This window comes from Montipora capricornis, chromosome 9, assembly GCF_036669925.1.
Source record: "Montipora capricornis isolate CH-2021 chromosome 9, ASM3666992v2, whole genome shotgun sequence".
NCBI lineage: Eukaryota > Metazoa > Cnidaria > Anthozoa > Scleractinia > Acroporidae > Montipora > Montipora capricornis.
Genome location: NC_090891.1, coordinates 42,284,116 through 42,339,115, shown reverse-complemented (window position 1 = coordinate 42,339,115; position 55,000 = coordinate 42,284,116). Strand labels below are relative to the sequence as shown.

The following is a 55,000-nucleotide window of genomic DNA, read 5'->3' as shown; positions in this document are numbered from 1 at the left end:
GATCTGCCCTGTAGATTTTTCTTTTTCCAATTCGTTGGTCACCGCCCTAAAATATTAAATTAAAAAATAATTAACGGCAGCAAAAAGGGAACCCCCTTTTTGTGTCAGAGGGTGGTTAAAAAATATCGGGGAAAAATTGTTCGCAGGAAGGTGTTGTTCGAAAAAAATGTTTGCAGAGGGTGCTAATGGGGGTACCTAGTTATCAGTTAACTACTAATTTTTCGGCCAATCGTCAGTTAACCACTAATTTTAGTTAACTATTAACTCGCATTTTCTTACAGCGAAAAATATTGCATCATAACCCGAATTTTCTTTACGCCAATCAATTTTGGGGGTCGGATTTTACTAAAACCAAGGTATAAATTATATGAATTTACATAACCCTCATCCTTGCGACGTCGACGCCATCGCGGAGATCAAGGTCAACACTCCCTTGTGCTTGCTACGATGTCTCAGGGTCACGCAGCGGGACAGGTAATTCAATAGGGAGCTTAAGCACGCACGTTTTTGAGACGCGGACGGCAACCGGAAGAGAACATTTTCACGTGCCAGGACAGTGGTGTCTCCCACATTTTTATACTAATCATCTCTAATGAACAAAAGATACTTAGCAATGTAAATGTGATTGTGTGAAGACAAGGTAAAAGAGAAAACAGCTCACTTCCGGTTGCCGTCCCCGTCTCAAAAACGTGCTTGCTTAAGCTACAGGTAAATGTCACGAAATAGCTTCGCTGCTAGTCTGGAGTGTCAGCCGTCTCCTCGCCTCCACTGCGGAGACGGCTGACACTTCAGACTACTTCGCTGCTAGGAAAAAACTTTGTTGCTTTTATTAACAACAACAATCGTATTCAGTATAATAACAGAATATCACTTAACTGTTAACTTTTCACTTATCAGTTAACTACTAATTTTTGGGCCAAATATCAGTCAACTGCTATTTTTTGGGTCAATTGTCAGTTAACTGTTAACCACATTAGCACCCTCTTTTCAGAGGTGCATTAAAAAAAATAATAACGCCAAGACTTCTCAACTCAAATCAAATGATCTTATTACTCATGCTGCGCTCAAATAAGAGTTTCCATTTTCTTTAGTAGCACGTCACTTCAACTATGGAAATCAGGAAGACAAATATTTTTAGAAGTTGAACCTCTCCCAGGATGTATTCGGCTAGAAATTGAACTTCCGTGCCGGCGTTTTCGTCGAGAACGAAACTAAAATTGCGCAACGGGAAAATCTCTGGTAGACTTGACTAGTTCCTTGATTAAAAAATGGCCGGACTTACAGAAACAACTTCCGTTTTATTTAAGGATGCATGACTCATTATTAATCAATTTATTATTAAGTGAAAAGCAGGAGACTGTTGATATCAGAGGAGCTAATTGCTTTTACTGTTTTCCTTTGTTATCTTCGTAATTTACACACTTCCCTGCACATAGTTTATTAATGACGAAATTGAAGTGAATCTGGTGTATTCACCCACTATGTAGCTTCCACGAGTTTGACCGATGATAAAATATGTCAGTATCAACTGCCAAGGACTTGTTGACCCAGAAATTCTTTAATCGAGTGGAAATGGTCCAGGGACGAGCTGCGAGATTGGTAAAGAATAGCCTGGATGGCAGGGGAGTTCGAAGGGAAATGGAAAAGAGAACAGACGGCAAAACGAGATCAAGAAGCTGCTCTATTGTATCGACAAGGATGGAAGACCGGAAATGGTTCTTTCCCTGCCCTGGGTCAGGGAAGAGGAACAGACACACTTCCTTACAAGCCTTTCAATATACTAAGCACAATAAATGGAAACGATTTTGTGAAATTTTCAGTAATAAAGATTAGGAAAAAACACCCTCGAATAGTTTCGCGTACAACTGAAAATGTTGATCATTACTGAAAATATTTCTCTTTCCAGGAACCGTCGAGAAATGGAATGATGGAATGCTCTTCCAAGTGACGTTACCATAGCAAATATAAAAAGTTTCAAGTAAAAGCTGTCACATTAGTGTTCTACATATTCATGTACATTTTTCTTCTTCCTTTTCTCTTTAACCGCTGTGGCATAAGCTGTTGACCCACAACTGAACCGGAATCGGAAAAAGTACACTACGACTCTTTCTTGAGGCGCCCACTCGGCTTTTTTCGTTCATTGTCATTGAAAAATTCATCGCGTTCTTTCAGAATCCTAAACTCCTAGTTTTGCTGATTTGGGGTTTTGGTATGAAATTATTTTGTGCATTTATAGTTTTGGTACGGTTAAATACAAAAGGGATAGTTATTGATCTTAGGAACACAGGAATGGGCAGTTTTGTAAATACGATTTCCATTCCAAGTGACGCCGAGTTTTTTCAATATTGACTCAATATTAAAACATTCGTCTATGATCGGAAATGTTCAAGCGGTGACTTTAATAAAACGTTACATCCACCGCTTGATTCGCTTGATAAACCACTCCCACATCACCGGAAATGCTAACGAGTTCGTAGAAAAAATGAAACAAAAAATGTCGACCAAGTCACTATGATTTCCGTGTTTTGATTTTGTTGGAGAGCTGCACCATACGTTCTTTCGGGTTACCCTTTTTTAAAGGTTCGATAGGGTTTCCATCCAAATTTTAGTAGACCGCTTGCTTGTTTAGCGCTATTTGGTAAAGCAGTCACCTCCCAATATTTCCTGGTCAAGTACAGAGACTTTTGCTTCGAAACTTTAAAGAAAGTCAATTAACAATCATTTCATGAGTGTGCGTTCCAACAAGCGTGAATGCAATAATCCTTTTTAAAAAAGGACCGGAAGTTGTTTCAATTTCAAGAAACGACCAAAGCGATCAGTTTCCACATATGGTCATACGGTATATGAGCAGTTATTATAACCGAGAGAGAATCAGAATACCAGAAGCACGATATCCGAGATCAAATTTATTTAGGGCCTGTTTACATGGACGGAGGGTGGAGGGGAACTCAGGTAGATGAGGTAACCTCATAGATGCCAAGTCTCCAGCTTTGACACTCAATCTCCAGCTCTCCAGCCAAGCAAGCAAAATCTCCAGCTGGGCTTGGGTTAACAAATATAAAATTATTGTTCCACAAACGTAAAACTGTTCATGATCTGCGAAATCGTGAAATCGACGAGAAATCAGCGGCAAATTGACGAGAAATCAAGAAATTCTAGACCCCAGAGCCCTTTTCTTCTCACTGCTCGTGTTTGTTTGCCCGAAGTGACTTGGTAAAATGTGTCATTAAATCAACTCAGAATGCAGGAAAAGTGAGGGGTGGGGGGGGGGGGGCGGGCAAGGGCATGCCCCCGGACTCCCCTCGAAAAGTTTGCGCCTTTGTTGCTCGCTTGGATTAGGCGCTCCATTAAATCTCCAGCGAGCCTCTCCCTACAACTTGGCATCTATGTAACCTGCTTAGCCTCGGTCGAAAAACAGCCGATGTTCTTAAGGTTCTTGAGTGGTCGCTACGCATGTAAACAAACAAAATGGTGGGCGAACAAGTGTTTTGGGGGTCAATGCTCTCTTTCTTTCACTAGCTGCTCTTGCTGCGATTTTTCAGTGCTGTGGCTTTTTGTTGTCACTTTTAATGATGCAAAGCTCCGCCAAGGGCAATTAACTATTCAAGCAACGCTGCCGTACAATGCTGCTGTCCGCGACTTCGACGCATTCGTATAAGAATTGACCGTCGTATTTCTCCCATGAACACTTGCACGTGCCTCAAAACGCATGCTGAGATACCTCCATGTAAACAAGCCCTTAAGTAATTCTAGCATACAATCTTGCTTATGCCAGTTTGTATCAAATATTGCATCTACTTACTTTTCAGACTTATCAGTCCTTAAGACAGAAAGGCGCCATAAATTTGATATTTTCATAACAGATGGAAGTGAGCCAAAACCAAAAAAACTTTTTTGATTTTTATTGGTGTTGATGAAAGCTTAAATAAAGAGCAAGAGATACAGGGATTTGTCAGTCTTAATCCGCGTAAAACGTAAAATATATCCACACGAATGGTTCATTTGTCATTTTTATTCTAGTTTAAGAGAAGGGACGCAATTATCATCGGCGTGGGATGAACTTGAACAAATGATTTTAGTGCGTCCGTTTAGTTCGTGTTAAATAACGGAGTGTTCAATATGCATTTCGCATCTAGGCGAACTATCTGGTTGGGATGTCTTTGAAGGCTCAGAGATAGACCTAAAATGCGTCTTTTAGAGCGAGCTTCAATTGAGTGTCGTAAAACCAAAACCAAAGTAATTACTTTGGCCAATCAAAAAGGACGGAGACAATCCAGTAAAACAATCAAAACTCGAAGTAATTACACGTAGCCGACACAAAGTGCGGGAAAATGTGCACGCACGAGCCACGATTGGTTTTGGTTTCACTTCTGATTGGTTGAAAATGTGGCACGGGAAATTTGAACCAATCACTGAGTAAAGTAATGCAAAACCAAAGCAATTACTTTCGAAACTCAATTGAAAACCGCTCTACCAGGCTTTACATTACGCAGAGTAAATAGGATGGGATGGAGTAGGGATGGCGCGGTGCTGAGAGTTATCGCCTCGGCTCCCAATGTGGCCTAAGTTCGATCACATGTGGGTTAAGTTTGCAATAGTCTGCGTTTCTGTAGGAAAGTATGATGTCGAGTGCCACTTTGTTATACCGGGAGAGACACCCGACATTACTTTCCTACAGAAATGCAGACTATTCCACATTTATCCAAAGTTTCTGGGTTAAGTTTATTGGTTTTCTACTCTGCTCGGAGAGGCTTTTCTCCGGGTAACCTACGATTTGATATGCGTTCATTGATTTCTGTACCGAGTGTACCGATTTCTGTACCGAGTGTACCGATTTTTGTACCGAGTGTACCGATTTCTGTACCGAGTGTACCGATTTTTGTACCGAGTGTACCGATTTCTGTACCGAGTGTACCGATTTCTGTACCGAGTGTACCGATTTTTGTACCGAGTGTACCGATTTTTGTACCGAGTGTACCGATTTCTGTACCGAGTGTACCGATTTTTGTACCGAGTGTACCGATTTCTGTACCGAGTGTACCGATTTCTGTACCGAGTGTACCGATTTTTGTACCGAGTGTACCGATTTCTGTACCGAGTGTACCGATTTCTGTACCGAGTGTACCGATTTTTGTACCGAGTGTACCGATTTTTGTACCGAGTGTACCGATTTTTGTACCGAGTGTACCGATTTCTGTACCGAGTGTACCGATTTTTGTACCGAGTGTACCGATTTTTGTACCGAGTGTACCGATTTCTGTACCGAGTGTACCGATTTTTGTACCGAGTGTACCGATTTCTGTACCGAGTGTACCGATTTTTGTACCGAGTGTACCGATTTCTGTACCGAGTGTACCGATTTCTGTACCGAGTGTACCGATTTTTGTACCGAGTGTACCGATTTCTGTACCGAGTGTACCGATTTCTGTACCGAGTGTACCGATTTTTGTACCGAGTGTACCGATTTTTGTACCGAGTGTACCGATTTTTGTACCGAGTGTACCGATTTCTGTACCGAGTGTACCGATTTTTGTACCGAGTGTACCGATTTTTGTACCGAGTGTACCGATTTCTGTACCGAGTGTACCGATTTTTGTACCGAGTGTACCGATTTCTGTACCGAGTGTACCGATTTCTGTACCGAGTGTACCGATTTCTGTACCGAGTGTACCGATTTCTGTACCGAGTGTACCGATTTCTGTACCGAGTGTACCGATTTCTGTACCGAATGTCCCCGAATTAGTGCCCCTTTGCCCTAAAATAAAGTTAATTAGTTCATTCATTAAAAAGACGCCCAACTTTATCCCAGACGGATTATGCATCTCGAGAATTATAAGACGACCAAATGGCTCGAGTGGATCGTGGCTGTCGAAGTTTGAAAAAAGGAGACTTTTTTTTTTCAAACATAAGTGGCTACATGGCAACTTGCATGATGAAGCTCTAATGAACGAATTACTCTGTAATACGTAACTATATCGGCCTTTGCCGTAATTAAATCTTGTTTTTTACTCAAAAACCTTGCTGAATATCAAACAGTGACTTTAAAAATGTTTTGTTTCTCACAGGGTGCATTTGTTTTGCTTCTTGCAAACTGCGGCGCCGAGCAAAACCGTATGATAATTGACGTCATCGATACTCAACTCCAAGTTAATGATCATTAATTACGTCTTTGTTGCCACTACATCGTAAAATTGGTAACACTCAGAAAACAGTAGGTTAAGTGATAGCTAAGACCGTTTTGTGAGGGTACATTTTCTCGCTGTCTCAGTCTTTCTTGTAACGAAGTTTGTGGTTCGAGAGAGGACGAAAGTAGCACATTGCGAGCATCTGGGGCGATTTGAGTGGGCTGTACTCGCAGGCTAGGACGAAAGAAGCCGATGGTAAACTTTGAATTCTCTCTCTAAACTTAAACGCTTTCCGAAACATTTTGCTGAATAGTTGCTATACAACACCTCGAATAACTTGAAATCATTTGAATATCGCAAGGTTATATTTTTAAAGGACTTTCTTGAAGCAGTCGTCGATGTTTTTGTTCGGCATTGAAATACATACCTTGGACTTAGAGGTTACGTAATCCGCTACTAAAGCAAATTTATTTGAAAGTAGTTATGACTTTGTCGTTTTGTTCCTTACTTCTTCCATTTTTCAATGCTTTCACTTCACTGCTCTCTTCTTTCGCTGTTTCGAAAAAGGAACCTTTCAGTCACATGCAAATCTATACGCTCAGAATGTTTACACCGGCGACTGAAATTCGTGCAAGTGTGTGCTACAAGCCGGAACAGGTCATATCCGTTTTGCGATGCTTGGAGTCTAGCGATTGAGCATCCTGAGGGCAGGAGATATTAACTGCGTTAATTAAACCTTCCCGTTGTTGTCCCAGTGTGCAAGCGCTGTTCGCCACTAGACGTGCGCCTTCGCATGTGCTGCCAGTATCAGCCCACTTATGCTGCTTTTATTATTTTTTTATTTTTCTTTTTTTTGTGCACATATTCTGAGAATCCTAGATTTTTTGGTTTAACGTTTACGAACTCTAGCGCTTAGGCAGCTCAATCATCATTGAAGCTGATCACTGAGTTAAGTACTCATCTTTAAAGCCATTCTAGACAACAACAGATCCTCACGTGATTCGAGTCCGTGAAAGAAGTCTTCACCATGCAGTGACCTTTAAAACTTATGACAAATATGGTGAACTGGTAAGCAGTACTTTTCTGTGGTGCTATTTTGAGCAATATAGGGTTTGTGGATGGAACCCGCAAGTGTATCCATTCAAGTGTATCCAAGTAGGGAGCAGAACTTTCCAGCGATTCTGTTCAAATTGATTCTTACGTTTTGACTCTGTGGATGGAATCCTAAAATCCAAACGTATAAATTATGCTACCCTTTCGGCGCTTTCTGCGGCGGACTTTGTATTGTGAGTTGTTTTTTTTAGATGGTCATTGCGTGACCATGACATTAATTTGAGTGAAAAGATACCTCTTGATCCAATCAATATCAGCTAAAGCCTTAGTAGACTTTAGCCTGTGTACATCCGCCTCCTCAGGAGGATGTGCACAGGCTAGGAAAACTCAGGAAAGTAGCATTCTATGAGGTGTAACAGCCGAGCCCGGTCTGTTTTGAACTCTTGGGCAAAATCAGTTGTTTAGAATAACACTATAAAGATGCGGTTTGTGTAAATCATACATCTCGCTATCTTTCCTGTTTTGTGTAAAATACTTGGGGGTACAATGTATAAGTGCCTTCTTCCTTATTTATATTGTAAACTGCCGTCAAAACTAATTAAACTTGGAGGGCTTGTGTGTTCATATTAAAACATATAACGGGATTCAGAAAAAAGTCTCTTTTCCTTCGTGTTAGTGATTTTGGATGTGCAGCCGAGAATAATGTGTGCTGCAGCAGGTAGGAGTACAGATAAGATCATATAACCTTGACAACCAATTCGTTTCAGATTTCTTGCGGTCAGGTATTGTGCAAAACGGAGGCACGTCGTCATCTATTGTTTAGAAAGTCTACGTGCCATTGGAAATAAGTCATTCTACCCGTTTGGAAGAGCTCAAAAATGAAGAGGAACAACACAGAATGAATCACAAATATCTGGTTCAGGAGACACGGTGAGTGAAATTACACATGTTTTCAAGTAACTGTAAGCTTAAGTTAAGTAGCAACGAAGAGATAATTTTCATCATTCTCCAAAATACCGAGCCACGCTGATGTCAGAGGAGCCATACTCGAGTCTCCACCAGCGGTTTTTTTTTTTGAAGTCGCAAAAAGTTAGTGTAAAATAGAGTAGAATTTAAATTATACACAGATCGTTATTTTGCCCGGGAGGTAATGTTTTCCCTTAGCGTCATACCTTGAACAAATCTGTAATTTTGAATTAAAATAAGTCGATATAATGACAAAGCTCTAGGAAAATGCATTTAAACAATTCTGTTTACATCAATAACAACCCGAAATAGCAGAACAAATCAAATGAAATATTTGCTCAAAAATTTCGCAACACTGGTGACCATATATGCATAAATAGAGAAGAATTTCCGTCCTTCTGCAATCCTTTTTTAACACAATGAGTTTAAGTACCTCATTGTTTTGTAATTTTCCGCAAAGTGCAAGGCTGGGTTAAAACGTGATTACATCCTCATGTCAGCACTCTATATTATTAAAAATAAATATACCATTAATATTATTATTATTATTATTATTATTATTATTATTATTATTTTGCTTTATGTTTGATCATAGCAATCTGGGTTCTAGAGGAATTTCTTTACACAACGGAGTCAAAAACATTCACACGAATGCCCTTCTGCGTTGCAGACGTATTTCCGGTTATCGTTTGTATAACCGGAAATACGTCTGCAACGCAGGCCAGTGCTTCATGTGTAGCTGTATCGGTAAATAACAACGAATTTATTCAATTCTTACGGTTAACCTTTGCGAGAATATAAATTTGTAGCCTCCGATCGCTTCGGTTTTTGCTAGCAGGAATTTAGCATTGAGTTTATTGAGAGAAGAACACATAGAAATTAACTACGTGTAGGTTAATAGTATGTTATTTAGAGAAATCTTGAAGTGTCCTGCGCAAATTTTGTTTTGCTTCCCGGATTACTGTTTGCCTTTCTCACCACTTCAGTGCCAAAAGGCTTCACAACTCTCGCAGCACCCTGAAATAAAGTCGCAAGTTGATTAAACTTTGTGGACTGTCTGTCTTGTCTTGTGCGGTTCGACACCATTTACCAATCCAAAAAAAAAAAACGCATAATGATAGCGTTCACGTGGGATGCTACTGACAGTTAGATGGACTGTTGCTGTTGTCTCATGTATGGTAAGATTCAGTGTTGATATTGTTAACGTGATCCCTTTTCCTGGCAACCCAAGTTTTTCCTGAGTGTTAAATGTTCTCGTGAGCAAGTTAGACGGAAACCGCATCAGCGGTTGTCATCTTAAGAGCGGTAGATTAAGAGTCGACGTTTTCGGTTGCCCGTGTGCAGCCACAACCCATGTTTTCATTACTCGATGACTGTGCTTTGTGGCTAGACATGCTCAAGATTTATGGCCAGAGTTCTCCAGTTCCCGATCTTTCTTTCTCGCCCCGCGAAAAGAGAGCCTACCTTCAAGCTAGATTTAAATTTGTGACTTTAATAGTTGTCTTCTTTTAATTGGCCTTGTATCACTTGAAATGGTTGAAGTCGTTGGTTTCTCTGGAATTCTTTTAAGTACTTCCCTGTAGGTACGTGCATTTAAAACTGTTGAAACAGACAGATCAGAGGGGAGTAAACTAAACTAGAGAACTGCTGCTGCGGGCATTTATCGGCGAATCCACACTGATGTGTTTTTTGCTTTTTAAATGTATATTTTTAATTCTTTTTCGCCTCTGTTATGCGGTCTGTTATCCCCACTACTCATTAAAACACACCATAGACGCGACCGGAGACGAAGACTTTTCAAACGATTTAAATAGTGGAGTCATACGACAACGATTCTCCAGGTTTAGTCTGGACAGTCGAAAACGAAAAGTTTTGAAAATGAAAACGTAAAAAGAGCTGGAGAATTTCGTTATTGTTGTTTTCATGAAAACGATGCGAAAGAATAGTTTGGATGAAAGATATGTTGCTTCCTTGAGATGAATACGGGAAATACGGAGAATTGTCAGAAAAGCGTTAGCTGTGCTAGGGATTGAGTGTTTCAGTTTTAATTAAAACGCAAGTTGTTCCTGTAGAGCGGTTAATTATTTTTCTGTCTTGAATCAACCAGAGCTTTCTTGGCGACGTGTGGGTGGTCTTACGTAATCGAACTGTCCCGAAAATTGTGCGTTATTTCTCGAACGCGATAATTGATTTTCTGAGTGGTCAAAAATTAATTAGATTTCAGATTCAATTCCATGTAAGTTAAATCGTTTTTACTAACATAAGCATTTACGCATCATATTGGGAGCATTTACAAATTCCATTTCGCTCCCTAGATTTTCCAACTTTCATTTTGCAAAACCATTTTATTCGATTTTATCTTCACTTTCCTTTCTTTTGTCAACAATTTCAACGTAGTTCATATCCTCAGAATTTTGGGAAGTACTTTGAAAAAGGAATTATTTTCCGGAATTAAAATTGAGCTCTTTTTCAACAGACCCTCAACATGAGGAGAACCACATAGCTGGGTAGATAAAGTTGAATTCGCTTCATTCAAAAACAAATTACCTTCAATAAGGCAAAGAGTGAAAGTCATTATAGAACCTGGCATATGCTTAAAATTTAATTTGTTGGAAGTAACTTTTTTTTCATTGGAGAACTTTGATGATTTTTCTGGTCAGTTAATGACATCTTGTGCGGTAATCAATCCTAGGCCATATTAGTGTAAGCCGAGCGAGTGCTATCAATATTGTGCAGCAGTTCTTACCATGAAAGCAAAGACTGTGATTAGCGACCGCACGACAATCTCGACCCCAAAGCTCTTCTCTTGACTGAGGGAGAGAAGAGCTCTGGGGAACCCTGAAACGAACTGTCTTCTCGTTGGTTTTCGTGAAGAACAATCAAAAGCGTCTCTAATTGGTGCATTCATGTTAGCACGAGGAGTGAGCAGGCGCCGTAAGTAAAGTTTCAAATAGCCAATTTTTGGCTACAAGAACCCTACGGTGCATGTTCTCCTTGATAGAGTTTCCCAGAGCCTTGGGTCGATCCAAGGCGCTGGGAACGAGAATGGACCGCACGAGTAAGAGTTTGCGTTCTGGGCACGCGCACTTAAAAAAAAAACAAAAAACAAATTTCAACATACCACCCATGCGCACAACCATTTCACCCTGTCAATTTAAAATTGACACTTTTCTGATCCTGATGGGGACAAACCTAACATTGGGTAATGGACTCTTGATACGCTTTCATCCAGTCAACCGAAAGGTCGTGGGTGCTTAACATTTAGCCAAAAATTCCGGATAAAATTTTTTTCCGAATTTATATATTGACCAACCGGATGAGAATGGCTTACCATTTAGTACTCCACTCCACATTCCGTCCCGAAAATCACGAGAAAAGACCTGGAAACGGAACAATCCTCGCTAATGGTAAGCGAATGTCCCGAATTTCGTTCAGAACGGAAAAAAGTGGACTACCACTGGAGGTTACCCATAATTTCCGAAAAGATTTTCGAAAGAATTGCCTTTCCGTATGACCTCGAACCAAAATTTCCGGATTTTTTTGGCCAGTACATGGTAAGCACCCGGTGTACTAAAACTGACATAATTTAGTGTACTTGACTGCTAGGATTTTTGAACATTTACATATCTATGATGGCCAGGAATCGACTCCCATGATCTCCTGATTATTTCATTTGCTATTTAGGTATCGCACCTACAGTATGTACAGTTTCTCAAAAGCGAATGTTTGAGGCAAGGTACCCCAAGAAGAATTTGCGTTCGAGAATAATTCAAGTAAACTGAAATGCTATTTACGGTATTCTCCCCCTTAGCAGGCATCCTAAAAATATGTTAATGCTCACAGCGGTTATAAGTAACACTCGACGACATTTTTTCATATTCCGAAATAAAATTTAGGTGGCCGCCAATCAAATGATTCAACTGGCACCAAGAAAACAGGAGTATCGTTGTGGAAACTTTTGATATTTTACTTTCGAAATATGAAGAAAAAGTCCTTGATGGGCCCGTGTACGCGTGTAACTGTTAACCGCCGTAAAACTACACGATATGACACAACTTACGAAAATATCGCGTTTGGGCACCTTACACCCGACTGCCAAACATTTTCAGTACTGTACCGTTCGGAATTTTCATCAGTTTTTAGCAGGATCGTGGGTAAGTGGGGATCATGTTTGAAAAAGGTCTGCACATTTCGCCACTGCTATCAGATTTTAATACTTGATTCACAAATGGCTGGGTTTTTTTAAAAAAAGAGTGCCATTTCCGTCATTATCAACCTATCGGTACACGAATGTGTGAATTTTATGAATATGAAATTAATTTTACGTGTAAACGATATCTACGTTGACCATCATCTGTTATTACGATGCTTTGACGCGAAAGAGTTATTTTTAACTATTTAAGTAAAGAACGTTCGCTCTACTCGCCCAAAATATCAAAAATGTACGTAAAAACCAGCAAATTTGCATTTGTCCTTATGTGGGCGTTAATTTCAATATTTGTGGGTAATGTTATGTTTTAATATGAACTGAAAAGCATGGGAAAGGAAATGTGATTCAAGTGGACAAAGCGATAACAGATTTTAATTTTAATACTCCTCCTTTTAACTTTATTCAGAAGAGACAAGCTAAAAAAAGCGCCGATATCAATTTCCAAAATCGGAATAAATTAGATTGGCGAAACGGATCACGAATTTCATTTTACGCAAAGACGAAGAAGCATTGTTGCCGTATGTGAAGGTCGATCACGCGATTGGAATTCTCTTTTATTGTTAAATCCTTGTTGTGGACTAAAAAATAAATAATGGGAAGCTAATGGGAACTTCTGAATCAGAAACTGAAAATAGTTTCTTTCTATGTACTTTTTTGTGCCAAATCCTCAGAAAAGTGAGTTTTCGCGGACATCCGGATTTTCTGTACAGGGAAGCCCCCATTTCCGGTGCTATCTATTTAGCGGGTTGATTGGCAGGTACTGTGACCAATGGAAGCACCGGAGATGTGTTGTTGAGATCACGTGGGGTCTGATCCTGCGTCACACAGCTGCCCGAAATCTCGAGATTTTTTAGCGGATGAGGGACTCCTCAATTCTCAACTGGTTTTGTTTGTCGGGCTATCGAACATGTAGGCATCAAAGAGCGAGGCTTTAAGACGCTGACTTCCTCTCGAATTACCCGAGGAATCACCTCCTTTCTTGTTCAGCCTTTTACTGTATCACGCGTGGCGTTGGTCTCTTGTCTTGTCGACCATACAATAGTGTTGATGTTCTTTCGTAGACTGGTGAAATTTCTTAATATTGAGCCCCGTTGCTCGCTTTCCTCGGATTTCCAGTTTTGTTGTCCGTGCTGTCAGCCGCAGTGACAGGGCAACTACTCTGGGAAGTACAAGAATGGCTTCGGGGTGAGTAGCAGAAGAATACATTTGCTATAAAGTTCGTTCTCTGTCTGAACACATTCAATCTTTATAATCTTAATATGGCGCGCCAAGGTACACCACCATTTACGGGAGTTTCAGTACCATGTTACGCGAAAGCATTCCACTGATTTTTTCTATAAAAAAGGTCAATTGCCATTGCTATAGTCGTGTCTTCAATGGCGTCGAGAATTAAGGATTCGTCTGAAAACACTTTAGAAATTAACGTCTCCATTCCGCGTTCGCTTCTCTACCGCCCCCTCAGTCTCTATGGGTCTCTGCAGCTAAGGGGAAAAAAAAGAATTTTCCAACCTGAAAATTTCGGATATCTTAAACGTTAAGCTCGGAGACACGGTGACAGTATCGCAGACAAAACTTGGCAGAGCGATCAATTTTTGGTGTCTTGTTTTCGCTTAGATGTCTTGTTTCGAATTTTATTGTGTCATTGCTGTCCATTCCAAACGTCACGTAGGCGCCCAAAATAATTTCTTAAAGTCGACAATTTCGATCGGTACAACACGTAACTAAAATGGTTGATTTTCTTGTTATTGATTGGGGTTTAAACGATCAGCGAGTTTTGTTTGTGGCTTGCGATCATCTACTGAAAGAAGTTATTCTTGAGACTAATATCAACTACGGCACACAGGAGAACGATTTTATATTATACTATTCTGTAATTTCATATCCCATCGAGAAAGGAAGACAACATTCTCTAAGGTGTTTATGAAATCGGAAGTGTTGGTCACCTTCGGTTCAAAGGCAGAAAGCCAAAATGCCCAGTTAACATTTTCGAAGCGATTCAGAATCTTTCATGATCAAGGCCTTCAGCTTTAATCCGAACCGTGAGAATGGTTACGTCTAAAACGAAAATTGTTTATGATCATGCTTTGACAAGCAATCGATTAAATCCTTTCCACTTTACTCCATCGTAGTGGACTTTAGCCAGTTTCTCAACTGTCGATAGAATTCTGGATATGGTTAATAGAGAAAAGAACAAGAGTACCTAAATCTCCTTTTTGAATTAAAATTAACATAATCATGATCATGCCCTTTTCACTTCGCACGTTTGGTCGCGTTTGGTTTTAAATCTCGCATTGAGAAGTTTGGACAGATGTTGCCATCGGCTCGGGCGGGCAAACTTCCGACAAAGATGTCGTGTTTTAAAATATTTTTACCAAATCCATTATTTATCGAACCTGAATTGGGTATCTTGAATGTCTCCCCCAACTTTTCTTTGGTTTATTTTTTATTAGAACAGATATTGCTAGTGCTGGCAGGAAACGTTTAACGCTATTACCAAGAATTATTGATTCACAATCAATTATTCCAACTTCCTGGGTTTCGGAATGGAAATATTTTTATTTTAGAAACATACCCAAACTGCAATCGATTGGATTCGGCGTTACTTCTAGTCAACATCTTCAATAAAATGACCTACTAGCTTATAATCTTTTAAGTGCTCCTTTTCAAGATGTAGCTCACATTGAAATCTTTTCAGAGAACATCATGCTTGTTGTTCTAATTATTCTTTATTCCAATTTGTAATTAGTTATAGTTTAGTTTTACCATTGTAAGATTTCTCTTCGTTTAATCACAAGTGCATTCCAATTCAATTTCTGCAGTTACAAAAGTTTGTAAATTTTCTTTTCAGTACAGCTGATTGCTGTATAAATTCATTTTGAACCAATGTACTGACAGCATTGACAGGTGCGGCAATTTTTATCTTCTTTAAGAAAAACCAAAATGGTAAAATTGCAAAACATGTCTGTTGTTCATGAATCTATGAGGTTTTTCTTTTTGTCCTAAAGCAAGATTAATGACAGATTTGAATTGGTTTTAAAATGGCAATCACAGAATCACAATAGGGACCTTTTAGATCGGAGGACGAGGACGACTTTCTGTTCTGAGCATGCACGCTTAGAAAAATGTCGGCCTCCAAACCTTATTTGCATGTTCACTAGGAAAAACTTGTACTCTTAGTTGTCCTCATCCTCCGATCTAAAGGTCTCTAACAATCTGTATAAAGTAAATTTATTTTTTTCTCTAAAAACGTTAGGCTTGGATGACATGTTATGTTTTCTGTGTTGCTTACCAGTTGTAGTTTTGTGATCAGAGGAAGACATTTTGACAAATATTTTATAAATTTTTCATCAATTTCCACATATAATCCTTGAGTTGAAGAGGCTGATTTCTGCTGGAACAAAGTCTATTTTTGGTTAGGTATTTTCATATGTCCACGGAGGGTAACTAAGCAATAGTGACTTCAATGCTCTTACATGTATTTGCTGTTTATGGAATCAAATGTTGCTGGTTGCTATCTTCTGCTGTTGTTGAAAGGGGATTTTAATAATATTATTTTTGTATGGTTTCTTTTATGTGCTTTCCAATGTACATGTATATTCATTTAATTTAATTTTCTTGGTTGTTGTTTGGCTGTCTAGAAGATACCAATATTTCATTATGTTAAACTTAAACAGGCCTTGCTTTGCATATGTAACATTATTGTCTGTTATCTCCCTCGGACCACCATGTTTGTTGAGGTCATAGGTTTAGATTAATTAAATTCAAATGAAGAAATTTCTATCTTATTCTAGAGCACCTGTAACGTAATTCATTTGTTTGTAACCAGTCAAAACAAATTATTATTACGTATGTTCCACATACATTATTAATGTGTGGTATTAAAGTTATCAGGTGATGCTATTAATATCCTCAGCTGATTTCAAAAGTATTTTCAGAAAACATGATGAAAATCTAAAGATACGTAATATACAGTGTCTTCAATTTCTGAAGGAGACGGTTTTTAAGATGGGTAGTGTTTGATGGCAGGAGTTGTGTGTTATGTTTCATGTCTCCAACCTTTTTGCCTTCAGTGGTCAGAAGTTTATAAATAGAATTTAACATGTCCTGAAAAATAAATAAATAAGTAATTAGAAAAAGGGCCCTTTCTTCACACCTTCATACCTTTTAATTAAACCATTTTATTTTGTGACCCAGAGATTTCACTTGTGTTAAACTCAAATTTGCTTGCTGAAGACTTCCAACTTCAAACTGTGTACATATCATTGGTGATTATCGATTTCAAGGAAGTTAACATTTGTGGACTTGGCACACAAAGTGGTAATGATTGGCAACTTCATCTATGACCTTGGTTGTGTTGCCTGTGGCATCATACTTGAATGAGATTCAATCAGTCGCAATCTTTCAATAACTAAGGTTTTTATCTCTGGTTATACTGGTCTGCCCTTTTCAGCTAATTAATTTTTGCTGGTTTGCCTTCTCTGAGGTCATACAAGGATGTAATAATGACTGCTAGGGATGGCAAATGGTACCTCCAAAATCTTGGCGCTCGCAAATTTTTCATCCGATTTCAAAATCTTGACAACCTTTGCAGAGTCTTGAAATCTCATTTATATTGCATTTATGTCAGTGTGAAGTCTTGCATGTTTTGGTCTTGGTCTGGGATTCGCAAACAAGGATCTCAGCGAGTCTTGGATTTTACCATTTGTCACCCCTACTGTGGCGAGGATGTTGTCTGAAAGTCAAAGTTTAGTACGTAAAATGTGTGGCAATCATCAAGGATTGTACATGATCTTGAACAATGCCCAGTTGTCTATGTTGGCCATACTGCATTTTGCCACACACTTCAGAATTGTTGTTTATATTGCAAGAAGAGATGATCATTGACTAGAGTAATTGGCTCCCTAAAAATTATTGTAATGGTGTTCTTTATTTGGTGTTTGAATAAAATTTTAGACTGGCGATTCATGAACGAGAGAGAGAAGAAGAAAGACGCCGCCGAGCTAAACTGGCACCACAGGCATCAGTAAGTTGATTAAAAAATAAAAAAATAAAAATAGAAGTTGATAAAACAAGTTGTGGTTGGCAAGCAGTCCTTAATTTAAAGGGGCTAGGTCATGCAATTTTAGGCAATTTCAGCACTGATCGAATGGTCATAGAATTAACTAAAATATCAAAATAACTGTTCAAAACTATAGAAGAACTCTAACAAAACACAGGGAAGCCAAGAAGGGACATGGATGGACAAAACTGGAGAGGATTGAAATGGATTGAATTTGGGTAAATTTGAAAAACGTCGGCCCACCTTTTTTCAAATTTATATCTGCCTGTATTGAAATGTCATTTACACAGCTGGAAAATCATTCTCAGTTGTTATATATGTGGCTGTGATTTTGCAAATGAAAGACTCTTGCTATGTCAGTTTGACGTTTAGAGCTTATAATTAACAAAATTAAACAAAAGTACCTAAAATAGCGTGACCTAGCCCCTTTAATGATGTAACCTAAGAAGAGCACATCCTTTCATGTGCCTGGAACAGACTTAACAGTTTTTACTCCGTCTAATGCCAGATGATTTTACTCGTCAACTGGGGGTGAACTGCGGGTGTCCTGGGGTCACTGTGGAGTCAAGGGGTTAACCAGTCAAAAACTACTTGTCCCCACCATTAAGCACTTTATCGTAATGACATTTATTTAGAGGTTATCAATGCAAGATGACACAGTGTCAAAGTTATTATTTTACTCCAGTGGATAGCAAAGTTTTGGTAAAGAAAAGAACTTGTGGACTGTTCTGATCATTACCTTCCAAAATTTAGTTGATGGTGTTTGGTTGGAATTATGCCATTGGAACCGCGGAAAGAAATGCATCTGTGGTATTCTTCTTATGGAACTCTTGTCCTTGGGTCTTGTTGTGTGGAGCACACAAAAAAATCATTACACATGGCTTTCTGAATTGCTGGGTTCTCTAACCCCTCTAATTTTTACATTCGATTATTAAATATCGCATGCAAAAGGTTTGAAATTTGATTGGGAAAAATTGATTAATGCTAGACATATGCAAGCCTTACTGTTACAGTATTTATGATTGTAAAATAGTTTTATTGGATACAAAAATGTATTACCCAGAGGTGAAGATGGCTTATTGTACCAAACAAACTTTGAGAAGCTTTTGCTAATGTTAAGAAATGTTACTGTCCTTTTTCGTCTTGAGTTTCCTTGGTATATACAATAATAAAAGTGGAGTTTGTTTGACACTTATAACCCCACCCCACATGTGACAGAGCTTTCTAAATCACGAATAGTCAAGGAGCTATTTTGGTCAGTAAGATTTACAAAGTTGTGTTTTTTAAAGGCATTAAATCTTGGCATCCATTAAAGGTGTCTTCGGTTTTCAATCAATTCTTCGTACATGCAGTTTTGTACATTAATCGTTTATCATACACTACACCCTTAATTTAGCCTTTGTTTCCCCCCATATTAATCTAGAGCAATGCTGACATTCCCAAGTTTGAAGAACCAAGAAGGGTATGTTTTGTAGTTTTACTTCACTAATAATTTTACTGAACTAATCACATGCATGGCTGTGATACCTATATCCTAATAACCCTGAATGTCTTCCTTTATTTAAGGGTCTTGTTACCCCATATTATCGGGGCTTTTTTTGGAGGCAGCCCCCTTTGGTGGGAAACTCAACGAAGTAACGGCAGACTCTGGCGGTGTTATGTGTGTTTATGGGGGGTAGGCATTGTCTGATTATGACCATTGGTACTGTCTTTTTCATGTGATCTTTGCCCTTGCATCTTGCCTGCTTAGCCCTCTTAGGTGTAATTATTTTATTTAAGCTTTTAAAACCCTAGCAAAGCAGTTTGCTACCATTGTTGGTTTAGTATGGTAGCCTTTGTGGTGTTGTCTTCTCGTCAACGGTAGACATGCTAATTCTTGATTTACCAGTACAGGTATGTAGATTGAGACCAAGCAAACTTAGGCCTTTGTGTAGAGCTTGTTTTTTTTCATGAATAGAATTGTTAGTTAAATAAAAAATAGAGCCTCACTAACCATAACTGTGGAAATTGTCGGTGTTGTGATTGTTCCTTTTCATTGGTTGCCAGGTTCAACCATCTGCAGAAGATCTTTTGCAGCAGAGAATTCAGGTGAGGGTGAATGCTGGAGATGAACTCAAAGGTGTTGACTTGAAATATGCAATTAGCAACATCATGGGAACCCATATTTGCTGTTTGGGGGTCATCCATGATGACTCAAGACTTGTGTGGATGTGTGCTATAAAATTACAGTACTGTAATTATTATTATTATTATTATTATTATTATTATTATTATTATTATTCAAATTGGAGTAATTTTACATGTCCATAATTATTATGAGATATAGTCTTAGGACAAGTAGAGACTGTACAATATAACATTGAAAAATTGAAAATCACGAAGGTCTAACAATGTTATAATTTCCTTATTTGCAATTTCTCAACGTTGTATTGTACAATGCCTACTTGTATTCAGATCATTTCTAATAGAATTTTCAAAAAGTGGAGAATAACATGCAACTTTGAGAATCGTTATTTGGGTGCCCATTTGGATCACTCTGAACTTTTCATGGAACAGTTAATTCTTTTACGTTTAAAAAAAAAAAAATATATATATATATATAGATATATATACATCCTGTGCCCAAGTTCAGGAGTTGCCATAAAGCCATTATGGTGACAACCGGGAGGGCACATTGAATACATATTGTATATATAGATATATATATATATATATATTGGGGGTCTGTGATTGGAAAATGAAACAATAGATGATACAAAGTGCATCTAGCCCCAATAACAAAAGAAACTTCAGGTCTTAAGGACCAGTGGAAATAGCAGTGTCATAGGTACAGGATACTTGAATACTTGGGAGCAAGGTTCCCTGAAATGTAATGGGTGGGGTTTCTGTACAAAGACAAGTCAAAACTTTTGTACTTTTTAAATTTCTGTTTTATATAACTTCGGTTTTTACTTTTTCTAGTCAACCTGGGTAAAATCAGCAAATTGCTTGATATAAAAAAGATCAAATTATGTATCTAATGCTAAATAAAATAGTAGAGGTTGCTTTGTGGGTTTCATCATATTAATTTTAATATTTTGGGTGTACAATATTATGTAAACAGATGTGTCCAGATATGCCCCTAATTAAGATGCAGGCAGAATTCAATAAATGTCATGAAGTGTCCCCTTGCTCTTGTGCCCAACTTCAACATCGCTTGTGTCTTGGAATACAGATAATTAACGGCACAAATTGTTTGCCATGCGCTACATTTTTGCTGTTTGTAGCACTCCGTGTGTTCACAATTTGTCACATGCTGTGTCTTGATTTCTTGACAGGCCACATTGGGTACTTACGAATCTGTGGTGACAGTATTGCAAAACCAAAACCAACTTTATGGCATTCCCAGACTTCCACAGACACCAGTGGATGGTGATCAGAAGTTCCAGTTTAACTCAAAAAACAAAGATTCGCTAAGTCCTAGTGACGTAAAGAAAGCTAAGACTGCATCCTTATTATCCAATTATCAGGCAAGACTTCAGAAACGTAGTGAGCAGAATGGGGTAAAAACTCAGAAATTTAATGGAGTGCTGTCAAACAGCTCTGGACATGATAAAGTGAAGTCTCCTTTCGTTGCAAAAACTCAAGAGAGTCATATTGCACCTAAGAGTTCCACACTGTCGCAGTTAAAATCCCCACCTCTTGCTGAGGTGTCTAAAGTAGATAAAAAGAAGACTGAATCAAAAGCAGTTGTTAATGGTTCCGTGAAATCATTGCAAGGAGAAGAGAAAGTGAGGGAAATGACTAAGCTCAAGATAAAAGAGGAAAAAGATGAAAAGAGCAAGCCTAAAAATGAAGTGGAGAGTGGTGAAGTTCTGAAGGGAACAGTTGTCAAATCCATTACAAGTAGCAAAAGCAAACCACCTAAAATCCGCCTGCCTGAGAGGTAAATATTTTTGTATCTCGTCTTTGTTGATATGTCCAGCTGCGTTCATGCATGCACATGCTGCCAGAGTGCGTCATTGCGTCCTTGGACACACTAGTTTTTCTTTGGATTCACAGAATATAGGGTGTTTTCACTCACCTGATCAGTAATCTTGTTTTTTCACCGAAACAAAAGAAAACGTTTACATGATAATAGAGCTGAATTCCTGAAGGATTATTTGGGTACACCAACATGGCTGCCATTCCATTGTTTAGGTACACCAACATGGCCGCTGTGACATCGTGTGAAAACACTCTATAGAACAAAGGGTCCAGTTGGACGCAGAAAAAAATTGAATGTTTATGCAAATTACAAATGCCAGGAAAAATATGTGTTCAAACTGCTTATTTCACAATGAAATTGAACATGCCCATTTCTCACTATGGAGGCAAATGATTTCATCATGTCAACGATTATGTCCAGCTTGAGGAGTTAAATTCTTGTGTTTGAATTCCCATGTGTCATGTGACGTTATCTGAGCAGTTTTTCAGGCGACACTCTCGATCTGCCAATGACATTTCAGTAGAAGTTTAGGTTGTTGCATGCTTTTCAAGTGAATTTCAAGCATTAGTTTGTTTATTGTGAGCGAAATGACAGAGAACCCAACTGTGAAGTATATTAAATTTTTGTTTTGTGTGACCCAGTGTTTATATTAAATCCGGATGCACACCTGTTATAATCTCGGTTCTTGTTTTGCAGGTAATTCGTCTGTTTGCAAATTATTATGCGACTTTTTTGGAGTTCGTGTTAAAAGTAATATGTTTAACATGAAACTTGAAGTTATTCAAGTTCAATATTAACATTGGCCATGGTGAAGTCACGGGCCAACAATTTGAATCGCTTATCTTGTGTACTCTTTTGTTCCCAAATTAAACTGCAAGTGCTGTTAAAATAAATGACGCTCTTTTACGGAAAATTGATTCAGTTCTCTTTTTTGGTTGGTTGTGGTTGTCAACTGGAACCAACAGTTCCTACATCAAACGGTTTCCTTGAGATGTTTTCAGATGTGATTGATGGAGCTTTGATAGCACATAATCTCAATTTTGATCAATGAATCAACGGGCATAGCAGTTTCAAAGAAATTGATCATTTTTATTTTTAGGACATATTTGAGGGGAGGGATATTAAAGACTTCGTTTTGGTGCAATTTATAAATCTGAAAGGTTACTGCAGCAGCAATTAAGAGGCAATTAACTCTTTTTGAATATTAATGGACCACCAAATTTTTCAAGAAGGGGTCCAGAGGACCCCCAAATTTGAAACCTGGATCTATACATGTCTGGTAATAATTACCCTGGAAGCTCCACTCACCCGAAATTGGTTTTCAGGGAGGTCCTGTGTCCAATCGAATTGGAATTTTGAGATGTTGGTTTATGAGGAGAGGGGAAAACTGGAGAACCACCAGAAAAACCTCTCGGAGCAGAGTAAAGAACCAACAACAAACTTAACTCACATATGCCAAAGAGCCCAGAATCGAACCCTGGGCCTCATTGGTACTATGCCAGTGCTATTTAACAATAATTATTATCCTACGAGGGCACGCTGGATATGAAGTGATAATGACGAGTTGGTTATAATCATTTTATATCCAGCAAGCCCAAGTAGAATAATTATAATTGTTTGATTAAAAACTCCATGGTGTTCCCATGGATAGTATTGTCAACTAAAGCATTGATTTTTTGCCTCAGTTTATTCCAGTCCAAAACGGCTTTTGTCTGCCATTTTTTCTCAGAGCTGCAAAAACGTTTTCAGCTTGCTTTATTGCTGATGTGTTCCTTGACCATATTAGGTACAGCAGGTATATGAACTGATATCCTGTGTTCGGCTAGCCAATGAGAATGCTGGAAATCTGATACCCGTAGTTCAGTTTTTAATAAAACCACTTAGCCATCCCTTCTCTCCCCCTACTGGAAGACAGTTTCAGTTGGTAGTTGTCAAAGCCAATAATTTCTATAGAAAGACTATCCTTGGAAATTAATTTTCTCTTACCTGCAATGTTAATTAATGCACTCTAGTTCAATTTTCCCAATTTTGAAAATACCTCTGACTTAGTGAGATGGTCATGGCAAATAACAACTGCTCTCCTATTCGGTTGATATTGCACGAGAGGGAAAACACATTTACTTCAGAAAAACTAGGAGCTATAGACTTGTTTGTACATGTAGTATGGTGCAGTGGCCAAACATGAAGCTACTTGGATAGCCCAAGGCATGACCATAACCCTTCCTCTTAAAATCCTTGGTTTTGAAGCATTTAAGTGGAATTTCCTGTGTACTGTATTGAGATCTATCACTTCCTAATTAGTCCATTAGCCAGCTGACTCTTATTTCACAGGTTTTGGGGGGTTTTCCTCTTTAAAGTTTACATAAATTTTGTCAGTGTTATCCAAATTAGAGGACTGTTTTGAAGACTTGTGCCTCTGTACAAGTAACTCACAAAAAGAACAAAATAGGTTGCTATTCTTGTTTTCAGTCTTCCACTTTTTACAATTCTGTTAATGCTTGAAAGAATGTAAGATTAGCTAGCTTTTTTTTGTTTTTAATTCAAGAATCTTTCAAGTTGCGTCATAAGGTAGAATTTCGAGATTGAGGCAAATTTGATCAAGGGATTCCATGTACTGCAGATCCTGTGGATATTTCTTGTTATCCCAATTAGCTACTCTTTACTTACTTAAAACAGATAACTCTTTTAACTGATTGCCCAGAAGTAATGAGGACTTTGGAATTTGTTGCTCCACCTGTATCTTCTGCAAAAAAAATTTGGCATTTTAATAATATTGTTTTTCACTGAGTTGAACCCAACATTTAAGAGGATAATCAATTCCCAGACAGGAATAATGGACGCACTGTCTATCGACACTTGACAACACTTGAAAACTCCTGCTCAGTAGTTTCCTTTTTATCAGTTGATCTTCAGGAGGGGGTATAAATTTCATTTCCCTTTTCAGCTTTGGCCAAAGTACATGTATTCATTTTCGTGAACAAGGGCAACTGAAAGTTAGTGCCGGTAATTGGATTTACCGGTATTGCTAATTTCATTTGTGGGGAATTATTAGATTGAATTGATTACTTTCTAGCTTGGGTTACCAGTTGATCTTGTGAAAGGATTGTCATTTTGGTACTGGCCCTGTAAAGTTTCCCTTAATGACTGTGTGTTTGTTTTCACAGGAATATAACTACAGCATCAGCAGAGGTGAGAAATTCCTATATCGTGGTGCATGCAACCCTGTTAAAAGTTAATGCGATTTGTTCCTGACATACGGTCATGAGTACTGTTGAGGACAAAAGTGTAGTTTAGCGGAAAACATTTTCAGTTGTGGATACACAAAGCGTATCCACGACTGTGGTTAGGGGTCAGAATATGCAAATATGTCACTCACTCAGATGTAAACTAATTGACAAGTAAACAACTGTTATCATTTTTTTTCAAGATATGCCAATTTGTCACCTACTCAGCTGTTTAATTCAAATGGATAATGCCTCAACGTAATACGTCAGAAGAAAGAAAAGAACCAAACACAATTTCATTCTAAATGGCCATCCTCTGGTACTTCATAGGCTTTTCACAACCTAGTAAAAAGTTTAAAAGAGCCGAAAACACCGGCTGGCGATTGTTTTTACCTGGCTCTTTTGCATCTATAAAATGCAACTAAATACAGCATGTTTCATGATCCATTCCAGATTTTGTGAAGGGTTGAAAAGTTTTGGACACAATCCTTGTTTTTACTTATCGCAAAATGATGCATTCGTAGCTGTTTACATAGTTGAGGACTCTTCGGCTATATGAAAATGACCTGGAGTAGCCTGCCAATGATAACACATTTTTTTGTGGATAAAAATCAAACTTGAATTCAGGAATTATTTCCTAGCAAGATCAGAAAGCAACTGATCGCAACAGAACAAGCAATGTATTCATAACTTCTTCACAGTTCTCCTTTGATTATCTTCTATGCTGTGTTTTTGTGTGTTCTCACAAAAACTCCCACTTGAAAATAATGGTTTCGTCTGCCTTCCTATTCTCTTTCAAACAAGATACATTGTAGTTCCTTGTCAATTTAATCGTTATTAGTCAACTTATATTGTTATTGCTCTCTGTTGCAATTTTATTTTTGTCTATAATTTAATCATCTTGAAGGACTCTGTAATAAATACTCTATGGAGTAATGTCTTAATTAACCAGTAAAATTTGCAAATTGTAACAGTACTGATTGATAACCACAGCTGAAACAGAATTATATGATAAATTATTGGGACCCTCCACATGCTTTTTGTGGAGTGAGGACTAAAACAGCAAGACTTGCTTTTGTGAAGAATGACGTTAAAGGCAATTTGTTGTGTAGGACAGAGTCCAAGTGATGTATGTATTGATGCATTTTGTCACAACAGCTTACAGCATATGAGCAAACTCTCATGTGTTGAATGTCATTCTTACACCAGCTGCTAATCACTAAAGAATAGGTCTTCATTCAGTACCTTCGACTTTACAAAAGCTACTTCCAATTACTGTGGCGACCAAAGTAATAACTCCAGATTACTGTGCCAACCACCTTTACATCGTTTTGTAATTTTATGTTAATTAGACCTACTGCCATCATTTTGAAATAAATATTCCTTGTTAAATGTGCTCGTCATAGCGAGGCCAGAAAGGCTTACATGTATTAGCATTAAAACAAAAGAATATTTTATTTGGCCACCATTATGAAAGAGGTCTATGTTTTGGACCATAACACTGTCACTGTGAATACCAGGCCCCTTACTTTTCGAATATAACTTACTGTGTTGTGTGTTCTTTGGTGTCCCTGTGCCTCCAGCCAGGTGATCCAATGCTCAACCAACTGAGCCAATAGGTTATCAGTTCCTGTAGTAATTGGAAGGCTATTTTCTCACTCTTGCTTTCGAATACGCTACAACTAGTCTTCAGTGATGCCTGTAAAATATGAAGTAGTTGTACATTGACTCACAGGAGAATAATTTTTACAGGTACACAATAATTTAGTTAAAATTTGGTCTGTTATTAATAGGCCTAGAACATCCCCAGCCATTCAATAACTGTCCTCTGTCATAGTAAAATGGGACAATTGTTGTTTTTGTTAGCTCTTGCTTACCATCTCAAAATAGCCGGCACAAATGTTTGCTATGGTTTGCACTTTCAACAATATTAATAATGTCTCCCTTTTTAGATTTTGCCTGTGGATTTTTTTAACATGATAAGGGATGGTTCTTATAATAATTATAGTTAAACCAGAAAACAGCAAAACTCTTGATCTGTAGCCTTTTTCTGGTAACAAGAGTCAACAACAGTCGAATTGTTTAACCATGCCGATTTAAACATTAGACAATTTTGTTGAAGTTCAGTGTGGGAGGTTACTATTTAAAATGACCAGTAACTTATTCTAAAATAGAACACACCCACACAATAGCTGAACTAAAGTGGGAGTATTGCTATTCTTTGGATAATTTTCATAAGGAACAACAAACTTGTGTACTGAAAATTTAATTCCAATTTAAAACAAAAAAAAGGGATGGTAAATTTTTGTAGGATTTATATTTTTGTTAGTTACTGTGAAGGAGACGTTTTGAAGTAAAGCAGGTGTTTTTTTGTGAAACTTTGTGTTTTGTTGGTGAAGAGGGTAGTGTAACTAATCTCACTTGAATGAGTTCGCTTACAGAGTTAGTATTTTGTTTAGTGGCCTAAATCTCGCCGTTTTTAAAAATAATTATCATGTTCTAACACTGTTTTATACAAGAATATTGTCGCTTTGTTGAGTTTACAAGTTTGGGGATCGTGATTAGCATAACAAACAAGGTTTCATATTCCTGCCTGATTTGAAAATGTGCTCTTCTAACACAGCTGACAAGAGTGGGCTCCGGGTTAAATTTGCTTTTGTGAAAATTGAACTGTATACGATTAAAAACTGAAAGGTATCGATTAGTCAACTGAATTTGTGTTAGTCATTGCTGTTAGGGGTTTGGTTTTTGTTTCTTGCCATAATTACATTGCCTATGCACTTTGCAGTGAAATAACGTGTTGGGAAAACTAAGCAGACTTAGATCTCATAAAAAATTCAGATCTAATAGCCTTTTCAATCAATGTTGTTTGATTTTCCCTGTCATTTTCTTTGTTTTATTAACCATGGTGTCAAAATATCATGGCTTGCAATCTGTATTAAATATGATATTCCTTTTATTAAAAACGTATTGCAGTATTTTAGGTAGAATATTGATAAGGTCTTAGAAAGCTGAGGCAATGTTTTTTGCCTTTAGCCAAAAAAAAAAAACCTTGTTTTATAATTTGACAGGTAATTTTTCATCTGAGGCAAATAGTTTATTCGCAGTGTGGTGAGTGTTGAGAAGTACATTTGATGTCTGTGCATTAAAGATAAGGTTAGAGCACCAAACAGACATCAAGGAGAAGCGCAGAATAAATAGCCACTTCAAAACATTTTTCTCGTTTCCTTTCTTTCTAAGTAGTGTTTTGACAATATCCAGAAAGTGAAGTTTTATGCTGTTGAAATATTGGTAGCTTTTAAGATCAACTGGAAAATGATGCTTTAATTGTAATTTTGTGTCCTCAGGATGTAGTGTGTCCAACAACTTTTTTTTTCAGTGGCACCAAGATTATTTTAATGCTGCACAAATCTAGACCATTAGTGATTAGAATCAGTTATCATTAAGAGACAGGTGAAACAGCAGCTCATCATGTTCATAGATACAAAGTCCTGTCTTTGTTGCGTGCTGTTGATAAAACTTCTCTTTGTCATGCTGCATTTAAGATGGTTTCTCATTTTCCTTCAAATGTCATTGGATCACTTTTGCCAAGGATGTACGTACGTGTACAGTAACGCTGAATTGGAGTCCTGTAGTTTTCAAACAGCCGTAAAGTTTTGCTTTTTAGGGATAGCTGATTGTTTCAGTTACACACATTGTACGGCAGCTGTTTCTAGAGAACCAGACAATTAACAGAAATCGAACTTTTTAAATTTCTGTTTACCTGAGACACTGTCTGAATATATATCTGATCTACATCCCTTTCTCTGGTTGATTTTATTGCGTTAATGTCTCTTTGACTACTTTCACTGCTTTTTGCTGGTTTGTACTTTATATTTCTTTTTGTTCAGAGTTTTTAATATTTGCAGTGTACTGAGGTTTGGATCATGGTAATGATTTATTCCCTTGGTTTCCCAATCATTTTTAACGAGTTATTGTTTTTCTTTTTTCTGGTCACGTAGGATAAATGCTCAGTGAATGAACCAACAAAAGTAGAGAGGATTATAGCGGTAAATAATTATTATTGTTTTTCTATCTTTGTTAAGACTTCTTTTACAATCATCATGAATGCCAAGTTGCTTCTTTAATGAAAAAAAAAATCGTAAAAGTCATTGTCTTCCCAAGCCCCCAAATTGACTCACTCTTGCACTCTAATCATTAGTTTTCATTTCCTTTCATTGTTGTCCCCCTCTCTTTTCTTTCATCCGTGTTGGTGAAAACGCTTTTTTTTTTTATGGACATTTTTTTCTTTATGTTTTAGGGTTACGTAAAGTTTTGTGTTTTGCGCTTTACGTGCAGTTTAATAAATGAGCAGGAGTGTTTTATCAGGTCTTAAGACCATGAGACGAAGCCAGGTGGTTTTAGACCTGATGACACATAATCTGTGAGTTTATTGAACGACTAAAGAAGAAAAACAAGCCATGCCTTATTAGTATGCTTTATATAAAGCCTGATTTCGATATGATCGTTTGGATCATCCTGATTGTCCTGATCACCCCAGTCATTTTAAATACTATTAAGAGGCGATCAGGACGATTATATAGAAACACTACCCAGACTTATCACTAACAACCTGGGTGACTGAGATGACCTCGATCACTTGAATAGAACTGAGTTTTATCCAGGCAATCAAGGTTGTCTCAGTCGCCCGGGTTGTTAGCAATCGTATGGGTAGTGTTTCCATATGTAAATTTAATCTTAAAACTCCTGATTGCCTCTGAACATTATTTGAAAACCAGGCTTTTAGATTATAACAAGGAGTGTTAAATCAGTTTTTAAAGCCCATGCACAGCCATATGGTGCTTCATCAATAACCTGATAGGCTGCATAACTCATGAATTATTAATGAGTGTTCGAAATGCTGTCTTGGATTTCAACGTTAAAATTGCCTAGGAGGAACAAATTTCCAAATAGTGTAGTGCAAATAAGTGCCTGATGAACTTAGTGCAGGGGTCCATATATTTGAATGCCAAAGAAGTATCATTTCAGCCACCAGTGGTTTCAGTAAGTGCCAACAGCCGACAAAACGTATTGGCTAGTTCACTCAGAAAAGTTGACTACTTTTCCCTAAATAGGAAAAAAATAAAACGTTTCAAACATAAGATTAATACTCATTTGGACAACGGCAACGTGAAGTTCTTTAAACATTGTCATCAGTTTTGCTTTTTTGTGGCGTTCGGGGGCGTTCATGCTCCCAGACACTTCGAGAAAGAGGCCGGTAGGCTGGTGCTGTACTCAGGCTATCCACCCTCAGCCTCAAAATAAACAGATTGAGTCACTTTGTGTTAAGTGTTTAGCATAAACTACAGACGATGTAGTAATGTCAGCACTGGCCAGTTTGCATTTAAATGGATGCATTTGAGACCAATTTGCAGCACCAGTCACAGAAAATGTAGTCACATTAAGGAAAAGGTATTTGAGTTTCCTTTGTTAGAATCTGAAAACTCCTAATGAAAAGCCCTCACTAAGCCAAGTTGCTATTTTTTTATTACTTTCCTTTTAGAATAATTTTTGTGTCCATGTGAAACAGGAGACTACAAACAGCAGGCTGCTGTTTTGCATAAGAAAAAAAATTAATATTCTCTCTATCTAAGTTGTGCCTTGTTTGAGAAGTTGCTTCATATCTATAGCTACCAGGCCAGAAATGAGGGGAAAAAACAACAGGTTTCTTTGATGTTTGATAAAATGTAGATTTCAGACCGATGTTTGCTGTTATATCTCCAATCTCTCTGTTGACTAGCTAGTTTCTTCTAACAGTCAAGATTTATCACATCTGTTTTGACATCTGGTCGCCCTTAAGACACATATTGCTAGCTAAATTACTCTCTACTGGATGAGTGCTGTTAAGACTTAACAATTATTGACTTATCCAATATCCTCCTTTCAAACCATTTGTTCCTAAAAAAAAAATTGCTGGTTTGTTTCGCTCTCTATTACATGTTCTTCAGACCTTTCTGTGAATATCTTCCCATAATGGAATTCTTAACTATTAGTCGTATGTTATACCCAAGTAACTCTAAAGTAGGGAGGAACTGATTCTAAAATTTAGATGTTTGGAGGAAGCAACAATGTAAGTGCCAGAAGTGGGATTCATCAGTCATCACATTTCTGTGCATTACCCTTTTGAGGTGATTCTAGGAATTCCTAAGAATTCCTAGGATTTTCGTAGAATTCCAAAGAAATCCTAGGAATTTCTAGGAATGAAGGTGTGCGTTTTCACGGTAATTGGAATATGGAATTCCAAGGTTTGGTTGATGTTTGGTTGAGGACATACAATGCCTGGGAATTACCAAAAAAATTGGAATTCATTTTGCAAGGGTACGTAGTTTGTGTGGTAGAGATCCACGGAACAAGTAGCATGAATTTTCATTCATGTCTTGCTTGTCTGTTTTTTCAAACAGGAAATGCAACAAGTTGCCCCACCTCTTACTGGAATTCACACACCAATCAAGGGAGGAAGCTCTATTTTTGCCTTTGGACACAGAAATGCTACTCCAGAAAAGACTGTGTTTCCAACCTTTCCTTCGAAGAGAAAAAGTAGTGGTAAGATAATGATGTGGAATGGTCCAGCTTTCAATACAGAGAGAAGTTTTGTCCTTTAAGATGATTTATACCATGGAAGACAAGTTGATGTTTTGGACATTAGGAGTCTTTTGGTTGTTGGGGAGGGAGAATAAACTGTATGCATTGAAAAAAAACGGGATTGAAAACATTAAAGTACAGTATTTTGTTTTTCACTTTTTTTTGGGCAGAAAGTGCAGAGGTTAAAAAGGAGAATGGAGATGGAGTGGGCCTGTTGAACGATGATTTGATGTTAACTGATGAAAGCGATGATGAAAAAGTAAGTTACACTGTTTTATACTACGTACAGTCTGTAAACACCAGGGACTACTTAGTTACACTTAGTCTAGGCCCCTAGTCTAGAGGCTAACTAGCACAGTAACTATGGAAGTTTGTTTTCATGAGCCAAGCATGATGTTTTACTAATCCTTGGCCAGTGGACTAGCATTGGTGTCAAGCACTAGCTATGCTAGTTGCTTTTGCACCCTTTTATTGCTCCTGTAACAGTTGATGAATGAAGCTCACCTACAGTTGCAATTTGACCAAAGTAATTAGTACAAGTAACACAAAGTACTAATGTCATCCTTTTTCATATTATATCTAGGATCACCAGGTTGTTTCACCAACCAAGACTGCAAAGTAAGTGCTATACTCTACATTGCCAGCTGCTACGATTTAGAAATTAATGACTTTGCACAGGGTAATGGGTGCCTGGGGAGCCTGCATGTTCCCAGACAGTAACACTCCACCTGTGAGGTGCAATTCTGCAACTCCTATGCTGTTATCCATTCATCACCGATAGAAAACAGTGTATGTGACAATGAACCAAAAAAACAAAAACTTAACAAAGTCCTTTGGCACAGATGCCTTTAACCCTCAGTATGTAAATTCTCCACACAATTGCATTGAAATGTCAGTCAGACATATATTGAGAAGGAAGATTATTATCAGCTTAAGAGATTTGATCTTGATATAACGTCAAATTCCCATGATTACCCAACAAAAAACTCTATGGTACTAGTTGGGAGAATGAACTTTTAATCGTGGGAATGAAAGGATGAACTCTACCAATGTTTTAAATCAATATGAGTGTAGTTCTTGATCTTGAGAAAATAATTGTTTATTTCTTATAGAAGTGCCCCTCGTCACTCACATTCACCATCATCCAGTGGAAGCAGTAGTGATGACAGTGACTCAGATAGCAGCGATAGCGACAGTGACTCAAGTGTATCAGATTCAAACAACAACAAATCAACCAAGTCTCCACGCCCAAGCCCTTCTTCATCTCCAAAGGTAAGCTTTATGTTGAAAACTGTGGGTTACGTTTTTTGAGTCTTAGTTCTGTGCAATATTATATGTATATTTTTGATGCACTATTACTGGCATGAAAACTTTCAGGCTTTGCTGGGAAGAGGAGCTTGAAGTGATTGTTCAACAGTAGTGGCAGCAGCAGTGGTGAAAAAAATTTGGGGTTGTTGAACACTTACCATAAACACCCACCCATAAGCTGCACCTGCAGATAAGCCGCACCCTGATTGTAGCAACTCAAATAAATCAAAAGAAATCCAAAGTCGAGATTTTAGAAGTCTTCTTACTCCACTGTTCATCAAACTTTGAAACGGAAAATAAGTCAAAGTCTTATACCCACAATTTTAGCAAGTGCTTTTAAATTAATATAATGAACATCGTTTATACCAACTTGGACATACGATTGATCTTTATCTGGTATTTGTTGACAGGAATGTCTTCGTTCAACACAGTTTTTCCATAGATTTTTGCATAACAACAAGAGCTTTAGCGGAACATTAGTAGCTCAATACCATAGAGGCATTAGATCGGATGCAAAGATAGAAAACTGGATGCCGGAAACAGCCTTTTTCAAATCTTCCCGCACATAATATGGCTTATCTGCGGGTGTTTGCAGTAATAGGTTTATGTGTTGAATGATAACGAGAGACACATTTCTTTCAGCCTACAAGTGAAAGAAGTTGGAGTTTGACACATTTTGTGAATGCGCTAAATCAGTCATCTACTTCACCAACTACCAAAGCAAAACCAAGCCCATCAGCAGCAAACTCTGTGGGAGAAGATGGTATCCGTGGGAACCAAGTGGCCCCTGCTGCAAATGCAAGCAAGAGCTCCCTTAACTCTCATGTCAGTAACCAGATCGTTGCGGCTGATAATAAAAAAGGGAAAAGCCCTGTGGATCCACCCTCTGTTGATGACTTAGATCCATTTGCAAATGATCTTCCTAGTGATAGCCCTGTAATGAATCAAGGGCTTGATATTGAATCGTTAACTGCAAAGCTGGAGCAACCAGAAGAAGCAAATGCAAAAACTGTCAGTGATCATTGTGGGCAAAATGGACTGATTCTTAAAATTCCACGTTCCAAGGGGGATAAAAAAGCTAGTAGTAAAGCAACTTCTGCAGAACTGAAGACTAGACCAGGTAATGAAAAATGCCAAAGTGAAAAGTCACCTTCACCCAAGAAAGCCACAAAGAATAGCAAGAAAGAACCTAAAACGCCAAAAAATTCTGCGACCATAAAAATGGGTAACGTCTCTGGTGATGTCCATTCTAGCAAGACCAGTAAGTTATCAAAGACAGAAAATGGAGTGGCTGGGTTAAAATCATCAAAAAAGAAAGGAGAAAATGTAGCTGTTGCTCTTACGAAGAATGAGCCCCTGAAGCCTGTAAGAGAAATGGATGATGAAGATGTTATTGTTGACATTGTTGGTGAGAATAGTCCAGCTAAGTTGGAAAGTAAGCCACCATCAGCCTCAAAAGTAAAGGAAAAAGAAAAGGTCAGAAGTTCAAAAAATAAACCTGCCATTACAAATGGCCTAAATGCCAGCAAGGCAGTTAATGGGGAAAAGCTGGTCACGAGCTTGATTTCGCCGAACATGACTAAGGATATACTTGGGAAAAATGTCGAGATTACCTATGATGAAATTAACAAACCAGAATCTCTTATTGTTAAAATTGATTTATCATTGCTAAAAAGGATACCTAAACTGCCTGGAAACAATTTAATGAAGCAAGAACAGGTTTCTGCAACACCTGTGGCCGAAGTTAATGGTGTAAAAGATGCTATCAATTCACCAGAAAAGAAGATTCCCAAACGGAAATCTTGTGATGTGAAATCAGTGGATCACGATGCGCCAAAGAAAGTAAAGAATGAAAATGATGTTGATTCCTCCGAGTAAGTGGATTTCATTTGTCAATATAATGGACTTAATTATTGAGCAGTTAAAAAATGAAATTAGTAGGTCCAATGTCTCGAGTGTGGCATTTTATTATTTAATAGTGTTTTTTGGTGTTGTCAAAGGGCTCAAATTTTATCCCTGTTTTATGTTTTAGAGTGTCTACTGTCAGTGATATAATAATGATATGCTTTTCTCACAGTGGCCATTTATTTATGGCCCTAAACATACCGTATTTACCCGTGTATTTGTGTCCACCGCCATTTTTGATGGCAAGAAAAGCAATTTCTTAATTTCTTTGTTAAATTTTCATGGGATACTAATGTTGTATTCTTCGATTTCTGAAACTATGGATACACAAAAAAATCAGGGTCTCAAGCGCTTAATAGTTTTGTGGTTCAGCAGTTGTTGTATGTGTGGGCATTTTGTCCTTGAGTTTCAAAAAAGTTCTCAGAAAATCAAACATGTATTTGCCTCAAACTAACCTGTTCCGTTGTTCAAGGATAAAGGGCTTTAGAGGATATTAAGCAGAACATCACAGAAGTAGGAGTCAATCTTTGAAAATGACTTCAAAAACTGTGCGAAATGTGCAATTGATTTATAATATCTCACATGACAAACAAAACAAAAAACTTGTAAACCAAACAGTACAAAGTTTGCAAAAGCATTTAAATCAACCAGGTTTGTATAAAGAATAAAAAAACAATCATTATCAACCAGCATTTTCAGGCAATGCGAGTGACAATGCTTACATGCAAACATGAGGTATTGCGCCAGGTTACTAAGCAGTCGAATGATCGTGTTTAATTTGAAGAAACAGAAATGCCTTTTTGAGCTTTCTGCCTTTGGTAAATGAAAATTTCCAGTTTCTATTTCATATTTTTGCTAGTGAGTATCTTCAACATTTAGAGTTGAACAAATCCTTTTCCATTTCAACTGGAATTGCTTACATTCATTTTGAAGTCTTTTGTCCACTGCGTTCGTTATTCCTAGCATTCTCAAATGCTCTTTTTTTCGGGTATTAAAAGCTCTGCCAGTTTAACACCACGAACAAATTTGTACAGGGAATTTTATACACGACGTTGGTCTGGGATTCCATCGAAGGTCGGAATTTTGGAGCTGGGAACTGTTGTTGTAGAGTGGTAAATGGTTTGTTTACAACCGTGATTTTATCTGCTTTTATTGGTGGGAGGCGCGGTGGCCTCGTGGTCCGGGTTTGGGGCCTGGCCAGGGACATTGTGTTGTGTTCTTGGGCAAGACACTTTACTCTCACGGTGCCTCTCTCCACCCAGGTGTATCAATGGGTACCAGCATAATGCTGGGGGTAACCCTGCGATGGACTAGCATCCCATCCAGGGGGGAGTATAATTATTACTCCTAGTCGCTTCATGCTACGGAAACCGGAGATAAGGGCCGGCCTGATGGGCCTTCCTAGGCTCGTAACAGAGACTTTTTTACAACCGTGGCATCGTGTTTTTGGAGGACGTGTCAAGGGTTCAGTTACTCCTTTGATGTAAGGAAGAGAAGCGAAAGACTTGCGTGGCTCAGTTGGTTCAACCATCTTGAAAACCAAGTTCCTCTGGGGATATATTCATTGTTGAGGATCGAGTTTTTTTAGCGTGTATGTTTTTGATGAACTTAGATGGATAACCGTTGGACTCCAGAGCTGCATGAACATAATGAAGTTCCCGCTTTTTTCCTTCTGAGGAATTGGGTAGATTTAGAGCTCTGTGCAGGAGGGTTGATGCTGTGCTGACCTTGTGTTGACTGTTGTGATAGGAATTAAAATCTAAGTATCTGTCCGTATGGGTCCTATAAACATCAACAATGATGACTCCATTTCTACGGGAAACCAGAGTGTTGAGAAAGGAGATCTTTCCGTTGCATTCGGTCTCTATGGTAAAAAAAAGAGCATCTGAGAGACACCAACTGAAAACTGCGGCCAAAGGTTCTAGAATTGCTAATCACGCCTGGTCCAACAACCACGCCATTGATTTTGAAAACGCGTCAATTATTAACAAAGGCACTTTTAGAACCAGAAAAACATTAGAAGCATGGCATACCACAGTGATACCTAACGCAGATAACAATTCTTGCCCGTTACCTGGGCAATACAACATTCTTTTTAACAAACATTCACAACCATTTACATTATTTTTTATTTGCAATTCACGCTTTTTATTCAAATTTTCTCATCGCTTTCTTATCATTCATTTTACCCGTGGAAGACTGCAGTTCGGGCAGTCTAAAGCTCGTAGTTTTTAATCATTTTAGCCAGAGATCGTCTTTTAAATTTCAACTATGTTTCACCCTGGTTGCGGCCCTTCAATATTTTTATAAATATTCTTTATAATAAGGAAATTCATATCCATACAAAAGCATTTTAAATGGTTTGTTTATTACATGTATGTACATCCTGAGAAAGATGTGCAGGTGCTCACTGGTGGATGTTACTGTGATGTATGTGTGAGAATGACTTTTTTTTAGTAGAGGTGTTGATCAGTGATCTTTTACTGTAGAGCTAAGCCCCAGGAGAGGTTGTCCAGTAGCAGCAGCACAGGCAATCGACATGACAAAGATAGCCACCGTAAACGCAGTCCAAGCCAGGAAGAAGTTTTAAATCGCTCCAAGCGTAAAAGATGTAACAGTGAAAACAGCAAAAGTCAAGAGAGTGCTGTGGAGGGTGGTCTGAGTGGCAACCAAGTTGCTGAAAATGGGGATCATGTGGATGGTATGGTGAATGGTTTTGGACTGCATCAGTGTTCATGCGGCACAAAGAATGAGGATTATAAGAAAGAAGCAGAGAAAAGGGAAGCGGACATTGCAAGACTTTATGATCCAGAACCAAAAGTGTAAGTTGTAAACTGTTTTTTTTTTAGCTATTTATGATTCTAGTATCATGATAAATGCAAAGAAAATTACAATAATGCAGGTTAATGAAAGATTTTTATCTTTCTATGATTTAAACCCATATAATTTTCACAAAATCAACCAAAAATATATTAATTAAAAAGCCATTTAAGTTTTTTAAAAAAATAACAGAAAAAGGTAAGATTTAATTATATTAAATCTTAAAATTAATGTGTACTGAATATAAAGAGAATGACCAAATTTACATCACTTCAATTTAACTAAATTGATTTTCACCTATGCAGAAACATTGACTTGTTTCACTGAAACCCTAACACACTGTTGACTTTTAACTTAATCCATGCTCTGCCCCACATAATTTCTGCTGTTGCTGATTAAGTAGTATACCCTCTGTTAGTACTGTTCAGTTATTAAAAATTTATTGTAGGTTGGGTGGTGTCCAAATAATTTCAGTACTTTTTATCACAATGTAAAACTGTGGTGTGGGCTTTTTTGTGAATTTCTGATACTGTAAAAGGGGATTTACATACATCAAAAGAGGCAGTCATAAACACGATGGTAAACTTTTATGGTAGTCATTTTTTTCCCATAGACCACACCATGAAGTGCAACTTTGGGCATTCGAATATTATTTATTATTGATACAATATCTTACATATGAATGGATCACTTTTGCCTTTCTTTTCAGACCTTTTTGGCCGGATCACTATCTTGCTGAGGCAAAGAAGCTGAAACATAAGGCAGATTCATCTGTAAGCATTTTGGGATTTTTCTACAGTGTCTTTCTTATAGAGTGTAAATAACCTTGCAAAATAATGCATATTATCCAATCTTGTTTGGAAGAATAAAAAATTTCTGATTGTGGAGAATGAAGAACGGCTGAATAAAAAGAAAGATGTAATTATGTCCCACAATGTGAAAAGAATCCATCTTCAAAAATGTCAATGAGAAACAGGGATCACACTAGTTTGACTCATTGACTCTTGAACCACCCTCCCCATTCAAAACTGTGGTGTGGGCTTTGATGAGTAAAATATATTATTGTCTGGCATTAGAGTTAAATCTTTTAAGTCTCACTTCTACATGTAGGAGTCAGTGGGTTAATCAAATTGTTCAGATTTTCTGATTCTGGAACTGCACTTTTCTAGTTGCTTGGTTATTTGAGAAGTTTCTGGTCACCTGACAGTAAGTTTGACTCTTACTTAGAGCTTTGTAATTTAACTTCACAGGCTGATAAGGAGGAGAAAGCATTCTTTTACATTGAAGCAGTCTTGTACTTTGCAAGATGTGGAAAAGCAATCGAGGTAACTTGGTCTCAGTGTTTGCTTTGATCCCAAATCTGTTGAGAAAGTGTTGAGTAGTAATGCGTTTACACCATCTGCCATTTCTTGTTTCATTCAGCAAAATGATGAAGAAAGTCGCTCAGCATTTCAGATGTATTCAGAGACTTTAGATCTTCTTAGGTGAGTTAAGTTCTTTATCCTTAAAGTAACAATAATTTATTCACCTTACATGTCACGGTGGTAAAATTTGGTCAACAACTTTGTTGGACAACACACCTTTTTTGAAGACTTGGACAAAGTGAAGACCTTTGGAAGTCTCTTTTGAATGATGGTTTGTTCTTTGCATTTTCACTTAGCAAGCCCTTGTAAGATAGTAAGATATGGGTGCTTTAGAAGATACCAAACTTTCATCAACTATCATTCACTATTTTACAAGGGCAAATCACATAGTCTGAGTGATGTTTATTATTGTAAAGGCACAGGTCAAACTTCCATGCAAATTACCACTCACCGTGCCTTCCCACTTTGCTGATCAATCCAATCATTCAACTACTTGGTGCACATGGGATCAACCACAAAGTCCCTTCTTGACCTTCAAATGAATCTTATGTACATGTAGATTAGTAAACCTGGTTGGTTCACTATTAAATCTTAGCCATCATTCGATCCCAGTGGGTATGTTTTCAGCTTCAAACCTCACCACTGTTTTTATTTGTTTTTCTAGGTACACAATGCGCAACTTTGTAAACAAATACACTCATAGGTCACTTAATGTTCCAGACAAAAGACTCTCTGCCCTATGGTAAATTAACATAAATGTCTTTGTTCTTTAAGCTGAGGTTACATGAATCTATAAAGCCCCCCAGGAACGGCAGCCACTAATATCCTGGAACGTAGTGAATGAGTCCAAAGGCTAATAAACTTGTGGCTCTCAATCAGACTATACCACAACATGGGCTACTCCATGCCCGTCTCTTTTTGAGTAGTGTGTAGGATATTTTACGTCCCTCAGAATTTATGAACATGGGTTATGAGACATGCCTAAGGTTTATAGTCCTTATATGAGACGACTTGAAAGTCTAACCATTTGCAGATGTAATTACAAAGGCAGCACTTTCTACTCAGTTATTTGAAGACTGTGAGTGTTGGCCTGATTGGAGTTGAACTCACATCCTCTCACATGGCAGTCCGATGCTCATCTAATATAGCCAACTGGTCGGTGGAAGCCTCTACAGGTTTTGCAGTATCTTAACAAATTAATTCTTTTGTTTTATTTTAGCATGAGAATTCAGTCCATATTGTATATGAGGCTTTACAAACTAAGGAAAGATCATGTTATGCGCAATGTTAAGGTAAGATGGAGAACATAGACTGAGTTGACCATCTGCGTCGTTAAAATGGGAGATTGTGCCTGGATTATCCAATCCAGGGGCTTCCACTGTGGCCAGCCAGCCCCTAGATAGAATAGCGCCCCCATGGCTGGCAAATCCCTGCAACCCAGCCATGAGTCCCCATTCCAGGCACCCGTCACATTGATGGACGTAGTGGAAGGGAAATGGAGGGTGGGGTGGGAGAAAGCTCAAAAACTAACAAAAACCGCTCAAACTCGTGAAGATTTGGCCGACAAAAACTACAATGATCCATGTATGCCTGTGCTTATGAGTCTGACCGCCGACAGCCTAACCAAAGACCGCCTTTAGAAGAGAAATGATGACTGCTGTAAGCGATGACTGCTAAAACACTGAACGCTAAAGATATGATTGATTAAACATGTTTACCAACACAAAACAAGGCAGCCAAATATAAGACTCTTCTGCCACCCAGCAATGTTTTGAGGTGTTTCATCAGAGAACTTTGACCATTTGGAGAGGCCTTTAAAAAAGTAAAACTTTCAATCCCAAGATTTGTCATGTTTACCTTGATGTCAAGGCTCTAAATTCTATCCAAATGTCTATTTGTTTCTTTAACCATCAAAATTTCCTCAATGTTATTTTCTGCCATTTTCCTTTTGTTTTGTTTTTTTGGTTTTTTTTTTTTTTGTTCCACCTAAATAATATCCCATCTGTGACAAGTGCTTATAGACACCCTTTGGGTACCTGAAAAAGCCCAGAGTGCAAATGACAAAAGTGAATTCATGTAGGCCCCATGCAAGTGTAACATTGTGTTACGTGACATTTTCAGTGGAAAAGAACTATGTTAGAGTGGCTTCTAGTGTGCAAGAAGCTCATTTTTGTTAGGGACTTTTTCCTTGATGAGGTCATTTAGACCTATTTCACCTCATAGGAATGGACTAGAGTTTAACATTCAAACAAAACAAAAGTGTTGTCCTTTAGCTTCCATTTAATTGTGTGTCACCTTCAGTCACCTAAAATAATCTCTCATTTTCTCTACAGATGGTAACAGAGCATTTTAAGGTAGGTTGTGCAGAATTTTATTGTTTTGATTATCATTGCAGTAAAGAAAGAAACCAAAGAAATTAAGTCTTAAATATGCAGGGTTAGCCTGGACGTAAACCCGTGATATACTAAGTCTTAACAAATAGATTCTATTTTGCGGTGTGTCAGTTCAGTAATAGCTCACAGATGATGTCAAAATGAGGTAAGAACAAGAAAGTGGCAGATGAGGCGATAGCCCAGTGTGTTACTGATGTTCTTACAATACTTTGACGTCTTCTGTGATCTACTACTGAACAGACACACGGCAACATGGAATCTATTTGTTTTATATACTGAAGACCTAAAAGTTCTTGATGATGACGTCAGGAATGGGTCTTTCCTCTAATAGATCATAGGTGAGAACCAATCAAAATGCATACATTTTTTGCGTTTATTCTGTAAAATTGTTTGGTCAATGAGTCGTTTTACCTGAGTACATTTTGCCAACTTCACATTAAGTTGTTTCACTCATCACGTCTCTACCCAAACCCTAACAAAAGTGCATCAGCAAAACCACTGGTTTTGAACCCACAACTGTAGAAATGTGGTGTACATTTGTCTTTTAAGGAAACTCTCAAGTGATCGGGGAGCTGCATGGTCACTTCCAGATTAATATAATTGAAGGGTTGACAATAACACTATGCGAACACTATGACTTCTTGGGTGTTTTGTTTTAACTTGTATCCTTGTATGGTATTTTTGTGAGAAATAACTGTGTTTTGAGTTTGTGCATGCTGAAGAAATACTGATTGTCACCATTTATTTTTGTGTGCAGGGTCCCCCAAAGAGCACTCAGGCACCATCTCCATACACTTCAAATGCAAAGTATGTCATATGTTACATCATGATATAGTCAACATTCATGCTTGATATTTTTGCTCAATTGTGGTACACTATTTCTTGTAACATGAGGACATATTTTGTTATTGTACATGTATTGGATGAGCTTATTATTCTGCAGGATGCAGTGTGGTCCGGTGGGCTGAATTTAGGGTGCATGTGATGTGGGTTCAAATCCCATGCTACCCACCACCAACTAGATCATTCTTCTTTTGGTTTGTCTGAGATCAACCCCTTTACACGTTTGTTGCCTCCTTTCAGTCTATTACACAGGGGAAAATCTCTAAAGTGACACTCTTAGGATGGGAAGGGTTAAAGGGGACAAGGTTTTTGACCCTTTAACTTACATGTAACTTTAACCCCTTAACTCCTGAAGTGACCCCCATTGACAAGTAAAGTCGTTAGGCATTAGACAGTAAAATCTATAAATGTGAATCTTAAAAGGGATATGCTTAATGCTGTTTATTTCAATGTTATTTTCTGTACACCATCCCAAAAGCGTTGAATAACAGCTTGTACAAATAAATAATTATATTTATTTTTACTTTGTTATGTATTTTCTCCCTAGGATCACTGGCACCCCATCCCCTCTGTCCCCCACTCCATCTCCGTCAGGGAGTGTTGGCAGTGTGGGAAGCAGTGGAAGCAATGAAGCCACGCCCTCAAGGAATGGCAAACCTACATCTGCCACCAATGCAATGACGTCACCTGTTAACATATGCGTTCCACAGAAGATTCATTCCATGACACAACAACATGTTCTGCAAGTCAATAACTTGCTGTACAGTCAAGATACCTGGGATCAGGCCCAACCTGTTGTCCTTGAATTTCGAGGTAAATTTTTGTTTTCATGAACATGTAGATATTACGCTACTGCAATCCACTACTAAAGTGTTGATGCAATGTAGGCTTGACTGAAACAACCTACAGTGTATTTTGTGTGTTCTTGCCTGTTCACCATGTTTAAGCACCCTATTTAGGGGAATCTTTGTTTACAGTTTTTGCCTCATTAGCCTAAACGCATCGTTTTCTAATCTATCAGCCAAAAAGTCAGTACTGAATATTGAAAGTGCGTTGCATAACGAGTTACCTCAGAGAGGTTAACGGCAATTTACTGGATAATCTCTGAGTAATGATGCTTTAAAAATTTGAAATTTTAGAAAGAATGTATGGGCTGATTAGTGCTTTGCCATCCAATAATTTATCGGGTTTTGATGGGTAATAACTTGCTCGTTATCAAAGCTAAAAGGCTTCAAATTGGAAATTTGACTGAGTTAAACATGTTCTTTTACCTTTTGAAATCAATTTAATTCTGTAATAGTTCTGCAAGCAAACTCGTATGTAAATGAAACAAAATGCAAACAGCAATGACGTCAGCAGAGATTCCCTTATTGTGGCCCTCCAGTAAAAGTTGCAAAAGTTTTACGTCAGATGTTTGACACAGAAAGCAATGGATGGGAGGAGGACCAATTCTTTTTTTGATTGTCCTTTAAGAGAAAGGATATTATTAATAACAATTATTATTATTATTATTATTATTATTATTATTATTATTATTATTATTATTATTATTATTATTATTATTATTATTATTATTATTTGTACCAGATTTGTTTTTGAGTTATGGCTGAAAACATAGCAAACAACAAAAATGGATTGTTTTGAAAAGTATCTTTGCCTTAAACATGCTTTTATCATTGTCAATATGGCTATCATGACAGAGTAAAGAAACTCAATTGTTTGAATGTGTCTGGTGGATTCTAAAATTAAAAATTACTGTGTCAATGGTCATAGTAGTAATTCTTGTTGCCTGTATAGTTGTCTATGTTACCAAATTTGTTGATTATCCCTTGATTATTCAAAAGCCAAACTTTCTTATCTTATTGTTTCTTTAATTTATTCATTTATTTATTCATTTATTTGTTTTTTTTTTCACATCCAGATTTCTTCATGGAGCTGGATCGGGCGTGTGGGCCACTTAGTCTTCACAGGTAGTTCATTAAGGAGTAATTTCTTGTATGTGCTTGTCAAAAGATAATAAATTATTGTACCTGTAAACATATACCATGTGATCTGCAGAGTATTTTTTTTTTACGTAAATGTGCCAGTGAATGGTCCATTTGGTCTTTTGATTGCCTTTTTAAAGAATGGATCATAGTATTGGATGTTTTTAAGGATGTCAAAGTTTTTTATTTCTAAATTATTAAAAATGAAGCTATCCAATGAGCTCAATAAAATACCCTTGGCATTAATTTCACAGTTTGAATTGTGCACTTAAGTGTTAATTTGAAGTCAGTGTTTAATTTATTGACAAAAACTACCATGGCATACTTTTTATAACACACTTAATGTATACCATGCGAGACTGCTCACTGCTGCACAAAACTAGTTAACTTATTAATAGGGGTAAGAAAGCAGTTGAAATAGAGGCTGGGAGCATACGTGATTTGGACTGCTTTAACAAAGGTTGTTTCTTTATGTTGAAATTATGATGATTACTCATTGTCTGTGATTCTAGCTGTTGTTTTCTTCAAGGTGGGATGGATTTTTGGGGTCATGGTTTTCTTTACAACATGACTGCACGATGTGGTTCTAGTCTAAGCCCACAGGGAACCTTCGCTCACCGTAGTCTCCAGTACACTGTGGCTTAGTGGTTAGAGCACCCAGCTAGATCTTGAATGTTGAGTTAAAGTGTACCTAACCCCCATATTTTTTTTTTCACTAAACTGGATCTTTGCACCTGTTCCAAACGTATTGCAGCCACTTTTTCCTTTTTCTAACAAATCCTGCCATTTTATAGGCTTCAAAACTTGCGAAAAACCAAACATCTTCAGAGTCAGAAGGGAAGTGGGTCTATTCCTGATTTGATGTCACAATCTACTTTGCATGCATGTTTACAAAGAGTTAATGCAATGTAAATCAGTCAGTCTTACTCAGTCGTGAACAAAAGATGCTTTGTTTTTCGCAAGTTGTGAAGCCTATAAAGTGGCAGGATTTGTCAGAAAAAGGAAAAAAATGGCCACAATGCGTTTCGAACAGGTGCAAAGATTCATTTTAACGAAAAAAATATTGTGGGGTTAGGGGCACTTTAACATCCATCTGGGATCCTGATTATTTTTGTGAGTTCCATTGGGTGTCACATATCCCTCTGTCTTTCGCAGTATTACTGGTAATCACTGCCTGATGTCTATACAGCAGTCTAATATTTCTTAACCCATTGACAATGCTTGAATTACAGACAAGTTTTGTTCCTGACAAGGATTACCCTCACACTTTCCATTTTTCTTTTTCCCCATTTGTTCTTTGGCAGCTCTGTAGTTCACATGATTGAGTATATTGAGGAAGGAGTGAAGCGTCTTCGCGAAGTTTTGAAAGCCAAGAACTCATGAGAGCAATCGGAGCGACAGCATGTGAGATAATTATATTCATTGTAAATTACCCTCCCTCCAGACCGGAACGGCATTATGGACACACAGTTGCCATCTCATTGACATGATTTACATAATTCAACGGGTCACAGATTCATTATTAATTAAAGCACATCTAGAAGATGCACGCAGAGGGGAAAAGAAAATCAACAAACAAGAATGCCTCACTAAGAAGTGGGTGTCAGGGTCATTGCTATTAATATTATTATTGTAATAATTATTATGGCACTTAAATATGAAATAATAATATTATTTGGCTAAAGTCATGTCTCAGAATTCAGTTATGAGAATACAAATGTATGAATATCCTATTTCCTGTAATTTGGTATATTTTGTAGAATACAAACAATATTTTTTCATAATGGATGAAATAAACAAAGTTAAGATATGTTTATCTCTTTGATCTAACCAGCTCACTGCATACCATATGTGTGAATGAGCTAATTAGTATGCAGACATATTTATCTTGGAGATCTTTACCTAAGTGTTCTCCTATTTGTCAGAATTATTCAGCCATACTCTTAACTTATTTGCAGGGGCGTAGTGCCATCTTAAATTCCCCCTTTGCATTTGCACCTTTTAATACTAAATTCTAGGTTTCAGTTTCCTAGAACCTATAGCAGTTTTTAAGCAAGTGTCACACAACTTAACTTTGGCCAATCACAGTAGACGCAGAAAATGCAGTGAAGCAATCGCAACGCAAAAAAAGAATGCATGCTGCCTGCGTGCGAAGTCTTGCTAACTGTAATCTCGGATTGGGTTAAAATGTGGTGCCAGAATTTTAGCCGATTACTTAGCGCGTATATCTGTTGTACCTAAAAGTGAATCAATAGACCTTTTCGGCTTGTACATTTTGTTTCCAATACAGATCATGTGATAATACTCAGGAGGCTTGGTCCTTTGTTTTGTTCATTAAAAAGAGTGCATGCAGGCATATTCATGCTTGCATGCCCTCATTTTAATGAACAAAACAAAAGACAAAACCTCCTGAGTATTATCACATGATCTGTATTGGGAAAACAAAATGTACAAGCCGAAAAGGTCTATAGGCCATTTCCGAGTTCATATCTACCTCCTCTTCAAGGCGAGTCTAAGTGCGAAGTTTTTGTTGTGAAAATTAGGTTTCATTCAGATGTAAAGTAGAACTAATTACCATCACAAAAACTTCGCACTTAGACTCGCTTTGAAGAGGAGGCAGACAAAAACTCGGAAATGGCCTATTGTAACACTTCTCAAGACACCAAATTTAAAGCGCTGCAAAATTTTGAAGCAAATTCAGTGTTCTCCTAAAGTTTTGATAGGAAACGATTGTAGGAGTAAACGGCATTTCTTACAAGTTTTTTGCCACCTTTACATTTTTGAGGCAAACAAAAAGGGGAATATTAAGGTGCTACTGGTTCTATTCTTCTGTAAAAGGAACATTTAGTTTTAATTTCTTATCGGCTCCTAATGCATGCCATATTTGGAAAATTGTAGTGCAGGAGACATCACGTGGTAGGCTTTAGCCATTTTCATTCCAATTCTTTTCAAGCTAAAAGCACTTGACTTAAATAATCTAAATAACAAATTAGCAACAGATTGTATCACTTGCAGAAAGAGTAGTTGATTGGTCATATAATAATTATGAATCATTTTATTTTATTTTAAAACGGACTGGAAAAAAAATTGCTTAAAAGTGAAAAATTTTCTGCAAAATTTGTGATTTGTAGTTATGTTTTGGGGGATTGCTTTTTATTTTTGGAAGCAGAGTGTTTGGTTTATAGAGCGAACATGTCAAGCTCGATTAATAGTTTTTCACTGCCGGATTTTTTTGTATTTGGAAGTTCTTTGTAAACGATATCTTACTCAAGGCCAGGTTGAGGATAAAGGCTACATTTTAGCAGTTTTTGGATGTGTATTTAAAGTTTGAGGGACTAGGTATCTGTATCTGACCAATCGCAAAGGCGCAAGTGACGCATTGAGCCAATGGGAATGGAAGGCGCTCATTTGGTTGTGAACGCAGTTCCACCACTGAGCGCGGGAAATTTTAGTCATGTGGTCATTGCCAAGCGGAAATATACTCTGGGCAAGCCCAATGCTTCTGTTGTGTCTTTTTATTGGTTAGGGGACAATATGTGGATCTACCCATGCAAGACCGTTCCAGAATCTTCACAGTTTTAAGTGACACAATAGTTTCCCATCATTTATCCATGTAACTTAAAAACTAGCAATAGAGGTGTTTTCATGTTTTCTAGGTGTGTAGTCAGATTTTTTATGGCGAAATATTTTATTTGCTTGCTTTTTGTCAGCCTTTTGTTATTCGAAATCGTATTTCTTAACTACTCCATTTTCATAAGTTTCATTTTCACTAGCATCTTTTGATTGTTTTTGTAGAGTTGCATGGACCATTTTGAATTGAACTTTGCATCTTCATTTGTAGCTCACGTTAGTCGGTAAGATTTTCCATTTAAAACTGTGAAGAACTGCCCTATCCAGGTGATTTATTTATCTTTAATAACCCTGTTTGGATAGGCAAACATGTAAGTTAGCTGACCAAATACAATATTTCGTTTGTAAAACTATTTTCTAAGAGAGAAATTGTACCACAGGTAGCTAAAACCATCGTTGTGCACACCACGGACACATTCCGCTACAGGTGGGGGTATAACGCTATTCTGGTTTCCGTCAGAGAGCTTGCGCAAAGACGACATCCAAAGAACCCTTTAGTCGCGAGTACTTAGACATATTCTGGCTTCGTACTCTAACTCGAACTCTTAGCGAAATCCGAAAGTCGCTTTTATCAAGAAATAGTCAATTGTTCTGGGTCAACTTTTTTCTCACGTCACAAAACAACAGCTTATTGTTATGATGTGCATTGAGGGTCTTTAGGCCGAAACTTGACAACGATGACTTCTAATTTTTGGCAGTTGTCGGTGTGTCAACCAAGTTTGCTTTTATTCATCTTTTGCTGAAGAAGGAACTGTGTTGTTTCTACGCTTATCGTAGCAGCGATGCAAACTTGTCTTTCAGAAGGACTTCCGCGTCGTATCGTCGTTGCGCAAGCGCTTTGTTTAACCGATGCGTAAAACACGTATAACCAATACCAAGCGCGGAAGAGCGTACATTTGGTGCGAAGCGCAAGAAAACGTGCACAGCTAAACGGGGGGTTCGGGGAGGAAACGCAAGTGAAAGCTCCTAACATAGTGCCTCCTGGGGTCCAAAAGTGCGTTTTCCGGTTGTTTAGTCAATGAAAATGCAGAGTCATCAAACAGAAGGCTAGTTTTGGATGTCCACGGCTGCACTGGAACAACACGAGGCAAACAAGGGATAGTTTGACTCCATTTTATTCTGGTTTCAGTTCCCTGGCAAGAGCCTCTTCTTTGTCACCCATTGTTTCGGTTTTAGCTACCTGTTGTAATAAGTTATGTAGTTGTAATATTAAAATGGGTGTCAGATTTCATTGGTCTTATTTCGATTCTCTCTTCTACAACTGATAACATCTGTTCTGTATTTTTGTCCTCTTCTCGGTGTGAACTTCACTAATAAATTTATTGCATACTACTGTCTGTGTGGTCTGTCGTGATATCTGGTGTCAACGTTTCCCCGCTTTTCCTGTTGCGTTACGGTTTTGCTGTAAACATGACAAGTTTTACATTACAAATCTTACCCTCAAGCGTTTTCTTTATTCCTTCTTTCTTCTGGGGTCCGTCAAAGTTTCTTGTCGAAGGCCATTATTTTTCGCTTTGTCCTATCACTTCCCACTAACCTGCGATCAGGCGTTGTAGAAAAGAACGCCTGATCACTTGCACCAGTTACCTTACTTGATTCCTCTTGTCTCCTCTGGGAGTTACACCGAGAGAAAATTTGTTTGCAGAGGAGTGGCTGTTGGTGAGGACTCGGTCATTTTTGATCAACTTAAAAGGGTTTTGAGTTTGTTTTTTTTTTTTCATTTGGGCACGAGTGTCGTAGTTTTCTTTTGTGAAGTGCGATACGAAATATGTCAGCATCCCGTCGCACCTCTGATCTGTAACTGTGACGTAAGGGTTTGTTTACAAAGTATTCGCTACCCTGGTGATGCGTAGCATTGTCGCTGCAATCGAGCGCGAAACTTTTATCAAAATATTTACGAAATCTCGGTCATTCGATCACTAGTTGGTTTTAACCCTGTGACCTTGCACAATGCATAAGAAAGGAGGAAGTGGATCGGCGAGCAAAGCCAAGAAATCGTCCAGCAATTTCGACGCTTCGAACGGCGTGAAGCATCCTGTAAAAAGTGCAGTGGAAGGCGCTAGGATTAGCAAGAGCGAAACTTCCGTAGCTGTAAAAAAGAAACGAGATACATTCAGTCATTCTATTTATGAAAAAGCAGCAGAGATTTATCGTCATTTGAAGGGTGAAATCCCTTCATCACAGCTGCCCACTTTTGAGGAAGACCTTGAAAGAAGACGCGCTTACAGTTTGGCTTTCGGAGCGAAACGGTGTAAGTACATACACACACTCTAATCAGTGCTTTTTTTGCTCCATGAACCTGATTTTAATCCGTAATGATTTACTTAGAGTTTTTGGTTCTTCAAGGAAACGATAAAAGACATTTTTGGCGACATTGGAACCCATAAAAACCTTTCTAGAATTTTTCATAAGTTCGATAATTTAAGCTAAGCTTCTTCATACCTCGGTAACCTATACACAAAAGCTATTTTATTTCGAGAACACCGGGAAAAGAATGTAGACTCAACATCCTTTAAAAACTGTTAGTTAAACAGTGAGATCCCAACAAAAACATTTTAACTTTACTTTAGTCGGTTTGACTTCTTTCATTTTAACACCAGAGCTTTTGTCAACAGCTGGAGAGCTTTGTTTCGCACAGATCAGAGGAAAGCCGATTTTCGCAGTGCATTATATTTTCATCTTACAGCTAGAATCGCGTCCTTACAATCCCTCATTGTGCCTAAATTTTTACCTACGATTTCCACTTTTAGAAAATCATTTTTTTCCTCTTGTGACCTAGAAATATACTCGTTTTCGTTGAAGATTGTGAGAGCAGATAGTTCTGGCTTGCTCAGTAAGTTTATATTAAACGAAACTTAAATAAATATTCATAATTCAAGCTAGCGCTGATTTGGTAAAAGGAGAGTATTCTTTTGGTCTGAAACAATCAGGAAGCTCTTTGACTTTCGGTTTTTCTCTGAAGTCCTTATTCAGAATTTTTTATGCACGAAGTATTTTACAAAAATAATGGTTATCATTTTCATAAATTGAAGATTCTTGCAAAGTAACTATAGTGTATGTGATGTTTTTGAAACGAAACAGATCAGTCAGTCCTAGATGATGTCTTGTTGGATAGCTACTTTTTTTCGAGTTATTTCAAGGTGAGTCAGTTGTTGACATCGGGAATTGTTTACTCTCGTATTTAATTTTCTGTTTTTGAAGTGAATGAACATTTTTCATGGTTTTCCTTGGTGTAGCAGGTGGATTTCTGTGGTACATTTTTATTTACCTTCTTTTATTTTGACAGGTCGTACATTTTAGTCTTAGATTAGAAAAATATTTTAGTTTTAGATTAGAAAAATTGCCATAAACAAATTGGCTGTTTTTGGGGGGCTGGTGGGAGGCCAGAATGTGCACAAAGTCCTGCTATTATAGGAAAGAAAATGTCAGTGACAAGAATAATTTAAAATGCACAAGGGTCATTAAGATAGTTCAATGTAAAACTGTATTTTACATATGAAAGGCATGTAAATTTTACTCCTTTGAAATAGATTTTTTAAATATGCTTTTTTATTTTTTTGGAAATTCTCTTGTAGTTAGAGGCATATCACAAGCATCATGTTATGGTGATGTTACTAGATTACCAACAGAATGGATTTTACTTTGGAAATGAAAGATACAGGAATAAAAAGATTGAAATACCAAATAAGGAAAATTCTATCCCACACATCCTGGAGATTCAAAAGGCCATGGTATCACACAGGATCAAACTTCGCGCAGCTCTGGCACGCAGCAGAATAAGAGACTGCGCAATTAGTGTAGAGGCATTACTTCCTAAAGAAGAACAAGACAAACTCCAGTATGCCGCACAGCAACCTGTGTACGTCAGAGTCAACACATGGAAAACAAGTTATGCTGATGTGTTAGAGACTCTAACTAGTGAGGGATTTCTGATGGAAGACAAATTACCATCACCAGAGGACGATGACTTGGGTGTCTGTGGACGCACATTCATGAAAGATCAGCATTTTGAGAATTTGTTTTTGTTTTCTCCAACAATTAAGTTTGATCTCTATCAGCATGATTTGGTGTTAGATGGCAAACTGGCTATACAGGTTTGGTACTTGTTTGTTTTTATGTACTAATATTTTATTGGGCACTTAATCTTTACTGCCTTCAAGCTGTCTGGTCTCTTGGGGTTAAGCAGATGTGTTAAATTCTACAAAGTTAAGAGCAAGATGGCAATTAAAATACCATTTTAAAGGGATCCTATAGTTGCCAAGCCTAGTTCAATACAAGTCAGTATCCCTTTAGACCTAGACAACCACTTTTTCCGAGGGATTGCAGAGTGCGCCATGGGGGTGGAGATAAGACAGTCATGAACAAACAAAGGTAGTCTTGGTCTTTTAGTACTGAGATTGAGTTGAACAGGAAAGGAACTTTATGTAAGTGTCTAGTCGTTCTAGCAATGTAGCACTAATTGGGGACACTGTAAACTGGAATTAACAATTAATGCATATCATGCAAGTCAAATGTTGGTTTTTGAGGAGAAGGGAAACCGTAATACCCGGAGAAAAACCTCTCGGAGCAGAGTAGAGAACCAACAAACTCAACCCACACGTGATGCCAAGTCTGGGAATCGCAACCCGGGCCACATTGGTGGGAGGCAAGTGCTCTCACCATTACGCCATCCCTGCACCCCCTAGACAGTGCAATTTTTGCTTATCCCTTTGACGTGTGACTGGCTTACACCACAACTTCACCACAAACTGTGTCACATGAATCAGATCTCAGAAACCCTTGCAACTAACATCCATGAGTCATGCGTCAGGCAGTGTAAATGCTTGAAAGTTATGGTATGGCTAGTTACATACAAAAGTCATAATCAAAAATAATTTGTGAAATCTAACTACCGGTATTGCTTTTTGGGGTGTGAATCGACAGTCGACCAATAGCATCACGGTTAAGTTGATGAATTACATCTACGACTGGAGTTATTAATACTTATCTGCTGACGATACACAAATCACTCTGAAGATGACTTGCGCTCAGGTTGTCGAAATGTCAGTCAAATCCTCTCAAACCGTCCTTCTCAGGACTACACTCACCCGGACGATCATACTGTACTTAATTATGATAACTACCTGTATGTGGCACTTCTGAACTCATATTGAGAAGGTCACAGTACAGGAGAACTTAGATTTCTTTCTGAGTTTCCCAAGTCGCCATTGACAATCCAATTGATGTGAAAGTGGTTTCTTAAGTAGTATCCTGAATCTAAATTACAACAAAATGACATTGAGTCCTTTCACAGGAACACCTGAACCCAACAAATTGACCTGCTTCCAACTGAGTGGTGCAAGAAAGGAAATAGTGTATCTTCACCAAAATTAATGTCCATATCCTTTCTTTCGCAAAGGACAAATCAAGTATAGCTGCTGCAGAGGTTTTCAGTTCTGTTGTATTGGAGTTTTACAACCAGAAAGAGAAGGCTATTCAACTCATTCCAGGGGCTGACGTCAAGACATTTCTGGGAGAAGGAGATGATGTAATTCAAACAAATGTGGAATCAGGTACAGCTCTTGCTTCTCAAATGCATGAAAAAGCTTTGAAAGTTGCAATGTGTGCAACTAACATTGCTAGAGCAGAGGGATACCAATGATTGTGTACTATTAGGTCCAGTACTAAATTAGCTAGAATTCTATTGGCATGGAAGTTGGAAACAAGTGTCCCACTCGCAACATCCCACCTATGGAGCGGTGTTGTCAGTCCAGAGCAAACGAGGATTTCGTTATAATTACATGTAAGATGAGGGTACATTAAAATAACCAACACTCTCATTTGGATAGATTCAAATACATTACTCAAATACACAGAAAGGTTCGTCCAGACTGGTGAAGCATACTCAAGACATGATTTTAGCAGGTTGCAAAAAATCGTAAGTTAGTCTTGATTGGCCACATTAGGGATCTAATACAACCACGAAGTTGGCAAGAATGAATGCTCCAAAAAAGAGGCACTTTCCTTCCACCATTGCAGCCCGTTTTCAATTCCCAGACTTGGCATCATATGTGGGTGGAGTTTGTTGGTTCTCTAGTCTGCTCCAAGACGTTTTCTCTGGGTATTGCAGTTTTCTCCTCTCCTCAAAAACCAACCTACAATTTTGTACTATAGCTAGTTGATTTGAATTCTGTTCAGTGTTCTCAGTTACTGCCCAAGTACACTTGACACTACAGCAGATCGTGAGGTGTGCAAAAATATCCTATATGGCCACATACGTCCTTTGGGATGTGATGAGGGTAACTAACAAACTATACCCTCATGGCAAGCCAAGGACTTATTTAAGAGGTATGCGTGGACAGAAGGAAAAGCTGGTGGAAAGAACCTTGTTGTCTTTCACACTTGCCTCACAAAGCTCACACATTCTTTACTCAAACGATTGCTACCCAGCCTTACTCTGGATTTGCTAGTTCCTGTTTGTGTCATTTTTCAGGTAACATGACAGCGCATCTCTCCTCGCTGATTCATCCTGATAGGAAACTGTTTGCCTATGCTGTACCACGCGAAACTCATGAGCACATTGAGGACAAACTAGAGGGAATGGCAGCAAGGAGTATCCTTTTGACATTGCTTGCTTAAAATTCAGGCTGACTGGGTTAAATTTAAGTAGCAGTTTTAATTTGCCATTTAAGTTAAGGACAGTGCCTACTATTGTTATTATAATAGCGCATAGGCTCTGTGCATTTTGAGACCCTCAGGTTACCTATGGGTGATGCTTACTAAGAGGCTACTTTCAAAAATACCATAATACTCTTTGTTTGCCCTCCAAAATTTTGGATAAGCACCAATTCCAGTTTCTCTTAGGACTTACAATGGTCCCAAGAGAAAATAAAAACAATGCCTATGCAACATTTGGAGGGTAAGCAAAGAGTATTTTTTAAAACTATGCGTTCAGGGACGTGCGCAATAAAATCAAGTCAGTTGTCGGCAAAGCAAGGAGGTCCTTCTTGGCAAATGCCCTCTCGTCAAAACGTCCAAAAGAAGCGTGGAAGGTGATACATCGAGTCCTACATCCAAGTCCCAAGCCTCTTCGCGAAGATCCTGAAAAACTGAACAGATATTTCATCTCTACGGCTGCAAGAACACTCGGCACAAAACCTGATGCTTTTTTCAGAGATAATCAAGCTTCAATTTGAAAAAGAAGGCCATACGTTGCTTTTGTATTTTAAAGCGATTTACAAATATTGTTGATTAAATACCTTTGAAAAATGCGTGGTTACCCCCAATTTTCTTTTGGGATTTTCAATAACACTTGTTGAGATCTGCTTTTACCGCATTTTCATGAACCACGCAAAAATACCTTTGAATTGGTAGGCGACGACGTCCTTAATTTAACAAAATGGGGCTCTGTACATGTACAAGCATGCATGGCAATCCTTGATGTCGCGATTAAAAAGTTTTTTGGACTGACTTTTGTTGGCCAGCGATCCAACGCATCCTCACCTACCGGTAGATCTCGAAGGGTTCCTCCGAAGGAATGGGGTCCGA

The 55,000-nt window shown here is 38.0% G+C and overlaps 2 protein-coding genes across 5 annotated transcripts in view; both read left to right on the top strand.

The window, feature by feature from the left end:
* Window positions 1–6,197: 6,197 nt before the first annotated feature.
* LOC138016606 (AF4/FMR2 family member 4-like) lies at window positions 6,198–46,221 on the top strand. Of its 4 annotated transcripts, XM_068863785.1 has the most exons (25): window positions 6,198–6,380; window positions 7,095–7,193; window positions 7,946–8,108; window positions 17,308–17,377; window positions 18,837–18,875; window positions 19,460–19,501; window positions 20,731–21,338; window positions 24,545–24,569; window positions 28,606–28,653; window positions 31,045–31,186; window positions 31,396–31,484; window positions 31,809–31,843; window positions 32,338–32,497; window positions 33,176–34,407; window positions 36,928–37,260; window positions 37,968–38,031; window positions 38,509–38,583; window positions 38,681–38,742; window positions 39,287–39,364; window positions 39,842–39,914; window positions 40,956–40,976; window positions 41,773–41,822; window positions 42,406–42,671; window positions 43,780–43,828; window positions 45,148–46,221. In XM_068863785.1, the coding sequence occupies exons 3-25, from the start codon at window positions 8,077–8,079 to the stop codon at window positions 45,224–45,226; spliced, it is 3,672 nt and encodes a 1,223-aa protein (XP_068719886.1). In that variant the 5' UTR covers window positions 6,198–6,380; window positions 7,095–7,193; window positions 7,946–8,076; the 3' UTR covers window positions 45,227–46,221. The 4 variants fall into 4 exon arrangements, with proteins under 4 accessions (XP_068719886.1, XP_068719888.1, XP_068719887.1 ...); XM_068863787.1 differs by lacking the exon at window positions 7,095–7,193; XM_068863786.1 differs by having other exon boundaries at window positions 6,198–7,193.
* A 3,015-nt stretch (window positions 46,222–49,236) lies between these two features.
* The window catches only part of LOC138016609 (putative methyltransferase NSUN7), an 11,651-nt gene continuing 5,887 nt past the window's right edge, over window positions 49,237–55,000 (top strand). The window contains exons 1-5 of the mRNA XM_068863791.1: window positions 49,237–49,724; window positions 50,555–50,613; window positions 51,049–51,567; window positions 52,872–53,025; window positions 53,946–54,065. Coding sequence (XP_068719892.1) covers window positions 49,424–49,724; window positions 50,555–50,613; window positions 51,049–51,567; window positions 52,872–53,025; window positions 53,946–54,065 — 1,153 coding nt within the window. The 5' untranslated portion in view covers window positions 49,237–49,423. The remainder of the gene's footprint in view (window positions 49,725–50,554; window positions 50,614–51,048; window positions 51,568–52,871; window positions 53,026–53,945; window positions 54,066–55,000) is intronic.

Excerpts from the sequence above, each read along its gene's own strand:
- LOC138016606 (XM_068863787.1), top strand. The coding sequence starts at position 8,077 with ATGAATCACAAATATCTGGTTCAGGAGACACG. Across the intron at positions 39,365-39,841 it reads AAAAGACTCTCTGCCCTATG|CATGAGAATTCAGTCCATAT; the intron begins GTAAATTAACAT and ends GTTTTATTTTAG. Across the intron at positions 42,672-43,779 it reads TGTTGTCCTTGAATTTCGAG|ATTTCTTCATGGAGCTGGAT; the intron begins GTAAATTTTTGT and ends TTTCACATCCAG.